The following is a 72089-nucleotide window of genomic DNA, read 5'->3' as shown; positions in this document are numbered from 1 at the left end:
CATGGGGCATTGGATAAGTTTTTTAGTTGCAAAAGCTTATGGTTGTAACAATGTTTTAAGTTTGATCTTGGATTTAAGAGTTGGGTTAAAATAGTGAATGAATTGCAAAAGCTCCAAATTAATTCATTGTGAATTCGATATTAAGGTTATAAGGGTAGTTTTAGTTGAGTCATAGGCTGTAAGAGTTATGTGATAATGAATTGATTTTGCTTTTGGTTTGTTGATACTTGAAACTTGGGTGAGATAGAATTGACTTTAAATTGGGTGTTAGGTTGTGCATTGAGACTTTTTATAGGCTAAGCTAGGACATGGTTTTTGGACTGAAAATGGTAGATTTAGTGGTTTAAGAAATTAGGGCACCTATAAAGAAAAAAACAAATTCTAAAAGGAACCAGGATCAAGGCACTCCACCCATCATTTCTAGCTCAAATTCATCTAACCACCATCAATATCATCAACCATCATCTATAATGAACTTGACTATGTGGAGGAAAATATATACAAAATCACTCTATTCCTCATATAAATATATGCAACCATAGCACTTCATATATATCAAGTAAAAAATCTTTAAAAAGAAGAAAAAAATATATAAAATGCTAAGGTTATTGGATCGTCAAGTACCTAAAACATCAGCTTATATATCTTTTCCTTCTACCTGATTGCTTTTTAATTTGTAAAAATTATCAAAAGAACCAAATCAGTAACAAAGCATTATTATGATCTTAGCTATAAGCATATAAATAAATATATGTACATACAAAGGAGGTAACCCGAGGAACGCTGCAACCTTGTGCATGTCCCAAGGTCTTCAAGTTTGCATGTCTTTTCATCAACAAGCAATCTTTCTTTAAAATTTTCTTTACGATCACCTTGCACTATACATAGCCAAGTTTTTATTTCCACACAACTTTTTTAGGATCATCAATGATAAATACACCATTTGCTACAACTTCATTTTTAACTTTTCTCGGAATTAAGAAATTTACTTGGGTTAAAGGCTATACATGATAATCATTAAATTATAACCATAGTAAAAGTATCCATGAATATAATAGAATGATTAAAAAATCACATGATAAATTTGAACTTCAAATGCAATACCTCAAATAGACTAGCATGCTCTGTGTATTGGCATGGTATAGAAGGAGTGACATTTCTACCCTATGCATCCTATCAATTGGCTAATTCATAGTACTTATTTCTTAAGTCATAATTAGTAAATTATAACTTTAACATGTCTTACCTCATATGAAGGTTCAACAAGAGATGCTACTTGGCAACCAACTTAAGAGTATAGTCGATTTACGGTATTTGAATGAACATCATCATTTTGACCCTATATAAAGCAAGTTGGTTGAACTATCAACTTTATATATACTTAATTAATATATGATGTAATTACTTAATATGTAATCAAAAATAATATTTACCTATTTTTCTAATAGCATGTTTCTTAATAGGTCAAGTTCCTCTCTCATCCTTCGAAACTGGGAAACTCATTTCTCATATTTCTAAATTTGGGGAGCTCTTTAGACATATTTTCCAATTTTCCCTCCAAATCAATAACTTTGTCTCTTAGTTGTCTATTTTCATCTTCCAAATCTCTATTAGAGTTTTGTTTATTATTTGACTTTGCATCCCATAAACCTTTTGGAGTTGGACCTAAACCCAAAAGTCGTATTCCTTAATGTCTCTCTGGTTTTCCCATTGCTTGGGCAAAAATATCATCTTCAGCAATAGTAGTCCCTTTTGAGGACCCTTGTTCCCTTTGTTGAGATTCAAGCTCATCGATTTTTAACTATAATGAAAACAAAGATAATAAGTTCACATACTAATGAACCCAAAGTCCTATGAAGGATGTAATACATACCATGATTTGATTAGATGCATCATTAATAGGTGTACCATTGTTGTGAATGTGTGTTCTTTTAATAAAAGCAGCTCGACTTAGTACTTTACTAGCAACCTCACCTATTCTCAAATAGATAAAATTTGTTAAAACTAGAAAGTTATGTTAACATTTAAAGGATAATAAGAATACATATAATTATGTTACTTCTTTATAAATCCTTGCACAACATTTTGTCCCTTTGCAGTGGTGAATGACCTTCTTAGACTGAGTGGCCTTATTTATTTCACTAGATATCTGTAATTTGCATTAGATTAATAAACCTATAAAATATTCAATATGAGTTTCAATGATGAAGAATATATAAATTAGTTGTACTTACTTTAAAATTTTCAGATTCTCATATTTGTAGCACATTGATCCATTTATCTTTCTTCAACACGTGAAGTGGGTACATTGAGTTGCCCAATAGTTGGAGCATCAGGGTTATAATAACATTTGCGCACAATCATCCTCCATTGTTTCAATTTAATGTTTAAATTCTTGAATGCCCATGTTTTTAAAGTATCAGGCAAATCAAACTTTTTCTATATTGTATAAAGCACTTCAAAATTATATAAAAGAGAAGTAAAAATCATAATAGAAAAATAAAAATAAATAAACTTACATTGCATAATACCTTAGCAAAGTCCTATGCACAATTTTTATTTGTCTTCGGAATTTTTTTCCAACTATCTACATCAATAGGAAACAACTTTCCATTACGTGCCAAAGTGCCAAGAAATTGTGTGATTGTGCCCCCTGCATCACCTACTCCTTGACCTAAGCAATTTGTGGGCACAACAATTCTCTGACCATCAGTTATATTATAAATATCACTGCAATATGTTGGTCCCCCATACCTCTTCTTTTCTGAGGAAGTTGGTTCATTTAACTGCTCTTGCACATCTTCTTCTTCTTCTACTTTTGTAGATGACTATTCATCAACTTTAGGTTGAGGTGGCTGATATTCTGCATTGTGTTGTGAAGCAGACTGCTAAGGTTGTCCAGATTGAGGTTGTTGAATTAATTGTAATTATCTCTGAAATTCTTTTCCAACTATTTACATCAATAGGAAACAACTTTCCATTGCATGCCAAAGTGCCAAGAAATTGTGTTATTGTGCTCCTTGCATCACTTACTCCTTGACCTAAGTGAATTGTGGGCAGAAGAATTCTCTAACCATCAGTTATGTTGGTTCGCTACACCTCTTCTTTTCTGAGGAAGTTGGCTCATTTGACTGCTCTTGCACATCTTCCTCTTCTTTTACTTTTGTAGATGACTCTTTATCAATTTCAGGTTGAGGTGGCTGATTTTCTACATTGTGTTGTGCAACAGACTGTTAAGGTTGTCCGAATTGAGGTTGTTGAATTGATTGTAATGTTTCTTCATTAACCCCTTCTTGATGTTGAGACATGGACATTTATGGTTGGAAATTAACAAATTGCAACATCTTCCTTTTTAATGACCTAAAACAAAAACATACATGTAAATCTAAATCTCAAGCAAGTGCAATTAAAAAAAGAATACATCTACCATCTTGGATTTCAATAAATGGCATTAAAACGAATAATAGAAAAAGGATTTTAGGTTAAGTGGGCATACCATATCCGTTATATGTCAATAAATGTACTTACAAATGGAAAATATAAAGTGAAACCTAATGTTAATTGCCTTGTATAAAAAATGCTTTTAATGTAACCCCTTCTATGTTTTTACATCACATTTCACAAAAAAAAAATCTAGTATGTTTATTCTTCAATTTACACTAAAATTTGAAATTTTCTTAACAAAAATTTAAATCACAAAAGTTCATCAGCATCACATTAATCATCAACATCATCCTCATCAAGCTCATTATTGTTGTCATCAATAAAATGAATATCATCTCCAATACTACCATCTTCAGAATCATTGTCAAATTCACTAATCATTTGAGGGTCAGCGATTGAAACTTCTATACCAACAATATCATTCCTTGATAAACTATTATTATCATCAGTGACATGGCCATCATATCTTGAAATATGTTGGTTAGATGGATCTATGATAGGATCATGTTCTTCCATCTATTCATGGCCATACATATTGAAGTAGTCTTTAGGTGTTGCTTTCTTAACAACATGCCAATTATTCTCAATAGAATCTTGTACATAGAAGACTTGATCCGCTTGTGATGCCAAGATAAATGGTTCATATGTATTTAAAAATTTCTTCAAATTCACGAGTGTGAAACCAAACTCATCATTCTTCATCACTTGTTTTCTATTGTCATCAAGCCAATCACACTTAAACAATAATATCTTCATGCTTCCATAATAATCTAATTCAATGATATCCACATGTTTTCTAAATTATATTAATTAATATCTACATGTTTTCTAAACCATTTAAGGAATCTTGATTGATGAATAGTCTCAACTTCCCTTAGTGGGGTACGACAACGTTGTCTCTTGATTTCCTCATGATGTTATTTGAAAGTAAAGTAAGGTCAATATCAAAGTTTATAAGGTAAAATGATTATAACAAAAGTTTAAGAAAATATTTCACTTATCAAATGTATGGCTCAATTGCCTTGCAATTGAATAATACATATTGATGTGTCTTCTCTAATGTGACTTGATCTAAGGCTATGTTTGGTTTGAAGGAAATGGTAGGAAAAGGAAGAGAAAGACAGGGAAACCTATACAAGGTTGTAAAGGTTTCCTTACCTTTTCCATCCTTTCCCTGCATTTTCCTTCAAACCAAACATATCCTAAGGGAATTGCGCCTCTGTTACCAAATGGATGACCAAGTTGTGAAAAGATAGTCCATCCCTCCTCCATTTCAACCATCCCAATATCATCATTTCTCTTTAATCAATTAAAATGTGTCTCAATTCCCTCCAAGTACATCAAACAAAATGTTAGGCATTCATTTTCTAAGTATCTTTCTGCAATACAACCCTCTGGAAATTCCCTATTGCGTACATATCTTTTTAGTGTAACTAAGTATCTATATTTAAAAAAAATCATTGTCATTACAACTATGGTCAACTAGTTATATTTTTCACTAAAACTATTATCAAAAGTACTTTCATTTGGTATTTGCATACCTCTCGATAGGATACATCCAACGGTATTGCACCGGTCCAATTATTCTAGCCTCATCTGCCAAGTGAATAGGCAATTGGATCATAATGTCAAAAAATGAAGGGGGAAAAAGTGATTCAAAATGGGATAATATTGTTGCAATTCTCCTTTTAAGCTCTAAGAAGTCCTTGCCTTTAGCTTTTTTTAGGGCATAAATCTCTAAAGAAAGCACAAAAATCAATAAGTATTGAATTCACGTGATGAGGCAAAGTCCATCGAATAATTAATAGAAGCAATTGTTGCATTAATACATAAAAATTATGACTCTTCAATCCCAAAATCTTGTGTTTTTGAAGATTAACACATCTTGAAATATTAGATGCATACCCATCTGGAACTTTTACATCCTTTAATACTTCGCAATGGTTCTCCATCTCCTTCTTATTTATTGTAAAACAAGCTGGTGGCATCAGGAATTTAAGATTTGCAATCTTCCTTGGGTGGAATGATGGTTTAATACCCATTTTTCGCAAGTCAAGACGAGCTTTTAGATTGTCCTTTGTCTCGCCCTCAATGTCTAAAAGTGTCCCTATAATATTATCACATATATTTTACTCAATATGCATAACATCTAAGTTATGACACAATTCTAGAGATCAATATAGCAACTCAAAGAAAATGCTTCTCTTCCTTCAACTTGTTTTACCTTGTATCTTAGAATTACTATCAATTGTAAAACCATTTATTTGACTCAATACCTCACACTCAGATGGTAGTGTTAGTAGAGATCCCCATTCTTCTTTACCATTAAAGCAGTGCTTATCAGACCAAAATTTATGATATAGATCCAAGAACTGTTTGTGCCCTATATAACAAAACCTTTTGTAATGCTTTAACCACTTAAAGCAAGTTTCATTATTGCATGTCTGACACACAAATTTCCCCTTGGTACTCCACCCTAACAAGTAAGCATATGCAAGAAAATCATTTATAGTCCATAACAATAATGCTCGCAATCGAAAAAATTCATTTTTTAATGCATTATATGTAATCACTCCATTCAACCATAATTCTTTCAATTCCTTAATCAATGGTTGCAAGAATATGTTGGTATTCATTACAAGTGCTATTGGGCCAGGAATAAGTAAAAACAAAAATATAAAAGGTTTCTTCATACACAACCATGGCGGCAAGTTATATGGAAACACCAACACAGGCCATGTGCTATGAGAAATGCTCATGTTTCCAAATGGATTGATTCCATCAATAGCCAAGCCTAATCGAACATTGCGAGGCTCTGATGCAAATTCTTCATGTAATTCATCAAAGTTTTGCCAATCTGGTGAATCGGTCAGGTTTCATAAAACATCATCATCAACCCTTTTATCATAATGCCACCTCATATCAAATGCTATCTTTGATGACATGAACAACCACTACAACCTTGGTATCAAAGGAAAATGCCAAAGAACTTTAAAAGCAACTTTTGACCCTTCCTACTAGAATTGGATGTACCACTATCCGAACTATCTTCAACTCTTTTCCATCTTGGAGCACCGTAATATGAACATGCATTATCATTTGCATGCTCTTTCCAAAACAACATATGATGAGGGCAGATTTGGCCATCTAGTCACGTCGTGACACATGTCTATCTTGGAACAAATGGATGACACATGGGACACCACCTAAGCGATGATTTGGAGTCCCAGATTGCGGTTCGTCTTCGCTCCTACCTAGCAACTTCGACCACGACTTAGGTCGGCTAGGAGCACCTCATCTAGGGCCAACCTGTAGCACCTCGTCACTAGCCGGTGTGACCTCGACGCGAGGAGCGACCTCCCTCAAGGGCTTGCCGACCTAACTAAGGTCCAGGAGGTGACCTATGAGTTGTGCTCGCCGACAAATTCGGTATGCATATCCCGACACTCCCAATTTTCTCGGAAGTTGGTCCACGTATCGAGTGTTCCGGAGGATGGTCAATGTGTGTGGTGGTTACCTCCGGGGATTTCGGACCGGTTAGGCGACCTCCCAGAAATCTCGGATGTAGTGCGTGAAGCCCACGCCAAACAAAGCCTATATAAAGACACCAACCCCAATGACACAGGGAGGTACGCACGATTACTTGGTCACTAGCTTACTTACACTCAAGTATTCAGCTCGCAACCATAATATACTGACTTATACATCCAATTCCTATCCTCCATCCTTGAGTTTTTTTAATAATTTGGATGGTTAAAACAAATAAGTATATTTAAATTCTTCTATAAAAGAAAAGTGGAAGGGATGTTTTGGTTCCTGATTAATAAAACTCATATATAGTTAACTTAAAAGAAACATATAAAAATCATTAGAAGAACTACATCATTGTATTCCTACTATAGTGGTTCAATAGATTCTTTAAAATTAAATCTCACTTTAGCAAATAATGATCTAGAGTGATTTTGGTTCTTGGTTAATAAATTCTTTAATTCCCATTCAAAGATAAATCTCACATGGTTTAAGGAACATAATGATAGATGTTTTGTTCTCATGATAAAAATGAAGACCAATATCAAAAAGGTTCAGACACTTACATCTTTAGTTGTAGTTATTTGAACCACAGCAGCCCAACGTACACCCTAGGATATGGAGTATTCACTATAAAATATTGATAAATTCAAAGTTAGCCACTAAAACAATATGGAGTCCTACATACACCTACTACATTTGACACTAAAGAGAAGAATTTTATCATAGTAAACTTTAACAAAATCAACTATAAAGCCTATAAAAGAGCAATTTGACCCATTTCACTATTAACAGATCTACTTGAAATTAAAACAATGGAAAAATACAAAACATACCAAAAATGCAGAAAAATACCAAAAAATTATAGAAAATACTAAAAAATTGCAGAAATGTAGAAAAATAGTAGAAATTGCAAAAACAAAAGTAGAAAATGCAGAAAATACCAGAAAATTACGAAAAATACCAAAAATTGCAGAAATGCAGAAAAATAGAAGAAATTATAGAAGATGTAGAAAATACCAAAAAATGCAGAGAAATACCAAGAAATTACAGAAAATAGCAGAAAATACCAAACAATTGAAAAAAATGCAGAAATACCAAAAAATGTAAAAAATGCAAAAAAATTGTAAAACAAATGTAGAAGTTTATAAAAAAAGACCAAAAAATTACAGAAAATAGTAGAAATATAGAAAAATAGCAAAAAAAAATGCAGAAGATGCAAAAAAATAGCAGAAATTATTGCAAAACTACAGAAAATGCAGAAAATATCAAAAAATTGCAGAAATGCAAAAAAAATAGCAGAAATTACAGAAGATGTAGAAAAATAGCAAAAAATATAGAAAAACATAAAAAATGCATAAATACCAAAAAATTATAGAAAATACCAAAAAATACAAAAAAAAAACCAAAACATTTGCAGAAATTGCAAAAAATACTTGAAAATTACAGAAAATCATAGAAAATAACAGAAAAATGCAAAAAAAAAAAAAACAGAAAATGCAGAAAATACCAAATTTTTGTTTAAAATGTAGAAAATTACCAGGAATTTGCAGAAAACACCAGAAAATTACAGGGAAAAACAGATATAGGGCTCCACTCCAGATGCAACCGATTTTATGACCTATCATTGAACATAAAAATAAAGAATACACTGGAATAGGTTTAGTTAGGTGTTATTAGAGTTAAAATAATAATGAATGAATTAGGTGTTATTAGAGTTAAAATAGTAATGAATGAATTGTTCATTATATTAAAAAGAAAAATATATTAAAACAAAGAGAGAAACCAGTAGTACAAATGAAGAATAAATTAATTAAGCACAAAGAAAATCAACTAATTTGTGAAGTTATCTAAAAAAATGGAACTTCCACTACTAATGGGACAATCTCTTAAATATTCCCACATATACCTCAATAAATAGGACATAATTAAGCTACAATATCATGTCACCAACTTCTGTTCTCAAATTTTAATTAGCCTATCACCTAAGAAGACATCCATACTCTCAATAGTGTTTTAGGGTTGCGGCAATAGTTCTTGAGAATGCAACCCATTTAGCCTTGACATGAGGCTAAAGGAGAAAAACATGAAGTGAGGCCTCTACGTGAATAGTATAAAGCATGTTTCTCACACTTTGAAGATAGGCGGTGGTGAAATAGTCAGCTTTTTGAGAGATGTATGGTGTGGGGATAGGAATCTGATGGAGATACTTCCCTCCCTATTCAATGTAGTTGAATCCATAGAATGTAATACCCTATAGGGTGAGCTTCCTTGATTATATAGGGTTTGATCCAATTGGGAGAAAATTTTCCTATAGACTTGCCCTGGTGCACATGTAAACCTATCTTCAGCACCTTGTCTCCATGCTTAAATATCCTTGGCTTGATCATCTTATTGAAGTTGGAAGCCATGATTTGCTTTTATACTTCATCAATAGTGTAGAGCCTATTGCATAACATTTGTTCCATTTCCTCTATTTTGAATTGTTTCCCCATCACGTAGGCTACTTTAGCAGACACGGTTTATATTTTTATAGGCAAGATTGTCTCTTGTCTATAAACATAGGAACACTGTGGTGTCACTTGAGTCCCTTTCTAGATGGATGTCCTATAAGCCTAGAGTGTGGTGGATAACTTATCAGCCTAATCTTTTTGGTTTCCGAACACCATCTTGCTCAACATTGTAAGAAGCGTCTTGTTGGTTGTCTTCGCTTGTCCATTTACCTGAGGATAGTAGATTGTGGATGTTCCTAATTGCACCCCATATTGGCCCAACAAATTCCATACCTCTTGATTTTTGATGGATAGGACATTATCGATTAGGATCCACATAGGCACCCTGAGGTGATGGATCCGCATAGATACCCTAAACCAGATCCCATATTTTAGGAGGATGGCTTCCACCCACTTGGTGAAGTAGTTTATGGCGATGATGGTGAAGTAGTATCCTTTTGATGTTGGGTTGGTTTTGCCTATCAGGTTTACTCCCCAAGAGTGGAAAGGCTAAGGTGTGATGATGGGATGGAGCTCATTTGTTGGATGGTGAATGTGACACGATCACATATTTGGAAAGTATGAAACTTCCTTACATGTTTTTGTGTGTCATCTAAAATCGTTGGCTCGTAGAATCCTAGGTAAAGGATGTGATTGTACAGGGCCATCTATCCTTGGTTTTTGGATGGTTCGGCGCCATGGGCTACTTCTAATATCTCTTCTATTTTACCCCTTGCGATGCATCTCAAAGATTGGTTGGAGTAAGGCTTGTTATAGAGCATTCCATTTTGTAAGTAGAATCTCTTAATTCTGGATAACAACCTCTTTCTAAGGATGGTGTCTATGGGCAGTGTTCCATCTCTTAGATAAGTGATGTAAGTGTCTCACCAATCAGTTTCACCCATAGCGAGGCAATTGAACTTGTCTGTCTCGGGTATGCACTTATCACAATTGTTTTGTAATTTAGTGGCATCACTCTCCATTTCAAGCCAGTAGTAACATAATCATTATAGTCTTTTGTAGAAAGTCATGGTTATGTTTTCACAATAGGCCTTATGGGTCTCTTTCAGCACTATTTGTCCCTCCTTGGGCCCTAAGCATTGTGGTCTTATCTTGTCTGCCATCTTATGGTAGAGAACCCCATGGACCAATTGGTATCGCAGGAGTATTTTGTCATCTTAGGTTTGAGGAGGTGGGATTCTAAAGCTTTTGGATTATGGGCAGTTTCCAATCTTCTTCTTAGATCTGATCATTTGTCTCCATCCACTGGGTCCATTCTATCTGTTAAAGGTTGGCCTTGCATGCTAATGGATATGGCGGTTGGGCCCTCACTTTGTTGAATTTTAGATCCTAGAATGGCAAGGACAACGACGTTTATTTTTTTCTCTATTCTGGTGATGGTATGTCACTTCTAGGTCTTTAGTGAGAGGCTTTGGATGAGGGTTCTATAGGGGAGCATAGAGATTTCTTTAATGGTTATGTCTCCCCCCATTTGGCCAATGACTAGCTTGCAATGGTTAATCCCAAGACAAAGGCTTCATAATTTATGATGTTGTGGGAACAAGAGTTTAAAGGAATATGCCATGGTATCGCCTGAAGGGGATGTCAAGGTTACTCTTGCACCAGTTGATGAATTAGTGCAAATACCATCAAATGCCAACTCCCATTCGACGTCATCTACTACTATGATGAGGGGTATCTCTATTCTATCTGTTGAAGGTTGGCCTTGCATGCTAATAGATATGGCGGTTGGGCCCTCACTTTGTTGAATTTTAGATCCTAGAATGGCAAGGACAACGACGTTTATTTTTTTCTCTATTCTGGTGATGGTATGTCACTTCTAGGTCTTTAGTGAGAGGCTTTGGATGAGGGTTCTATAGGGGAGCATAGAGATTTCTTTAATGGTTATGTCTCCCCCCATTTGGCCAATGACTAGCTTGCAGTGGTTAATCCCAAGACAAAGGCTTCATAATTTATGATGTTGTGGGAACAAGAGTTTAAAGGAATATGCCATGGTATCGCCTGAAGGGGATGTCAAGGTTACTCTTGCACCAGTTGATGAATTAGTGCAAATACCATCAAATGCCAACTCCCATTCGACGTCATCTACTACTATGATGAGGGGTATCTCTCTAGGGATTTCCTCAAATATATCAAAATGATCATCAATAAGGAATGTGGCTAAAAGGTCAGTAACTACCTTACATTTAATTTCTTTGGATTGTATATACTTGATGCTATACTTGCTCAATTGCATCATCCATTTTACTAGCCTTCTTGAAAGTGGTGGCCTATCTATGAAGTACCAGATGGGATTACTCTTTTCTATGAGCACTATTTTTGTCTTAAGATATAATGTCTGAATTTTTGAACAACGAAGACTAGTGCTAGACACCGTTGCTCCATGTGAAAGTAGTTCATTTCTGTTGACTTAAGAGTCTTTTAGCATAGTAGATTAGGCATTCTTGTCTTTTGTCATTCTCCTAAGCTATTAGACACCCTATGGTCTCAGGGTTGGATGCAATGTAGAGTTTGAACTCTTTACCACTTTGTGGAGGAGACATGGTTGGGGCCTTAGCCAGGGCTTGTTTAAACTATTCAAATGCCTTCTCATGTTGTTCAGGCCATTGAACTGAGTAAATTTCTTGGTGAGCTTAAGAAGAGGGAAAGTGACTAGTGCAAGTCTTGGGATGAATCGCCTACGATGTGAGACTTTTCCTAGGAAGGTCTTGAGTTGTGATTCTTTCTTGGGTGGTAGTAGTTCTAGGACAGCTTTGACTTTGGCTTCATTAGGAAGGATGTTGGACTGGTCGACTCTGTAACACATGAATTTGCATGATTAGACTCTGAATTCATACTTCAGTGGTTTCAGCCTTAAATTGAATTCTCTTTACCTTGTGAACACCTTTCTGAGGACTTCTGTATGGCTCTCCGTTTTAGCCTTAATGACTATGTTGTCCACATAACAGTCTATTTCTTTGTGCATCATGTCATAGAAAGCACATGTCATGGCTCTTTGGTAGGTAGATCTAACATTATTGAGTCCAAAAGGCATCACCTTGTAATAGAAATTGCTTATCTGGGTTCGAAAGGCTACGTATGGGGCATCTATAGGATCCATATAAATCTAATTGTACCTACTATAAGCATCCAAGAAGGAGAACAACTCATTTCTAGTTGTAGCGTATATCAAGATCTCCATATTGGATAGAGGAAACTCATCCTTCAGATAGGCCTTGTTGAGGCCTTAGAAATCAACATAGTACCAAAAGGATAGTAGAGGTTGGGAATTAGCTAAGTTTTATTATGTGATGAGTACTCAAAAGGGAAGTTTGGAACTAACCTAAGTTGGTCATTCTTCTTTTTGACTAGTACAACATCCTTTAGCTACTTTGGGTGTGCAATGGGTTTTATGAACCTGACTTTGAGGATTCTTTCTATTTCTTCCTTGATTTTCAGGGCTACTTCTAGCTTGAAGAACCTATGAGGTTTCTTGATAGACTTACTCTTTGGGTTGATGTACAAACAATGGTTTACTACGATTGGGTCTAGCCCCAGCATCTGGTCGTACGACCAAGAGAAGACATCATAGAACTTTATGATTCGGTAAAGTAATGATATGAGAACAAGGTAGGGAGCAGTTTTGGAATAAAAGCTGATATATCTTTTAATAGCACAAATAGAGTTGTCCTATCGGTTCCTTGTAGCCTAGCAGAGACAAACAAGGGACATTTGTCCTGCTGTCCATCTGTGATGTCAATTTCCTCTAGCGGTTCTTCAACTACATTGTTGGAATCCTATAAATTCTTGGGAGGGAAGTGGACTTCATTGTAGAATTCGATGATGCCATTATTTTCATCTTGTGTATGGAAGGAAGAGTAATATTTTTATTGATAATGTGTATCTTATGAAGCAATAAGAAAATCATTGATATGGACTATGATTTTTCTATACAATATATGAAACAAAACTTCTATACCTCAGTTGCGTCTTTCTCAGCTATGGTAGCATCGCTGCTGCTACTTCTTCTCAATGATAGCTAGACTGGCCTCCTCTTTGAGTAATTCTAGCCTTTCAACCCTCACAATTTGTGTTTTGCCATCTTCTGTCTATTCTATGTAGTATATGGCATCTTGTAAGTGTGCTTTTAATCTTTCGAATGGTACTCTGTTGGTAGGCATGCCAATCACATTCTGCTTGTCTCACTTTGATACACTAGTGGTAAGTTGACGGTACTAGGTCCAAAGAGTGAATCAATGGTCGTCCAAGGAGGACATGGTATGTTGTGCATCCAGATATCACTTAGAACTCTTGTTTTGTGAAGAATGGGTCAATGACCATGGGGAGCATGATGGAGTCGTGCACTGCTGTTATATTGTTGTTAAAATCCGTGACTTCCATTGGGGCCACGGATGTTGTTTTTTGCAATCTTCATCAGCTTGAGTGTGTGCACAGATATCAGGTTAGTAGAGCTCCCCTAATCTATTAGTGCTCTCTTTATTTCGTGCCTTTCTGAGCAAATATTCTTCATATCATGGTTCGTAGACTGGTGGAAATCACATCAATGGGACCCATGCTTGTCCTTTTTTGGGTTGATGTGAGGAGGTGGGGGAGGTAGGTTAATTGCTTATTAGGACCTCATTCTTGTTGCTTCCGAAAGGTAGTGGTGGGGGTGGTGGCGGTTGGTCCATCATTGCATCTTCCCTAGCTTCTAGGTCTAGAATATGGAGTTCGGCCAGGTCTGCGGTTGGTGTGTGGCTTGTGATAGACCGCATACTCTTCGTACTGCAATGGCGGTCCTTGCAGTTCTTTTTGTGCAGCGCCAAAGTTGGTTGAAGCTCTCTAACCTGATATTTTTGATATTGATCCAATAAGTGGCTTGTGATAGACCGCATACTCTTCTCCTTGGCATGCTCATTGAACATAGTGTGCATGAGCTTCTTGAATCTCATCACATAGGCCAAAAAACCCTCTCCTGGCCCAGTGAACGAATTTTGAGAACTCTTGTACTTTGATATCCTCAAACTTGCTGATGGGATCCTAAGGACTGCCCCTTTGCCCATCACACAAGGGCCACTGTTGAGGAGGTGTATACTCGACTGGGTAGGGTTTGTGGAGGATTCAATTCAAATAACCTTTCTGAAGAAGGGCGAAGGCTTGGGTTTTGTTCTGGCTAGCCTCTATAAGGTTCTAAACATACTCCCGCAGTTTCTAGTGGTTGATAGGTGCTTTTGGGGGAGCAATAATTTGTTCCTCGGTTACGACTAATGAAGCAAAGGTGAAAGGGCTAGAGGAGTGCAGTGTTCTAGCGGTATTCTCCACCAATGGGGCCGAACTATGGGTGTCTTGTTGTTGAAGGTTATGGGGTTCTGATGAAGCGGTCCTAGGATGGATAGAAGGTTGAGTAGATGGACTGGTTGGGAAGCTAGAAGGTAGGGATTCTTAAGATTGGTTTCGTGTGTGGGCCTTCGAGTCTCCCCTTTTTATAGAGAATCCATCATATCTATAATGAGAAGCATACAAATAAGGACTTTTTTCATTAGGAAGGTAGATCATGATCCTTTGGTCTTTAATAGGTAAGCTTTACTAGGGTTTTACCACATGTCTAGTGAGGATCTTTTGGGATAAGGATTCCATTTTTCCTTGAAAATTTCATGTGGTACATTTTGACTACAATCCTTTTTGAGCTTGCCTGTAGTCATGTATTAGGAATAAGACCTTTAAGATAGTGGCATGGCTACTGACCACAAAATGTACTCCATTCGCCGAGGCTTCAAATGGCTATGGACGATGCACATAGGCCATCGTAGGTGTAAATGATCATGTTCATCATCTTGAAATGATTTTCAATCATCGCAAAGGTTTGTGATTGTATTTGATTATCAAATTCATCAATCAATACAATGTTCATTGCAAGTGTTCTAGTGGTTTCTTTCGTGCCATCACAATTCACATTGCAAGTTAATTCCCTATGTGCTCATGGTTCATGATCCTCAATGCAATCCCTACAATGCTAATATACATGTATTTACAAACACCGCAAAATGACACACTAGAATTTTATGTGAAAAACCCCAAAATTGGGGAAAAACCATGGGACCTATGGTTCGAAAAAATCTTCCACTAATTTAGAAATTAGTGGGTACAACAACCCTTTCTAGGTGAAACTAGAGGTTTACAAACATTAAGGAAATAATCCTTGGCTCGCAACTAAAGCATCATTATCCCTAAAAAAAGGTGGATTTCAACAAAAATGACAAATTTCAAATCTGATCAACAAGTTGTTGTAACCTGTCATTGAGAAAAGCAAATACAATAAAACAAATTAGGGTGATGTTCTTGCTTCCTTGAACAGCACTAGAAGTTTCATTAAGAAATGGCCAAACTTGTCTTTTGGGATGAAAACTGAAGCTTTTCTTCTTTCCTTCCTCATGAACTCAAAAAACCAAAAAACCCTTTTCTCTGCTTTGACTCTTGGATTCGGTGGCATCCAAAAAAGAAAGATTAAAAGGCTGAAAGCCTTTTTTTTGGCTTGCATAACATGACTCCTTTTGGGGGGTGTGAGAAAAAAGTGGGGTGAGCTCCTCATATGGTTTGGATCCACACCCAACAATCTTTAGTCCTTATCCTTCAAGAGTTATCTCTTGAAGTAGGTTATCTTTTCAACCCTTCTCTTCCCAGGCTTTTGTTCACCAAGTTCCTTAATTTGGTCCATCCTCCTTATCAATACAACCTGTACCAATATGCGTCAGAAATTTCCAAATCAAAGACTTAATAGACGATCAAGGTCATTGGAACACAAATCCTTTATCTCAATATTTTTCTCTTGTAATGGTGAACAAAATTAGTGATTCAAATATTTATCTTGAAGGAACTAATATCTCCTAGGTTTGAATCAAGGATCCTAAAGGTGTCTTCTCTTCTAAGAGGGCCTATCAGATTAAAGAAAGCTTACCTTCCCAGATCTCTCTAGCTTAGCAATCCTACTACAAATGGATTTGGAAACTTCTTATCCTTCTCACTTCAGATTATTCATGTGGCATGTTCTTAATGATTAATTTTTGCTTGTTAAGACTAAATTGGCTTCCTTATTTGATAATGAGCGCTAGATTTGTTCATTCAATGGACTTGAAAGTGAATCTCTTACTCACTTTTTTGGATCTTACTCTTTTGTTTCTGTCACTTTTTGCCTCTCCATAGCAGTTCTTCTCTCATGTCATCTTTTAGGATCCTTTGTTTAATTGTTTCTATTTTTTTTTATTTCTAACCTTCCTAATAAACCTACCATTATGTTTGTCTTATCTTGGATTGCTTTTGCAGTTTATTACATTTGGTATGCTTGAAATGAAAAAAAACTTGTTTCGATAATAAAATAGTCTCCATGGATTGGATCCTACATCATGTGAATATTCTCTAACTTGGTTTGCCCACAAGGGAATCATCCTAGTAACTCTCTGCCTTATACTTTAAATATTCCTTCTAATATTATTATTAGGGCCCATTCACTTTTTGGATTTTGATAGGGGGGAAAGTTTGTTAATGGGATTTTGGTTCCCATTGACCAAGTTGCCCATATTCTTTTTTCAAATGCATGTGAGGTTCATGGAAAATTTATTTTCCCTAGGTATCACTTACCTGGGAGAAAAGTGATACCCATCTCTCAGGTGGTAAATAACTTTCCCACTTGAGGGGAAAGTTGTCAATACTTGAATGGATAAAGTTGCCCCTTTTAATAATGGTTTTTATGGCTAAAATGACCATTGTCTTATTTACCTAGGAAATAAAAGAACATAGGTAAATGTACTTACCCGAATAAGTGTTACTTGAGAAATAGTTACCGGAGTATGTGCATTTATGCAAGTAAATAATTTTTCAAGAAGGAATTCTCACTTTCTCAAATTTCTTATGGTTCTGTTTGGTGCTTGCCCAACTTATTGATTTCTTCGGTGATAAGTGGACTACATGTTCCCAATGATGAATCAGTTTTTTGTCGTGAACAACTGAACTTTTTGCCATTTTTAAGGCCTTACTAAAGCTAAAAATAACCATGGGACAAATGTTGTGGTTCTTGGCGATGCTTACACCTTTTAAGCACCATTCGATCTTTAATTGCTAAGATCCATTCTGTTGTTTTTTGTTAAAGTAGCGGAAGGGCATGTGCTTTGCATGTGTATATAGCGTTAAAAACATATAAATGTTGTATGCATTCTAAGTTTGACCAACTTGTCATGTAAAAAAATTAAACAAAATTATTTTTTCTTCATTAAAAGAAAACATGGAAAAGATTAGTAGATTGATTATTAAGCACTCAATCAATAATCAATCACAAATTGTTAAAGTCCAAAATGTAGTTGAATTCTAATTTCAATCAAATTTGAGTTATTCCAATCCAGTCAGATTTCAGAAAGTTGAAAAATAATTAATTTAATTTTTTTTTTGTATTTTAAAAATTGAAGTGGACTTGGATTAAACTTGAATCCAATTCGAATGCAAGGTCTTCAAATCTAATTGATTTACAGATATTTAGATGCATAGCCCAATCCATCATCCATTTATCTTGGATTTGGATGTTGTATTTATGTAATTGGATCAAATTTGGATTTGACTCCATCCAATCCGATTAAAATGTGAATCTGATTATATTAATATATAAAATTTATATAGTTATGTTTAAAATTATATAAAAATATATTGTATATATTATAATATATATGAATTTATCACATATAAAAGTTGAAAAGTAATTAACTTTCTTTTTGTATTTTAAAAATTGAAGTAAATCCAATCTCAATTAGTTAGGATTTGAATTTGAATTATAGGTCTTCAAATCCAATGGTTGCATTTGTCTGTGATGTAAAACTCCATCGATGTAGTTCAACACCAATGGTTTAATAGTTATGAACTGTTGTGCTTTAAAAAACATGATTGTTAATGTAAAACTTTACTCCAAGTGGAGTTTTACATTGATTTAAGATGTAAAACTCCAATCCATCCAAACGCTGATAAATCTGAAATGGAAGTGGAGTTTTACATTGATATTGATTTACACCACAAACAAATAGGCGGTGGAATTTTACATCGATACTGATTTACACCGCAAGCAAACATAGCCAAACGTAGCCAAGACGAATCCAATAATAGGATCAATTCAGATTTTGCTGGACCCGATCTACATCCAATCCATTTATTACCTTAAGAGATAAGAGATAACAAAGTGGGGCATTACCAAATTCAGAAGGGCACTTTAAGGAAATAAAAAAGTCGATCATTGATGAAAAACTTTTTTTTTGTATATTTAAAAAAAAAATTAAAGCGGGGTTGGATTAAATCCAAATTCAATCCAAGTATGTTAGGATTTGGATTCAAATATGAGGTCTTCAAATTCAATTAGATTTCAGAAAGTTGAAAAGTAATCGACTTTTTTGTGTGTTTTTAAAATCTAAAGCGGATTTGGATTAAATCTGACTCCGATCCAAATCTGTTAAGATTAGAATTCAAAATTTAGGTCTTCAAATCCAATTAAATTTTGAAAAGTTAAAAATAATTAACTTTTAATTTTTTTTGTATTTTAAAAAATTGAAGCAGAGTTGGATTAATCTGAATTCAATGTTAATCCCTTAAGATTTGAATTCGAATCCAATAATCGGGTTCAATTCGAATTTGCTCAATCATATTCCGATCCATTTACAATCTTAAAAGAAAAGAGGTAACAAGGTAGGGATTCTGAATTTTTCACATAGGCATGATGCTTGTTCCATAAGTGAAACCTCTAGTATACTTCGGTGTAATTCAAATGTGCCATGGGCTTGATAAGGTTTGGTGGATTTTGATAAAAACTTTGCATATGTATCATAAAATGTATGAATTCAAAAGAAAATCAACGCACTGGATCTTAGGAAGCCCGTATGGATTAATTGATATGGCGGTGTTTGGCATTGATGCTGTTTTTTATGAAAATGGCACCACATTGGTGTCACGTTAGAAAAAGCGGTGATTCAGAAAATGGACTCTTATTTGGCATCATTTTTCTAGAAAAATAAAAGCGTTGCTCTAGACCACACGTTAGAAATCCGGAAAGTGTGGTATGAAATGTCAAATAAAATGTTTTCTCAAAAAAATAGTCTGTTACAACCAGCCGTGCAATGGTGTGGCATCATCATAGGCATTGGATAATGTAGAACAATGCTGCAAACGATTATATAGGAGTAGAGCCAAACAAAACCAGTACTGTTTTTCTCGAAAAACAGCCTATGTGGCAGACAATGCCAAACAAAAAAGGGAGCCATTTTCTGAGAAAACAGTATAACAAACCCTCATGCATACAGCACCATGTTCTTAAAAAACATCTATAAAGCAACAACATCGATGCCAAACACCTACTATGTTAATCAATTTGCACATTTGGTAGCGGACAATGCTAAATCTTCCTCCTCTATCCCACTTTTGCTTTGATACTTCTCCTACTGAGCTACCAAATGTTGCTGACTTTGTATTCTTAATTTACTGTGTTATAATATAGTTTCTTTATCTATAAAAAAATGTAATGAAATTAATAAACAGTAAATTATATAAAAAATTTGAGACCCACAGAAAACATGAGAGGCACATAGAAAGGGTCCAAGCCCTTCTTCCATCTGCACTTGTCACAGCAATCCTTTTCAAATTATGTATCATAGTAGTAAATGTTATTGTCACAGTTACACATTATAGAGTGATGATTTGGGTACAACCCCATTTTCTTTGTAGAGAGGGCAGAAGCTATGCCACTTCATTATGATAAAAATTAGTGTTACAAGAGAAGTTATTTGTCCTTTTACTTGTGAGACTGAACAAAAGATAAGACTGCCCAAATCATGACCCTATTTTATTGTCTGTGGAAGATTCTTTTGGTGATGAACTTGGAACCTTTTAAAAGATTATTATTAAGATGGAATTTCAGTTTACAATATCAGAAAACATCTGTGGCAATTTCATTTTTCCTTCAACAAAATAATTTCTCTTCTTTCTAAATGAATCTTTGTTGTGTTAAATAGTATTAATCTTAACTGTTTTCTTTTGTTTTGGAATATTAAGGGTATTTTAGTTAATCATAAAGTACCAAAAAAGAATTTTTTTTGGGTATTCCTTACTTTTTTATTGCATGAAACTGAAGTACATGATATGATAATGAAATATGTGAAGAACAAAAGGAGATGGCACAAATTACTTGAAAAGATAGGTGAAGAGATTATAATATTAATAATAAAATGAGCAGATCACATGCTCCCTCTTTATGAGCACATGAAATACCCACTCCCTCGTACGTCTCTCTCTTTCCAATATTCATGCACCCCATGCAAGTGAACTGTGCAAAAGAATCCAAGCATCTTAAGGAATGGGGGTGGGCTCCACACGTGTCTGTTTTTAGTGAGAGATTCATCAGATAGGCTTCTTGTGGTTTTCAGACAGAGCTGTGAACAATAATAATGAACCAGCAGGGAACGTGGGTGATCAAATGCATGGCACTATGAGACAAAAGAATGGCTGTTGAATGTCTCATGTATAACATGGCTGTGGTTGATCATTAATTTGATTGAAACTAAGAATAACCATATAATAATGTCATTATCTTTCTATGGAAAAAAGAGGAATACTGAAAACTTCCACTGGTTACCAACAGAGAAACCCTTACCATCAGAACTGAAAAGGTAATTGATCGAATTCAGATGGGTTGCTTTCGAATCGGACCCAGGAATATGATGAGTGATCTGAATTCGAAATTCAAGAAATATAAGTTGATAAGATATTTTGATACATATGTAAAATACAGATTTGAATTTGATTTATTTATATATCAGGATTTCGGCCTTCAATTAAGGGTCTGTTTGGTTCGTAGGAATAGGGTTTGGAATTAGAATCTGAATGGTCATTCGGATTCCAACTGTTAATTGGTTGGACAGAATCGGAATATCATTTCCATTCCTGCATGGCAGAATGACATTCCTTTATTTTAGGGAATGGCTATTCCTTCCCCCTTCTTTGAGAACTAGATCCCATTCTAGCTGATTTCAATTCCAATTTTAATTCTTGTTTGAACCAAATAAGTTATAGGAATAGACTATTTCTATTAAGATTTCAATTGCAAACCAAATGGACCCTAAAATATCAATAAAGGGAAAATATGGCTGAAACCCATTTAACAAATTTTAACTTTACCTTACGCCCACAACAATTTAAAACTTCCAAAACCCCCCACTTTGACACCATACCTCTCCCTTGTATTGGCATCAATTCCCACATTGTGCCATTGTTCCCAAATGTATGGTGAAGTTAAAATTTGTTAGGTGGGGGTAAGTAAGGATTACCTATCAATAGATCTAATAAAATTGGCATAAAATTATAATACAATATAAAAAATATATACTATATAAGGAAAAAATAAGTTTATAAATCCCTAATGCAATGTAATTCTATGGCTAAACGAATATATGAATCTAACATAAATGAACCAGATTTGATTTCAAATTATATTAAATTTGATCCATTTTAAAAGCTCCAGGTCTTACTGCCTTAACAGATTAAGTTTAGATCCAAATGAATGAATAAATAGGATACATCTAGTCCATTTTATTATAATTAGGGGTGGATTCGAGCTGAGCCGAGCGAAATACTTGGCTATTCGAGCTCTACTCGTAGAAATAGTGTTAGGCTCAAGCTCAATTTGAGCTAGAGACTTGAGCTCGAGCTCGTCTCAGTTCAAAAGCTCGCAAGTTCGAGCTCGGTTCAGCTCAAGCTCGATCACAAGCCAAGATTTTTCTGAAAAAAATAAAAATTATACATATAAAAATAATTTTTTATTTTACATACAAAAAATTAAGAATTATAATTTTTTTTACTATACATAAAAAATACAAATATTATTATATATATAATAAAAATTATTTATTATATTTATATGTATATATGTATGTATATAATAAAAAATATTTATTTATTATACTAGGCTCGATTAGGCTCGCGAGCCTCACGAGCCAAGCTTTACTAGGCTCGAGCTCGACTCGATTAGCAAACGAGCCTATATATCGGGCTCGAGCTCAGTTTAAACCAAGCCGAGCCGAGCTCGGATAGCTCATAAGAAGCTCGGCTCATGGCCACCCCTAATTATAGCCCAACCTATAACTATCTATATTAAGGTCGCATATAGATATTAATTGAACCACTTTTTCTAATATGACTATAATATAACAAATCTTATCAAGATTTTATTTTTGTTCTTTTTTTCTTTTGATAAAACTCAATTATGCATTAATATGACCCGTAGAGTTACAAGTACGTAAATCAATGTTTTTTTGACTCTTGGTTGATTGGCTGGTCAAACTAGTCAATCGTCAACCAAGTTTTGAAGCCATGGCCTTTACTTGTAAAAAATGTTGACTCAATCAACAACCTAGTGACTCCACTAGTTAAACCATTGAACCGTTTGACCTGACCAATGGATCACAATTTAGAAGGTAGCTCTTTTCATTTTTATGACTTTTGTAGTTTCGGCAGATTAAAAAAGTTCATTTATGGACTTAAACAAGATTCGAGACAATGGTATATCAAAGAGAACATCTTAGATAATTGTATCTATGTGAAGGTTAGTGGGAGTAGAATTGCATTTTTGATTTTATATGTTGATAACATTCTTTTAGTAGGAAATGATAAGACAATGTTGATGGAAATTAAGCAATTTTTATCTACTTCATTTGACATGAAAGATCTTAGTGAAGTATCCTATGTTTTGGCAATTAAAATATGCCAAAATAGAAAATTGAGACTTCTAGGCCTTTCACAAGAATCTTACATAAAGAAGATGCTGAAGAAATTTGGCATGGACTCTTGTTCTTCTGGAGAGTCTCCATTTGTTAAAAGGGATATTTTAAGTTTTGATCAATGTCCTAAGAATGATATGGAGCAGCAAAAGATGAACATCCCTTATGCATCTGTAGTTGGGAGCCTAATGTATGTCATGATTTGCACTAGACCTGACTTGAGTTTTGTAGTAGGAATACTGGGAAGATATCAAAGCAATCCAATATGAAAACATTGGAAAATAGCTAAAAAGGTAATAAGATACCTTAAACGAACTAAGCACTATATACTTGTATATGGCCAAGTTGAAAATCTGGAGGTGCTTGGATATGCCGACTCTAATTACAAGGGATGTTCAGACTCCAGAAAAATCTACTTCTAGGTATGTTTTCATGACGGCTAGAGGAGCCAAAAGCAAACATGCATGGCTCTATCTACCATGGAGGCAGAATACATCTCTTGTTGTGAGACTATAAGGCATGCCATATTGTTGAGAAGCCTTCTGAGAGAAGTGCTCATCATTGACTTTGTATTCAGACCCTTACAACTTTATTGTGATAAATACGCTACAATTGCACTTTCGAAAGGCGCACGACATCACTCAAGAGCTAACATATCAACATCCAATATCATTTTGTTCGTGAAAAGGTGTATGATGGATCAATAATTATATCTTATGTTGCCTCAGAAAACAATTTAGCAGATCCTATGACTAAAGAACTTCCTATTAACATATCCAAACAACATATTAGTGATATGGGAGTCTATGATGTAAATGAATCTATTTAACTAGTGGGAGCTTGTTTTGCCAACTTGTAATTTCATTGTATTTCAGATATTATATGTGCACATTTGATTCAGGTAGTTGATCACTACTAATTGTCCTTCATCATCCTGATACCTAGATGACATATACCATTATGGTTTGTTGTGAGCTCATTCTATTATACCCAGTTTGTACCTAGTGACTTGGGGATGGTGATTTAGTAAATATTTTAATATTTTAATAGGTTTGCTTGCATTAAATTAGCAAGGGTCCTTTCATGCTCAAGTATTTATTGCAATCATTAAAATCAAGATTATTGACTTCCTTGCTTTGGCCCTATAAAAATTTTCTCATAAAATGACAACGGACCAAATGGGAGATTGTAAGACTAATCACATTCTCACGTAGTTTGGTCATGTTATTGCATTCATTGGGCTGTTAGAGAATTGAAACGTTTAGAGGCTTCAAGGTCATTTATGGGTGGACCTTTTGATTGCCTCGAGAACATCTATAAATAGAGAGTCACCATTTGGCCCAGTGCTCATTTTCAATCCGTTTTCCATCTCCTTGGAGGCTTCGAGTCGAGTGGAGACCCGTCTGAGAAACCAGACTCTGGTGAGATCAAAATTTGCAAGTTAGAGAGATGGAAGGTACCATTTGTCTTTGATATTTGAATGTATATTTGTTCAACAACGTATTTAGAGCTGATTTCCATTGTTTTATTTTCAAAACATCTTCACATGTAACATTTTATATTATAAATTTCATCAAATATCAAGTTGACATATAGAATTTATCATGTGACATATAGTAAAGCAACAAGATGTAACAAAAAACTTATTAATGCTTTTAATTTCAAAAGCTTGTATTGAAAACAACGTTTACGACCGTAAAAGCACGACACATCATTCTTTTGTGCTCCTTAAAATTATAGCTCAGATAAGAAGTAAAATATTTTCCATCCCTTATATGTTAGAAAAAACAGATTCATAATGCATCTAAATGAGAAGTTCTAGAACCACAAATTCTTCTTACAAAAAAAAAAGAAAAAAAAAACACAAATTCAGAGAACAGAGGCTCAAAATACAGTTAGGCTTTCGAATGTTGAAACAATCGATGTTGAATGCAGGTGCTTTAAACATCATCATGGTTCATAGATCAACTACATTGTTAGGGCTATTCTTGAAAAATTAAAACGACAATGTACATGATTTACCAGATATACGGTGTAGACGGCATTCAGTATGGCTAGCATTGTTCTTGGTAATGTACAACCGTTTCCTACCCTGATTGCCCTGTATCACTAAAGTTCCGAAATTCAATTCTCTGTAGAAACATTAGATAACGATTCACTATCCAGGAGGTTCATACATGACGGTGGGCCTGCCATTCCCACTATCAAAATTTCTAACAACCATATTCATCTACTTCAGAATAAAATGACACTTCGAGTAGTCCCACTCTGGAATTCTACAGACTCTTTGATCATTTGGAAATCATCAATAGTAATTCACTGTCCAGAAGGGGTATATAAACTTTTTTTTTTGAAAAGGGTGAGGCGTGCTTGATTGAAAAAACAGAAAAAAAAGGTATACAAGGTGTATACGCTAGTAGCCCCTGCCAAACCACAACACTAACTCAGGCTCCCATCTCCCACAAAACGAAAAAGACCGGCCTAGGACAGGCCTACTGCCTACCTTTCCTGATTCTTACCATATTTTCTAACATGACCCAGAAATCAGTAACAGTGGAACCAGGGATCTACCTTGTATTGCCATTCAATCACAGATGGTGATGCCTTTATAGATGACTGTATAAATTGCATAAGAACTGTTAAAAATAGATAACGGAGTTTAATCACACAAAACTGAATCAAAACCATCAACCTTTTTATACATTGAAAGGCTGCTCCCAAGCATGAAGGAGATGTCATGCATTTGTGACATCAACATCTCTAAATTGGAGTCAGTTTGTCTTTGACTGCATTCTTGCATTGACATTATCACCATTGGCGCTGATTCATTGGCATCCTTCTCAGTTTGACTGTCCACACCTGCAACCGTAATGTACATGAAAGAAGATATAAGAGAGGGTAGTTCATAAGGGGTGTTGTTGTCTTGGGTTAGGAGACAAGACTCATAGTTGAGGAACTGAAGTCTGTTAAACATCAGGAATTGCCAACATGTACTCAGAGGATGAAAGCTTACCATCTGATGGGCCTCATTTAATAGAGGGTCCATGCCAAAAATAAGCATGAATTTATGAAATTCTAACCAAATCTTAAGCTGATTTTCAACTCGGTACATCTTGGCAGAACCAATTATATGGTGGTACAGATCTTACTTATGAGATCGGTGGCAAGTTATGGAGACCCAGAGGGCTTTACAGGTCCTGTGGCCCTAGGGACAAGTTTTTCTGTCCACAGTTCATAGAATTATAATGAATTCAAGTTCTTGTTTGAGAATGCAACTGAAACATTGATTTCAAATGACCAAGAAATCCAATTAACTCGTAGAACTAAAGAAGCATTCAAATATTTAATCATCCTTGAATATCATTTTATAAAAATAAGAGAAGAAAATTGTTACAAGGTAACAAAGTTGTGAATCTTATGGGAAAGAGCAACCCCATCTATTCTATCTCTTCCCGGTTGAAGATGATGATAACCTCTAGAAACAGCTGGATGTTCCAAGTGAAAATACTTCAATCAGATAGCTGATCCAACATTATCCTACATTGACAGATCCTAGTGCTGGTGCACCTCATCAATTCTCCTATTTTACTTACTTGCAACTGTGAAATATTTGGAATACACTGAAGGTTAATGGGTGTAATTTTGAGTGAAATGATCCATGCAGCCTTCAGCAGTGGAAGAGAGGCAAACCAGTGATCTAAAAGGCACACCTAGGTGAACAGGCGAGCCCCTTTGAAAAGGCGCACACCTAGTGTGCCTGGTGCACTTTGCACCTCATCTCAGGCTTGCGCCTTTGTTAATTCTTGTAAAATTAGGAATAAAATATGTTTAACATCATATTACCTATTTGATTCTGTATGATATATTTGATTTTGTTGTTTGCATTTTCACTTTGAATATGTTTTATATGTTATGGTTCTGTATTTTAATCTGAGATAATAAGATTTCTAAAATATTTAGTTTAAAATTAAAACTTCTATTTTTAATTAATATTGTTTTAATATTTTCTTATTTTATTTTGATTTTTTACATTATTTTGCATTTTTTTGATTATTTTAAATTGTGTCTTGCTTCAAAAAGGTGCATGCCTCCCCTTGTGCCTTGCATCTTGGGCACAAAATGCCCTTTGTGCTTTTTTGCCCCTTGCGTTTTAAAACACTGATGCAAACCATGGACAGCTCAGTCCTACTGGAGAGTGTTCAGCTTCAGTAGAGATTCCATTCCTCCTTCACAGGGTCTTAAACTGTCTTTCTAAGTAGGTTCTCCTGATTGTGATTAGTTGGATATCTAGCACCCTGCAGAGTTGTAAGGCTGACCAATTTGGTTGGAAATCTAAGATTCTGTCTCAAAAACTTGTTGGGAGTATAGGCCAATGTACCGAGTTGGGATATTCTGTCAACAAAACACGCTCCAACCCTCTACCAACTTGATCTAACACCACACTTCTCACCAAGAGACTGGGACCCACCACAAAAGTTGGACCCACCATGAATAAGATGTGTGGTGTGAGATCAAGTTGGTAGAGGGTTAGAATGTGTTTTGTTGGCAGGTGATCCAGACTCCAATTTGTGCTGGGGTTCACCTGCACAGGGAACATGTGTCCTGGGGTTCACCTGCACAGGGAACATGTGCTGGGGTTCACCTGCACAGGTGATCCAGACTCTCTATTATCTGTCCTGGGGTTCAACAGTTAGACAGGGAACATGTTTCCATTTCAGTTTTATACTTAATAGATGCTTTTTCTGCCATAATGAAGTAATAATTTGTATGGGAGTCTAGTTGATTGGGAGAATTTACTTATTTCCTCTCTTCATCAAGCAGTTCTTTCTCTCTAAATGTGATCACTTCTCCCTTCTTTCTCCTTTCTTTTATGATCAGCATGTTCATGGTATCGGAGAAGAAATAGTGATTCGTTCATTGACCATCTACTCCATGTGATCACTTATTTCCTCTCTTCATCAAGCAGTTCTCTCTCTAAATGTGATCACTTCTCCCTTCTTTCTCCTTTCTTTTATGATCAGCATGTTCATGGTATCGGAGAAGAAATAGTGATTCGTTCATTGACCATCTACTCCATGTTCTTTTCTTTCAGACTTTTGGGATATTGATATGTGATTTAGTGATCTGGTTTTATTAATCTGGTTGTTTCTCACTATTTCTCCATGTGTTTTTCTTATTATCACTTAGTGATGTGATGATAGGCTAATATATTAAATACCCTTTCAAATATAAAGAAGGGTCAAGCAGGAAATGTGAAAAAATGCTATGTGTGACTAGAAATAGGTGAATATGCAGTCAGTGATTTGCACGACTGTTGTTCAATAGATTCTACAATCAGTTATATGGCCTATGATCATTAATGGTGTTGTTTACGAGTCTTTGGAATACACAACTCCACTTGAACAGACTAGTGAGTGGTGTTTTTTCTGATTTTTTACCTATTCAAATATTAAAAGGAAGTGATTATGGAAAAAGGAAAAGAAGAGCTAATATTTGACTGAGAAACCAGAACCTGGAAGCTCTGCTTATGCTGATTAGGTACAAGATGTGTAAATTAAAACTTGTGGAATCCTATGGAACCAAAAACCTATAGCAGTTGGATGTTCTTAGTACTACTGCGAAGCAGATATTGGATCATGTGAAATGTACTCTAAGAGTAATAATGTTATTTGTATTTATTAGTTGTTTCAGTCATTTTTTACACTAGAGTAGGGAGATAAGACAATTGAAGTCTAATATATTGGGGTTATGTGAAGAGCTTAATATATGCGAACCAATTTTGTTTGATGTGAAAGTCATGAAACAACAATAGGGTTATTTTTATGTGGTAGAATTCTTCTCAGGTATTAAAGGAATTTGTTTTTGTACTTTGATGATTTTGTTTTTTGGTAGTAAAATAAAAATTTTACAAATAAAAAAAAAAGATAATACAGGAAGGTAACCAGTGGTGCACCCCCTTCATTTCCATCTGCATCAACAACAAAGCTTCTCAACTCATCTTTGTAGTCTATTAGCCTTTCCTTATGTTGAGAGTGATTACCCAAAGATGTTATGGTCTTTTCTTATCCTTTTGTATTTGGGCACCCAAGCAACGTTTTTTTTTTTTTTTGTAATTTTTCCTCATAACATAAATATCAAGTTTGAGTGTGTGAACAGTAACATACACACCTCTCATTTGTAAGACTCTTATCTCTTCTCTTCTTCTCCTTCACTCTATCAACAAACCCTAAGGTTGACAGCTTGGTATCAGAGTGGCTAGAGACTCTTGGGAAGATCTTCTACTGATCTTCTCCTGAGGGATGACCTGCCAATGTCAGACTACTGCTAGATGACATCAGTAGTCTGTACAGGTGACGACGAAAGTCTCTAAATCTTTTGGTTTGTTTTCTCCTGATTTTATAAGTTTTTTGGTATGAAATCTTGCAGCTGTTTGAAGCTTCTATGATTTGTTATGGTTTTTTTATGTGAAAATTTGTAGAAATTCCTGATTTGATGTTGAGCCTTGTTTAGCATGTTTAATGGAGTTTTCGATTTACGTTTTGGGAGTGATGGGAAGTGGTTCCGTATCTTTCTAAACCTTGAAGAATTTTTGCGAGATTTTCTTCTCCCTCTATATTCCTCCCAACCAGCTTTTTGGCCTGCTTTTGTCTCTTAACCATGTGGTGACCTGCTTTTTGTTCTTTTTCGAACCTAGTGATTGGAATAAGGGATCCACCCCCGAACCCCCAACCAAGCCCCTCGAGGCAAGCATCTACAAAAGTCCATGTTAGGGACCCCCCCCCCAACAGCTAGTTTTTGCTTTTTTTTGGGCCAGGGGGGTTATAGAAATACCCCTCCCCCCTAACAGCTATATAAGGGGGTATTTATGTATTTTGGCTTTGGGGAGAGAAAACATGACAATAATTCCCCCTAACAGTTATATAACAACTAGTTTAGGGGGCATTTGGGTAAAAGTGATTAATGGCATTATAATGACCAAAATACCCTTCCCAACAACTAAAAATGACTAATCTTCAGGGTACTTTTTGTAATTAAATTATTTTTAATTCCTATAAATACCCCTATCCTCCACCATTCTCATCACACCAATTTTCATACTCTCTTATACACACTCTCACACTCTATCTCTACTCTCTAATTCTTAACTTTATTCAAATTTCAACGAGAAGGCTTGCTCAAGTATCTCAAGTTAGCAATTTGGGAGGCATGGAGGCTTCAACATTTGAAATCAAGTTGAGATTCCAAACCAGAAATTTGGGTAAGTTGCAATTAAATTAATTTTTATTTTTTAGAATTAAAAAAAATGGCCGACTCCTCCTCCCGAAACCAATTCCCTAACATGTTCAATGTCAATCATGTTCAGTCGTAGTATGATAGTGTCAACACTGATATGGATGCTACTAATGTTATTGGAGTTCCCACCCCTAGTACTGCTACTAGAAGAAAGAAAAAGAAGGGTAGTAAGTTGACTAGTCTGATTTGGAAAATATTTAGTAGAAGAAGTTGAGGGGAAAGGAAAAAGAGCCATTTGCCGTAAATGTAGGAGTGACTATATAGTAGCAAGGGTGGTACTAGCCACTTGGGCATACATGTTCTCCCATGAGAAAAGTGAAGAATAAGGGAAAGAAACATCACAAGCACAAATTGGGTGTGGGTCATTAAATATTATTCTCAAGAAAAAATGAGGTCACAAGCATATGCTCTTCCATTAAGGGTCGTTAAATATTTTCAAAAAAAAAAAAGAGGCAAGAGTTAGCAAAGTATATCGTACATGCTGAACAACCATTTTTATTAGCTGAAGATACTAAGCTTGAAAGTTTTTTACGACATTCTTTAAATCCACAATTTAAAAATGTTTCTAGAAATACTACTAGATCAGATGTTTTAATTTTTTTTATTAATATAAACAAAATTTAATTTCAATTTTATCAAATCTTACATCTAGAGTTGCAAGTACTTTATGATATTTGGACCTCAAAATATAATATAGTTACATTTATGTTACTTATTGATGAAAATTGGCTTTTACAAAAAAAAGAATTTTAAGTTTTACTAGGCTTGAATGGTTACAAAAAAAGAATTTTGTTTCCTTGTAAATTGGGCAACTCTTAAGTAAAAACAATTGTAAACTTACTTAAATTTATAAATAAAGTTTATTTTCTGATAAAAATGCCCTTGTCTGTTAGCTTTCTAGTAATGATCACATTGAAGAACATTTATTAATTTTAATGGCTTCAATCATCCATAAAATCATTGAAAGGACCACTACAGCACCACTGATATGCCCACCACTGGGCTTGCTCTGCTCTTCTACTTGGAGAATAGGAATCAAATGAGAACATGCAAAAACAAAAAAACAAAAAAAAGAATGGAAAGTGGCTTCACTTTGGTTGAGGGGGGAAAAAAGAGCCTTGGTCTTCTTCGGAAATATATACAGTTAAAGAGAAAATAAAAGGGAAGGGACAAAATAATTCATAGTGGCACTTATGCAACTGAAATTGCAAAGCCAACCATGGGCTCCTCTATAGAAATGGAAAAATGGAAGAACATGTTAAGGCTATAATACATTGATTTCTGCCCTTCTAATTCACTTAAAGGAACTGTATATTTGGTTTTATCTCTGAAAATTGGCATATTTGTTGAAAAAATAGAAAAATGAAACAAAACAAATAAAAATGACAATACTTGTTCTTTTCTTGTTAGAAAAGTTCCCTAGTAAAATTTGGTAGAGAACATACATTTGGGTGGAGAGCTTTGCATCCTAGACAGTCTGGAGAGAGAAAAAAATCCACAATAAAAACTGTCTCCAGTGGTCAATGGTCAATAAAGAAATGACAAGATCTTTTATGGAAGTAATTTTCTTCATGTTGGGTTCAAGTCCCTTCTCCCACCATTTCTGAGATTGGCCAATTATAAGGCTCATCTGAAATTCCACTAAACTAAAATAGAAAATATACACTATATTTGACAGATTGGGGGAGGGGGATTGGGAAGAAAAGAACCAACAAAAACTTGTTCTCTAATACTTTGATTAGTAGAAATCATAGATTGCAGTTTTAGATAAATTCCTTGTGAAGAGAAAGAAGAAGGTGAAGAGTTTCAGCAGTAGAGAAGAAAAGGAGTGGGATGTCAACTAGAATTGAATTAGTTTTGGCCGCCAACCCCTCTTTGTATTATATACTCAACTTAAAAGAATAAGAGATTGCAAGAATGCCCTTAGTAGGGCGGCTACTTAAGTAGCTGAACAGTCACAACTTAAAAGACATAAACTAATGGGTCTAAAGCCCAACAACTTCCTAACTTAACAACTTAAAAATAAGAAATAAACAACTGGGCCCAATAACTAGAAATTGGCCCAACTTAAGACTCCCCCTCAAGTTAGGAGCAAGTGTCACACATTCCCAACTTGTGTAGATCATGCTCCAGCTTGTTCCTTGCAACACCTTTTGTAAGAACATCAGCAAACTGCAAATCAGAAGAAATGTATGGGAGACAAACTTCCCTAGAAGTCACCCTTTCTCTGATGAAGTGTCTATCCACTTCAATGTGCTTTGTCCGGTCATGCTGAACTGGGTTATGGGCAATGTTAATTGCTTCCTGATTATCACAGTACGACATCATAGGTTCTTCTGCCTTTACACCAATCTCTCCTAACAAGAAATGGATCTAGAGAAATTCTAAAACTCCATGTGCCATGGCCCTATATTCAGCTTCTGCACTTGATCTTGCCACCACTATCTGTTTCTTACTTTTCCACAAGACTAGGTTACCCCCAACACGGGTGTAGACTCTTGAAGTAGATCTCCTGTCATCAAGGCATCCTGCCCAATCAGCATCTGTATAAGTCTCTAGCTTCAACTATCCATGATCAGCAAACAATATGCCTCTGCCCGGGTGTCCCTTCAAATAAGCAAGAATCATGTCAACAGTCTCCCAATGCTGGACTCGTGCAGCATGCATGTATTGACTTACACACTCACTGCATAGGAGATGCCTGGTCTTGTCATACACAAATATAGCAGCCGCTCCACAAGTCTCCGATATCTCCCAATGTCCTTTACCAGCTCATCTTTTGATGCATTAATTCTGTGATTTTGATCAATAGGAGTACTGATTGCCTTTGTTCCAAGCTTCCCTGTTTCTTGTAGAAGATCCAAAACATAGTTCCTCTGTGAAATAAAAATTCCGTGTTTTGATCTTGCAACTTCAATGCCTAATAAGTACCTAATGTTGGACAGTTTTGTATGCCCTTAGCTTCAATCAGAATGATGTACATTATGAGTTTATTGTAAATGAAATAAAAGTACATATTTGATTCATGTTCCCTTGGTATGTTTCTGTGTAATACCCTTAAACTAGACACTTGATGAGACTCGTGTTAGTTTAGAATGTTCACAGCCAGTGGGTCGGTCTGGGGAGACCTATCCTGATAAGGCTGACACTGATGTGCCACCAAGTCGGTTGGGGTGGCCTGTCTCAGCCGCCGGGGTGAGACCCTAGGCACATGTAGTGTAGGATCAATTGAATCTTTGAACTGGACCAGATTTCCAGTATTGCCCTGGACCTTGGAGATTAATGGGCAAAACTAAAAAGTTACACCCGATCCCTAGACTCGATTATGATACTACACTAGGTGTCGGATTGGGCTGTCTTTGATGTACCAATCAGTGAGATCCTTAGCGGGGGTCAAAACTTGGGTATGTTGGGACAGTCTGAGAATTCATCTGAGTGGGTGATCATAGTGACAAGATCAGCCCCTTTGTCGGACAAAGGTAATGATCGGGGATGCACTCTCTCTGATGGAAACCAAGACTGCCGGCAGCCGATTTCAATCGTTGAGATTTGTCTTGCAAAATATATTTTATATGAGATATAAAAGTATATATACATTATAGTTTCTAAAATGTTTGCAAAAATGTTTTAATTCCCAGGATCCATATAAGAAGAGGGTGCAGCATTGTTCCTTGCAACCGAGGGAGAGGTCCTCTCTTGTCAGGCAGTGTTTGATCATTATGGGCTGAGAGGTTGAGTGTAAGACCATAGAGGGTAATACCTGATGGGCTAATCTTGCATCTGCCCACAGTCCCTGGGTGTTACAAGGTGGCTTGGCCTAGGGACCACTTAAGGTAAGTGTTGGGCCCATAGAGCCCATGTGATGGGTTTCAGGGGGTGCACTGTCCATAGCAGTGTATTCGGCTAGGCCTTGTAACAAAGGCTGGGCCGAACCCATGTGGCTGATGTGTAGATCAATGTTTGGGTCCCACGCCATACAAGGAAGCCCAACTGGGCAGCAATTTGGAAGGCTAAGTGAGCACATAACATTAACGGGCTTGAAGCTCATTTCGAACTGGGCTGATTTGATCAGTTTAAATGAGGGGCGGATCTAAGATTAAATCAGTTGATAGGATTGGGCCTTAAGCCTATCCACTCAGAGAGTCCAAGATCTAAATAAGATTTAGATCTAGGAGCCTCCTAATAGGATTAGGAGAGGACTGATCTAATCTACAGATAAGATAAGGGTTCATCCTTATCACCTAAAGGGAGGTCTGATCCAAATGTGATTTGGATCAGCAACTCCTAATTGGATTAGGAGTTGATCCTTTAGGGTTACAAGAAAAAGAAGGGGCGGCAGCCTTTAGACAACAGAACAACACATCAAGATCTCAAGTCTTCAGAGCTGAAATCACAGAAGAAAGATTTTTGCAATCTCTGCGAAATTCTTTCTTGCCGCCTCCTTCCTGTCGCCGCCAGACCTCCAATTCGATCTCCAACTTTGTAGGAGAGATCAAGATTCGATCTTGATATCAGCCGTTTGTGAAAGGACTGATTGGAAGCAGTGCTCACGTGCCATCCAGCTATTCTTGCAAAGGATCAGGTTCTTGGAGAACGCTACTGATTCTGCTCCATCCTGCACTGCGCCATCTTCAGTGGGAGCGGTCTTTGGATCCTTCCTTGGGCGTGAACACCTCCATTGAGAGATAATATTTCTCTATATCAGGTATACCTCTCTCCCATTCCTTTTGGTTCATATCTGGTTTAGTTTATGGTTCAAGATTGATTTTTGAAAATATGATTTTCTAAATAGGGAATGCGATTCTCAATTGAAGGGAGAGAAAAAGTTTTGAAATTAGCCCACCTTATTCCACAAGATTTGGGCCTCCATACGATGGATCTCTCATCCCTTCACCTAAGCTCTCCAAGATCCTTAATTTCAAATTCTCTGTGTAGATTCTTCTTCAAACTATCAATCTCACTTAGGTCATTTCTTGTGACAACAATATCATCAACATAAACAATTAGAACTGACACCAAGGGTCCCCTCTGCTTCACAAACAAGGTATGGTCAGATTGAGTCTGAGTGTAGCCAAAAGCAACCAAGGCCTTCCTGAACCTGTCAAACCATGCTCTAGGAGACTGCTCTAAACCATAAAGTGACTTCTTAAGTTTGCATACCTTTACCTTTTCAGCATCACTGTAGAAACCAACAGGTAGATCCATATACACTTCCTCTTGTAGATCTCCATTTAGAAAAGCATTCTTCACATCAAGTTGAAACAGGGGCCAAGAGTATGTCGCAGCAAGAGAAAGAAGTATCCGAACAGAAGTCATCTTTGCAACTGGTGCAAAGGTCTCTAAGTAATCAACGCCATAGGTCTGTGTGTACCCTTTTGCAACAAGTCTGGCCTTATACCTTTCTATACTCCCATCTGCCTTATATTTGACTGTGTAAACCCATCTACAACCAACAGTTTCCTTGCCCTCTAGTAGATCCACAATCTCCCATATCTGATTCTTAATTAAGGCTTCCATCTCATTCTGCATTGTTGTCTTCCACTCAGGTTTGGAGAGAGCCTCACTGACACCCTTGGGTATAGACACAGAGTCAAGAGAGGAAAGGAAAGCACGGTAGGAAGGAGAAAGTCCACTGTAGGATAGATACTATGAAATACAATGAGCAGTACACTTTCTCTTCCCTTTTCTGAGAGCAATAGGAAGGTCCAGATTATCTGTAATGGGATTAGTAGAAACAATGAGAACTAAAACAGTAGAGGGATCAAGAAGAATACCTGAACCTGTGTCAGCTGAATCTGGAGTCTCCAAGGAACCGACAGGAAGTGATGTGAGTTCTGTTGCAGTGGAATCAACCTTCCTGTGCAGTCTCTGTCGTGAGTAACGCTAAGAAGCAAGACGCAAGGGAGGTGGTAAGGTAGGTGACATAGGAAGATAAGACATAGGAACTAGAACTGGAAGAGGGATAGACTGCTCACTCACTTCCCCAAAACACTCCCCCTAAGAAGGATTCTTAGATAAGAAAGATGTGAACTCAAAAAATGTGACATCCATAGTAACATACCGACTCCTAGAGACTAAATCATAGCAGCAGTACCCTTTCTGATTTTCTATATATCCAAGGAAGATACACTTCTTTGCCTTTGGATCAAGTTTCGAAAGATGAGGACCAAGAATATGTGCAAAGCAAACACACCCAAACACCCTGAGAGGAATATGGAACATCTCCCCCTCAAGAAAAAGGAGATTGAATGGGGTGTTGAATCCAAGTATACAAGAGGGCACCCTGTTAATCAAAAAGACTGTTGTGAGAACTGCATCACCGAACTGGAACTGTAGATGTGATCATCATGCTTCTTGCAATCTCAACAATGTGTCTGTTCTTCCTCTCTGCAACACCATTCTGCTGTTGACTGTAGGAACAACTGCTCTGATAGACAACACCATATTCTAACAAATACGAAGCAAGGTGTTTTTCAAAATATTCCCTAGCATTGTATGATTTGAACACCTTTATTCGTATCCCAAACTGTGTTAGCACCATCTAATGAAATTGCCTTACCAAGGATGGTACCTCATATCGGGATCTCATTAAGTAAATCCAAGAATATTGAGAATAATCATCGATAAATAAGAGAAAATATTGATAACCACCTATAGAAGGAACATGATAAGGTCCCCACACATTAGAATGAATAACATCAAAAGGAGATGAACACATTTTATTACTAGCTTTAAAGGAATGTCTACAATGTTTTCCAAGTTGACAACCTTCACACTCCAGACTTGACAAATTAACAGACTCAAAAAGCTTTGGAAACAAGAAACTCAAGGAAGAAAAAGACAAACGACCCAAATGATTATGCTAAAGCATAATCTGACTCATAGTGGATCTACCAGAAGGGAAGAGCACTGTGGGATGCAAGCCAGGACTTGGGAATTAGTGGATCTACTAGAAGGGAAGAGCACTATGGGATGCAAGTGGGTGTTCACTATGAAGCATAAGGAGAATGGGTCCATTGAAAGATACAAGGCCAGACTAGTGGCGAAGGGGTTTACTCAAAAGGAAGGGATTGACTACAAAGAGACTTTTGCTCCAGTTGCAAAGCTCAACACAATCCGAGTTCTATTGTCATTAGCTGCAAACTTCTCATGGGAGCTATATCAGTTGGACGTGAAGAACGCTTTCCTAAATGGCGATCTACATGAAGAGGTATTCATGAATCCTCCACCAGGTTATGGTTTTGATGGGAAAGGGTGTAGACTGGGGAAAACATTATATGGTCTTAAGCAGTCCCCTCGAGCTTGGTTTGAGAAGCTCTGTGGGGCCATGAAGAAAGTGGGATACACTCAAAGTGGTGCAGATCATACTTTGTTCATAAGGAAACAGGATAGCAGACTTACGGCACTCATCGTCTAGTGGATGATATGGTGATTACAGGGAATGATTTGGAAGAGATAAAATGATTTAAGGAGTTCTTGGCATCTGAGTTTGAGATCAAAGACTTGGGCCATCTAAGATACTTCCTTGGAATTGAAGTTGCTAGGTCACAAGAGGGCATTTATATATGTTAATGGAAATACGTCATTGATCTTCTAGAGGAGACAGGTATGATGGGGAGTAGACCAACAGATACTCCAATAGAACAGAATCATTGTCCACAGGAATCAGTTGGAGAGGACTACCTTGATAAAGAGAGATACCAAAAACTGGTAGGGAAATTGATATATTTGTCTCTCACTCGACCAGATATTGCTTATGTCATACATGTTGTCAGCCAGTTCATGCACTCTCCAAAGATTCCTCATATGAGAGCAGCGAAAAGGATTCTTAGGTATTTGAAGACTTGCCCAGGAAAAGGAATTTTGTTCAAAAAACACAATAAAATTGAAATTGAAGTGTATACTGATGCAGATTGGACTGGTTCTGTTGGAGACAAGAAGTCTACTTCTGGGTATTGCACGTTCATTGGAGGGAATTTGGTTACATGGCGAAGTAAAAAGCAGAATGTGGTTGCTAGATCAAGTGCAGAGGCTGAATATTGAGCTATGGCTCATGGTGTTGCTGAACTGTTGTGGCTTAGGACCCTTCTTGGTGAGCTCGAGATAAGGGTCGAGTGTCCTCTCAGGCTGTATTGTGATAACAAGGCTTCCATCAACATTGCAAATAACCCAATGCAACATGATAGGACGAAGCATATTGAGATTGACCGACACTTCTTTAGAGAAAGGATAGTCTCGGGGGAACTCTGCATTCCTTATACTCCTTTTGAGATGCAGATTGCAGATGTGCTAACAAAAGGACTAGCTTCAATGAAATTCTTAGACTTACTTGGCAAGCTAAACATGACTGACATCCATGCTTAGCTTGAGGGGGAGTGTTGGTTCAATTGGTTTATTGTTTATGTTAGTCTTATTTATGTTTTAAGTTCTTGAGCTTATTATGAGCCTTAGTTATTGGGCCTAAACTTGTTTTATTCTTTTATGTCTAGGTGTCCCATCACTAATCAGGGGCATTCTAGTCCTTTCTTGTAACATTACATTGTGAATACTTATATAAGATTCTAGGGCCGGCTGAAGTGACTAAGCCGCCATTCTCAGATCTCCTTTCTTCTTCTTCGGCTGTTGTTCTCCAGCAAACACATGCTATGGTACGGGTTCCGTTTCAATCACAAGTGTGTATTCTCCGTTCAGACTCAGGGGGAGAATACACTGATGGAGATTTTTTTTATCCTATTTGAAGAATCATGAAATACAAGTGCAATGAAGTTGTCCAGATACTCCTCAGTAGAATGGTGTGGCCGAGCGCAAGAATGGACATATCCTTAGTGTTGTGAGGACATTATTGTAGGTGTCCCATACTCCACCTTTTTGGGTAGAGGCAATCACTACAGTTATGTTTTTTATCAACTATATTCCTTCCTCTGTTCTTGATAATATCTCTCCCTTTCAGAGGTTGTTTGGTTGTCCTCAAGATTATCTATGCTTCATGTTTTTGGATGTGTGTGCTTTGTTCATCTTCCCTATCGTGAACGCTCTAATGTCTGCTCAGTCTATCATGTGTGCCTTTGTGGGTTACAATCCTGACCACAAAGGATTTCTTTGTTATGATCCCTCTATTCATCGCATTCGTATATCACGTAATTTTGTTTTCCTTGAGCACATTTCCTTTTTTGATGGAATTGCTAGACTATCTACACTGTCTGTTTCTATTTTGCTAAACTTAAATTCACAGGATGCTCCACCTCCTTCTACTGAGAAGGACCTTCTCGTCTTCTCTCGCAAGCGGTTACGTGATCCAGCCCCTGCGCCTGCGGCTCTCCTTCCTTCCGGTTTAGATCAACATCTTACCACTTCTCCTGTAAGTGATACCTCTACTTCAGACACTCTTCATACTTCTGTTCCTCTTCATCGTTCTACTTGTATATCTAGACCTCCTGACCACTATGGTTTTCCTTTAAATCATAGCTCTTTGACTGCGGTCCTATCCTCCATAGGTGTTCCTAGCTCCTACCAGGAAGCTAATAGTATCCCTCATTGGAAGGAAGCCATGGATGCAAAGATTCATAATTTACATGAGAATGACACTTGGGACCTTGTGCCTGCTCCTCCAGATGCATCCATTGTTGGGAGCCATTGGGTTTACACATCAAGCTAAAATCTGATGGATCTCTTGACCGATACAAAGCACGTTTAGTTGCTCAGGAATATAGTTAGGAGTATGGTATCAACTATGAAGAAACCTTTGCTCCTATTGCAAAGATCACCACTTAGCTACAGTTAGTAGTGTATGCCGCTCAGTCTTGGACCATATGCCAGCTTGATGTGAAGAATGCCTTTCTTTATGGTCAATTGAAGGAGACGGTCTACATGAAGCCTCCTCTTGAATACTACACTGATCCTTCTTTAGTATGCCACTTCAAAAAATCTCTATATGCTCTAAAACAAGCTCCCCGGGCATGGTTTGAACGCATTCATGATGTTGTACTTGTTGGTTATAGCTAGAGTTCTTCTGATCACTCTCTTTGTTAGGCGACGGCCTCAGGGTATTACCATTCTCCTACTATATGTTGATGACATGTTGACTAGGAATTATTCTGAGGGCATTTGTGAATTGAAACTATTACTTCATAATTCCTTTCACATGAAGGACTTGGGCCCTCTCACCTATTTTCTGGGACTGGAAGTATATTGTAGTGATCGAGGGTATTTTGTTTGTTAGCAAAAGTATGCCTCTAACCTTGTTAAAATTGCTGGTCTTAATTATGAAAAGCATGTCAATACACCTATGTAGCTAAATCTTAAGCTATCTAAATCAGAAGGTCCATTACTTCCCGATGTTGCCTTGTACTGCCAGCTTGTGGAGTCCCTCATTTATCTCACTATGACTCGGCCTGATATTTCTCATGTTGTTCAGGTTATTAGTTAATTTGTTTCAACTCCTCGTCAGCGTCATATGTGATATGACTGTTATTCATCGCATCATTCGATATGTTAGGAGCGCAACTTCTCAGGGACTGTTCTTCTCCTACTTATCTCCTATTCAGTTGAGAACATATGCTGATGCGGATTAGGTTGGTTGTCCAGACACTCGTAGGTCCACTTCTGGGTGGTGTGTTTATATGGGTGATTCACTCATCTCTTGGAAGTGTAAAAAACAACAAACAGTCTCCAAGTCTTCCACTAAAGCAGAGTATAGGGCCATGCCTTCGGTTTGCAGTGAGATTGTTTGGTTACGATCTCTCTTTATGGATCTTGGCATTCAGCTTCCTACTATCTCTATGCAGACAATACGAGTGCTATCAAGATTGCATCTAATTCTGTCTTCCATGAGACCAAGCACATCAAGGTGGACTGCCACTTTATCTGAGATCTTTTCACTACTGGGTCTATATCATTTCCTCATGTAGCCTTAGACATGCAAATTGTTAATATCTTCACCAAAGCTATGACTAGAGTTTGACATCTCTTTCTTATAGACAAACTGATGCTTATGTCTAGGCATCAGTTTGAGGGGGAGTGTGGAGACTCTGTAACTTGATGTATCTTATTAGTATAGTCCCTGTTGTATATTACTTATACATCTTATTATTCTTTTCTCTTTCAGCCCTATATGGGCATTCTTGTAATTGTACATATCTTTTAACATATAAGATACTCTTTGAGGTGGGGGTCATATTCATTCTTGACACCTCTAAGATTATTCTTGTTCTTTTCTCTATTCGGCCAAGAGTGTTGACACTTGGACAAACTAAGGTCCAATACTTGGGCCATGTTATCTCAGGTGGAAGGGTACAAGCTGATTCAAAAAAAGATCAGGGGTATGGTGAATTGGGCCTTGCCTACTTCCTTGGAAGGGCTGAGAGGATTTCTGGGTTTAACCGGTTATTACCGCCAGTTTATTAAGGTTTATGGCCTCATAACTGAACCCTTTGAAGGGATAATCCTTATCTTATCTGCAGATCAGATCAGCTGTCTCCTAATCTAATTAGGAGGTTTTCAGATCTAAATCTTATTTAGATCTTGGACTCTCTGAGTGGATAGGGTCTAAGCCCAATCCTTTTAGCTGACCCACTTTAGAATTCGCCCCCTTTAGATGACTGATCAAATCAGCCCGGTTCGAAATGGGCATAAGGCCCATTTAAGGTTATGTACTCAAAAACCTTCCAAATTGCTGCCCAGTTGGGCTTCCTTGTATGGCGTGGGACCCAAGCATTGATCTACACATCAGCCACATAGGTTCAGCCCAGCCTTTGTTACAAGGCCTGGCCGAATGCACTGCTGAAGACAGTGTACCCCCTGAAACCCATCAAATGGGCTCTATGGGCCCAACACTTACACAAAGTGGTCCCTGGGCCAAGCCACCTTGTAACACCCAGGGACTGTGGGCAGATGCAAGATTAGCCCATCAGGTGTTATCCTCAATGGTCTTACACTTAACCTCTCAGCCCATAATGATCATACACTGCCCGACAAGAGAGGACCTCTCCCTCGGCTGCAAGGAACAGTGTTGCACTCTCCACTCATATGGATCCCGGGAATTAAAACCTTCTTGCAAACATTTTAGAAACCATATATATACTTTTATATCTTATATAAAATATATTTTGCAAAACAAATCTCAACGGTTGAAATCGGCTGCCGGCAGTCTTGGTTTCCATCAGAGAGAGTGCATCCTCGATCATTACCTTTGTCCGACAAAGGGGCTGATCCTGTCACTATGATCACCCACTCAGATGAATTCTCGGACTGTCCCAACATACCCAGGTTTTGACCCCCGCTAAGGATCTCACTGATTGGTACATCAAAGATAGCCCAATCCGACACCTAGTGCAGTATCATAATCGAGTCTAGGGGTCGGGTGTAACTTTCCAGTTTTGCCCATCAATCTCCAAGGTCCAGGGCAATATTGGAAATCTGGTCCAGTTCAAAGATTCAATTAATCCTACACTGTATGTGCCTAGGGTCTCACCCTGGCAGCTGAGACAGGCCACCCCAACCGACTTGGTGGCACCACAGTGTCAGCCTTGTCAGGATAGGTCTCCCTAGACCGACCCACTGGCTGTGAACATTCTAAACTAACACAAGTCTCATTAAGTGTCCAGTTTAAGGGTATTACACAGAAACATACCAAGGGAACATGAATCAAATATGTATCTTTATTCATTTACAATAAACTCATAAAGTACATCATTCTGATTGAAGCTAAGGGCATACAAAACTGTCTAACACCCTTACCTGACTACTTAAAAAGGGGGCTTTCCATTGGATTGAAGAAGCTGAACGGGCATTTAAAGTACTCAAAACTGCAGTAACTTTGCTACCCACCCTAGTGCTGCCTAATTTTTCCAAGGAATTTACTGTTGAAAATGATGCATCAGGGAGAGGAGTAGTTGTTGTGTTGATGCAGCAAGGCCAACCAGTAGCATATTTTAGTAAAGTGCTCTCTGCCCAAACACAACTCAAGTCTACTTACGAAAAGGAATTGATAGCAGTTACTTTGGCCTTCCAAAAATTGAGGGCCTATCTTCTTGGGCGGCACTTTGTGGTGAGGATTGATCACTGCAATCTAAAACACTTGTTGGAGCAATGGGTTCCAAGTCCAGAACAACAGAAATAGACTGCCAAATTATTGGGTTATGATTTCATGATTGAGTATAAACCAGGTCCTTCTAATTCCGTGGCTGGTGCTTTATCTAGGCCTGAAGAATTAAGCTATATGGGGGTCTCACACTTGCAGTTTCCCCTCATGGGTCAACTCAAACAAAAATCCCAATAGGATTTGGAATTGGCCCAGATTCGAGCCTAGTGGGCTCAAGATCCCAGCATTGTACCTAGCTATTCAGTGGATGGGTCTACTCTATTTTATAAGGGCCAGTTGGCGGTGGCCCAAAATTCAGACGTACTGAGAACATACCAGCAGCTGGCAGCTCATTTCTTCTGGCCCAAAATGAAGAAAATGGTTCAGATTTATGTAGCTTCTTGTGGAACTGCCAGTGCAGTAGGAAAACCAGTGGTTTTTGTGGTGGTGGACCGACTGAGTAAGTACACCCATTTTGTTGCATTACCTCACCCATATACTGCCAGTGCAGTAGCAACGGCATTCATGGATAATGTAGCAAAGTTGCATGGCACCCCTAACACCATAGTCACAGATCGAGATCCACTCTTCATGAGCAGATCCTGGGAAGCTTATTTCAAGTAACAAGGAGTTCTATTGTACAATTCTACTAGCTACCATCAACAAATGGATAGACAAACCGAGGTGATAAATCATTGCTTGAAAACCTACCTAAGGTGTTTTATTGGTGAGAATCCAAAACAGTGGACACATTGGTTGCCTTGGTCTGGATACTAGTTCAATGCCACTTTCCATGCCTCTACAGGAACCACTCCCTTCAAGTCTGTTTATGGACGGGAACCTCCTTCACTCTTACCTTATAAGAAGGGTTCCTCTGTTATCGCTGAAGTAGACCAGCAACTATCAGCTCGCAATGAATTGCTTCAATCCATCAAAAGGCACCTGCAACAACAGGCCCAGAAAAGAATGAAGTCAGCATATGACAAGAAGCATCGAGATGTGGAATACAAGCTAGGTGACATGGTGTTTCTTAAGCTACACCCTTACCGACAATCCTCTTTAGTTTGTCGGGCCTGGCGGAAATTATCACCCAGATACTTCAGTCTATTCAAGATCTTAGAGAGGATTGACCAAGTAGCCTACAAGCTGGTTTTACCTACATCTTCCAAGCTAAACCCAGTCTTTCATGTGTCTCTCTTGAAATCATGCATTTCTCCCTCTGCTGCTGTTAGTCCAACTTTACCTCAGTTCACTAATGATGGATAGCTGCTTGTTCAGCCTCATAAAACACTTCTGAAAAGTAGGTCAAGTCTGGCAGTCATAATACCATCAAGCTGAAGGGATGGGAGATCCATCAGATGGATGGCCGAACCGAGCAGGAAGGTTGGGCGAAATTTCAAAAAATTTATTTACTCACATCCGGGAATCCTATTCCCAATTTAGAAAAATGCACTTTCAAAGTTCGTTCTTGTTACCAAACCGGACCAAATTTGAAACCAAAATTAGGGAGGGATACACCTGATACGGAACCCATGCAAGAATGTTCCTGCCAACGTAGGTGTTCACGCCCAAAGAGTGTACCAAATCCTCCCTCCACTGAATATGACACAACTTGGGATTAGGCAGGATCAGCAGATAGTTCTTCACCAAGAACTAGTTATTCTTCAGCAAGAATCGAATGGGATAATGAACACAACTTCTAAAGATCGAATCTTGATCAAATCCAAGAACTGGAGATCGAACAGGGTAGGGCGGCAAGAGTAGGAGGAAAAAGAGCTGAAGGCAAGATCAGTCTAACTGAGTTGTCTTCTCTCTGTATTGAGTGTGTATTCAAGGTTCACCCTGCTCTCTTATTTATAGCCTTAAAGAGACAATTTCCTAATCTCATTAGGAGTTTCCTGATCCAAATGTTTTATTTGGATCTGGACTCTTTAAGTGATAAGGATAATCCCTTATCTTATCTGCAAATAAATATCAGCGTTCCTAATCAAATTAGGAGTTCCTTTGATCTAAATCTTTATTTGGATCTGGACTTTTTAAGTGGATAAGGATAATCCCTTATCTTATCTGCTAATCCAAATCCCAGATCCGCCCCTATTTAATTAATCTAATTAACCCAGTTCGAAATGGGCTTTTAGGCCCATTAAGCTTTCAGGCTCACTTCCAATTTAATGTTGGCTAGCTTGGCTCTCTTTGTATGGCGTGGGACCCTCTCATTGATCTACACATTAGCCACATGTGTTCAGCCTAACCTCTGTTACAAGGCCTGGCCGAATTCACTACTGAATACAGTGAACCCCTGAGTCCATCACTATGGGCTCTTAACGGGCCCAACATTTACACTAAATGGTCCTTGGGTCCAGCCATCTTATGAAGGCCTAAGGAATGTGGGCAGACGCAAGATTATCTCATTAGGCATAACCCTCAATGGTACTTAACCTCTCAGCACATAATGATCAAACACTACCCATCAAGAGAGGACCTCTCCCTCGGCTGCAAGGTGCAGTGATGCACTCTCTACTCACATGGATCCCAGGAATTAAAACCTTTTGCAAACATTTTAAAACCAAAATATATATATATATATGTATATCTCTATATAAATATATTTTGCAAAAACAAATTTCAACGGTTGAAATCGACTGCCGGCAGTTTAGGTTTCCATCAGAGAGAGTGCATCCCCGATCATTCACTTTGACCGATAAAGGGGCTGATCATGTCACTATGATCACCCACTCAGATGAATTCTCGGACTGTCCCAACATACCCAGGTTTTGACTCTCTCTAAGGATCTCACTGATTGGCATATCAAAGACAACCCAATCCGAAACCTAGTGCAGTATCATAGTCGAGTCTAGGGGTCAAGTGTAACATTCCAATTTTGCCCATCTATCTCCAAGGTCCAGGGCAATACTAGAATTTTGGTCCGGTTTAGGGTTTCAAGAAAACCCACACTACATGTACCTCAGGTCTCACCCTAATAGCTGAGACAAGGTACCACAACCAACTTGGTGGTACATCAGTGTCAGCCTTGGCAGGATAAATCTCCCCAGATCTATCCAACGGCTGTGAAGATTCTAAACTAACACAGAAACACACCATAATAACATGAATCAAATATGTGCTTTATTCATTTACAATAAATGTCATAATGTACATCATGTTGATTGGAGATAAGGGCATACACTGTCTAACACAAGCAAGTGTTAGTACAGTGGACCAACCTTCCAATTAAATATGCTACTTGGGAGGACTTGGCTAATCTATAGCAACAGTTTCCCTCCATCGACCTTTAAGACAAGGTCAATTTTGAGGGGGAGGGAGTTGATAGAACCTAGAGATCAATGGAGGAACAGGGCCTGGACACTTCAGCCTAAACCCGGGCCCAGGACCCAACTCAAGTGCTGATCCACAGAGATATTCCCTACCAACCACTTCTTAAATATGTATATTCTAGAAGGACAGGTCAGAATAGTTAGTTACTGGATTGTTATTCTTGATGGAAAATGGATGTAAGAGGCTATAAGTAGTCATCCGAACAAAGGAGGAATACAAGAGAAATTTCCCTCCAATTCTTCTCCTCTCTCTCTCTCTCTCACTTTCTCTGTAGGAGGGCAAGCTCCCACGAAGTAGCTCCAGTTCCTTGTCATGCTATTCGTTTCAACATAATATAAGGCTGAAATTATGATAATGACATCTGTATAGCTGCTTCCATATTAATAATTATGTAGTATAGTTCTGAACTGTTAACATCATATGAGACTATCATTAGAGACATGAAACATTAGACATCTAATTGAAATAACTTTCTGATTCAAGAGACTGAAACTGTACTATGAAAAGCATAAGCTATTGCATGTTTCACTGAAACAAAAATATATCTAGAAAAATAGCAATGTTTTCATTAAGATGGTCAGGTTTGTGCAGATGTTACCTCTCAATCCTGAAATCTTTAGGTGGATGTGGAGCTAGCCTAGTTGTCTTTGAAGAAGATGATGTCTCATCCATCATCCTTCGGCATATGCATGGTAGACTCTCTTGCCTGTAATCATCCTTCTACATATGAAAAGTTATGACTTCTACATGGACCATGGTAGAACCCATGGTCATAGAGACATTGGCATTGATATCAATAACCTCCATTAGGAGGCCAACTATCTGGTCTTCATTGATCCCCATTGCTTCAAGATTATGTATATATAGAGACATTGCCATTGATATCAATAATCTCCACTAGAAGGCCAACTATCCGGTATTCATTGATCCCCATTGCTTCAAGATTATGTACAGAGATCATATTGAAATGGTGTTTCACAGTACTTGAGTAGCTAAGGTGGTTGTTTCGCACACCTATTCATGCTTGCCGATGGTGTTAGACATGTCTATACTCTTACAAGTGGAATAAGGGTTTTACTTTATTATAAAAAGAGTAACATTCTATATCATGTTATTAAGGGCAATAATGTAATTCTCCACATTCTAATATATAATACAATGTGTGGGATAGACTTACCCTGATTTTGAATGCCCAAAGGCCCCAAACACTCTTCAATGTTGATCTCTTTTCTTCTAGGTTTTTCTTCATCTTGTTTTTACATCTTACTACTCATATCAAAGACTCAAAGTTAGACTAAGATAAGCACATGCATGCACACATTATAAAGTTGATCATTTAAATGTCTTGTTTTTAATCAATTCAATCAATATAAAACATTTTAGCTCAGATCATAAAGATATCAAAGTTCAGATCACGAAGAAAACAACAAATTAATAATTATAAAATTGCACTGTTAAAAAATGGCAGACATACACATACCCATCAGAAATGGAATCTTCTAACTGCACACTATTGGCATGCAAAGAACCTTTTCTATGGCCTGATGCACCAGAAAAGGGGTATCCTGTGTCATCTTCAGAAATGCCTGATCCCACTGGCATGCTGGAAGGCTCAACACTCTCGATCAAATCAAGACTTCCCTGGCCAATAAATTCCTGACCTTCTGTGCTTTCTATCTTGTTGACTAATAATTGTTCCTCTGATCTACTAGCAGCAGTCTCATTCTTTGCTGCAGAATATAATTTATCTAGGTCCACTTCATCCAAGTCCAAAAAGTCTTTAGCTTGCCTTGGTTCCTTTCCTGTAAGGCTACTTTCAATTTTCTGAAGTTCAGAAGGCCAATTAAGTTTAATATCTAACAAGTTGAACAAAAGCAACTCGTCTTTTGGTGCTTTCTGCCCTTTAGTTGAATTCTTATCTCCAGTAGCTAAATCAATGACCTCCTGAAAAATAACACCTGTTTTTCTCAATACTCAGAACTCTATGTTCTTAGGAAAAGTTATCTTCAAACAACTCTTTGTAATGTAACAGAAGACAAATATTATCCACGTTTTAAATACAAATTCTTGCAACCAATCCTAGTTACATGCATTTCTTTTGTGGGTAACATGATCAAGAAATTTTATTAATGAAAAAACAAAGAAGATGTAAGACATAAGAAGAAAACAGATGGGAGCACAACCTAATGGGCTGTGTTCTGTGGAGGCCCACCAGTCAAGATGTTATGTATGCATGAACCATAAAATGACTGGTTTAGGCACATGGGGCCATACAATGGCAACATGGAGTAATTTATGATCAGTGGAGTAATTATGGGGTTAGTAGGAGTCTTATTAGTAGAAGAATCAGTTATGAGTCTTATGTAAGTGGTTCAACAGTCAAGTTAGTTGCAAAGTATGAGGGTTGTAGTGATGAGAAGTTTAGTTGCAGGAGTCTCTGGTTGAGTAGGAGTCCTATCTTTTAAATACCATTGTACTATGGGAATCAGGGCAGAAGATTATCTTATCTAAAGAAACTGACACTTGTTTTTGGAGGATTTCATATCCCTCAAAGTAGATGAACAGAATGTTCCTCTTCTCTATTCTCTTCATCTTTCTTTTTAATGTTAATTTTCAATTACGTACTTATGTCAAATAGAAGTGTAACATGCTCCTTAATGTGGTAAAACAGAACCTTAATACAAGTAGCCCCCTAAAACCCCAACTCCAGACATAGGGGCTAGATCATTAGCAGATCCCCTAATCCAGAAGAATAAAATGTTCCCTCTACTAGATAGACATTTAACCTCCCTGACAAAAAGGCCAATAAATGCATAGGCCATAGCCCCCTCTCTCATCCAACCCACCACCTGGGAGTACACCCAGTTACATGCCTTTATAATTCATTATAGAAAGGTGTTAATACTTAATACAATGAAACAAGAGATAATTCTTAACTACAATTTTTTGTCAATCTAAACTTAAAATAAAAAAAATGTCAATTCAATTCAACCCAGCCTTAAACCCAACTAACCACAAATTGAAAAACAAAATGAATGTCTCCCAGATCTACTAATTATAGAAAGTAGGTAAATAGTTTGCTTAGAAAGCAAAGGGGGCATAAAGCATGCTAAGTTGAATGTTTTTGCAAGTTTAGCATGGAAGTTTCTGATAAAACCGCATTTTGGTCTAGCTTTTGCAAATTAAACATGGGCAAGTCACAAATAGAGCCTTCGGGCTGGTCATGTATTTATGGGGTATTTATGACAATTTGTAGGCTGAATGTATTGTTGTATCATACCTTGTACACAGTAGATTGTGGTTGTACACATGTATTTCTTTGGTAAGAAGACATAATGGTTCTCTCTCTCTCTCTCTCTCTCTCTCTCTCTCTCTCTCTTGTATCTTATGAATAACTGTAAAATTTATTAGATGAAAGAAGAATGAATATGTACAGTGAAAGCAGCCATCCCTGGTGAAAAGAACAGGTTTTCCCACCCTTGTCAATGTACATTCATTTAGTTGATGCTATTATATTACTGATTCCCCATCATGTCCCAAAATTGCTGACTCCTATCTACTCCATGTTTAGAGAACATATTAGCCAGTCCATTTGCTGACCTATAAGGCCATGCACTTGCACCACCCTTTCCCCCATTAATACTTTTATTTCCTTCATTATATTTATGTACGAGCAAGGGTTCAACTCTTGATTCTTCAGCCATCACACTACCACTTCAGAATCCCCTTATATTATCAGATTTCGGAAGTTGCAAGCTTTAGACACCCCAAGTCCTTGCACAACTACAGTTATCTCTGCCATGCTTAATACCTTGGAGTCCGTAAAGGCTCCTCCAATTCTAGATGGACCAGGATTAACTCTGCTATATCCATCAAAATTCACCTTCACCAAGTTATCCTGAGGTAGTTATCTATAGTAGAAAAAATACCAGCAATATGTTTTGTATTTAATCAAGAAAAGACAGCTAACAGAAGGAAGAAACCAGTGCAAAAAGAAGGGAAGAAGATGGATGAAGAAGGAGAAGGAGAAGAGTCAATCATAATCCTCTCTCAAGCCCCTAATTACTTTTATTAATCAAGATTAGAAACAAATGGGGGCAATTACAAGTATACTCTTAATAGGGCATCTGCCTATAATCATAAAGAAAAAGAGATTAACAAGCCCATAAGAGGAAAGTCCATAGATTCAAGAAAATAATATTTCTACACTCCCCGTCAATCTGAGCATAGATGTCAATCATGCCAGCTTGCTTACATATTTCTATAATTTAACTTTAGGAACTCCTTGGTAATTACATCAGCTAGCTGCTCTTCAGATGCAACTAAGGGTAGGCAAACTTCCCTAAATGCCACTCTTTTTCTGTTGAAGTGTCTCTCCACCTCAATATACTTTGTTTGATCATGTTGGATGGTATTATATGCTATGTTAATGGATGCCTGATTATCACAATACAACATCAATGGATTATTATTCAACACCCATCTCCTCCATCAGAGACCATAACCACAACAACTCAGATACTCCACGGGCTATGGCTCTATATTCCACTTCAGCTGATGATCTAGCAACCATTGACTATTTCTTGCTCCTCCAAGAAACCAAATTTCCAGCCCCATAGTAATACACAAAGGTAGGCAATCTTGTGGTTTCAATGGCTTGATCGCTCTCACCACCAAATCTCCTCGGTGAATTTCATTGAAGCCCTATGTGTAAGGTTTGGCCCTACAAGGTTTGAAGATTTCAATGAAGCCCTTTCCAAACTTCAGCAAACTGGGAACATGAGGGATATTATCAGATGGAATTTGAGAGACTCCCAATGAGGGTTTAGGGGCAGTCTGTAAAAGCTCTCCTCGGTTGCTTTATCGGCAGACTAAAGGAAGCAATTTGTGTAGAAGTTAAAGGCCTCTAACCAGCTACGATGCTTGTTGTTGGTCTTGCTCTCCTGCAAGAAGATCGACTTAGTCGTCTTAGGAGAATGCCTCGCCCCTATTTGAGCTTATCACATTTGGGTCACACCGGTTTGAATCAAATAAATCCATCTGAACCACCACTGATAAAGAATCCATCACGGACTGAAAACTCATGCCCACCAGTGAAATCTACTGCCATAGTTCCGGTTGCGATACTTATAATAAGGCTTTCATGGGTGGATATGTTAGATGTAGGCCCAAAGAGACCGTGGCCTCTATTACAACTGTGAAGATAAATTCGGTCCGGGTCACAGGTGTAAGACCCAGAAAACGTTCCTACTACAAACAGAGGAAGCAGATGATGAGAATCCAGAGTTCCAGACCACCTACTTGAAGCTATGGAAAGAAAAACGGAAGGGCAGGAAACACCAGAAATTTCTCTTCACACATTAACGGGGCTGTTTCCCCAAACCATGAGGGTTGTGGCCTCTTTAATGGGTCACTCTATTTCTATTTTAATAGATAGCGGAAGTACACTAGACTTCATCACCCAGAGGCTCTCCAAACGACTGGACTTTGGTCATCTGGCCATTCATAGCAAGCCCACAGATAATAACAGTCCAAAAAGCCCTGTCCTATTCTCATGAAAATTTTTATGGGTTTCTCTATGTACCCAATTTGAAATACATATGTCTATAAGAGCAGTACCAACAATGACATCTACTCTAATCACATTTTGACCAATGCACCTATCAATCCATTTCCCTTCCTCAAGACCTCCCAACTGAGCACAGCCTGTAAGAAATGCAACAAGAATGAACTTACTCAGCTCTACCCTTTTCATTTTTATCTCCTGAAACAAAGACAAGGATTCATCAAATTGGTTATACTGCCTATAGCCATTAATCATAGTTGTTCAGAGAATAACATCCTTTGCTAGAGTCACATCCAACGATTCTCTAGCCCCATCCAGCTGACCACTTTTCACATACCCAGATACCATGCTTGTCCATACATTTTATCTGACATTTCATCAAAGATTTGATGATCCAGGCTTAAACGCCCACACATCTTGAATCCATATCTAGCAAGGCATTACCCAAAACAATGGTGAATTCAAGCTCCTTGCAATATACTGATGAATTTCCTTAACCAGTTCCAAGTTTCCCAAGGCAACACAAGCTGAAAGAGTGCTGACAATTGTCACTTCATCAGGCCTCACAAAACTCTGCTGGTTCGTCTGCTGGAAAACAGACTGCACAAATCTTCCACTCTTAACTTATGCAGAAATCAAAACATTCCAAGGAATTGCATCTCTCTGTCACATTTCCTCGGATAACCATCGCAAAGTCTCCACATTACTCATTTCTGCGTACGTGCCCCCATAAGTGAATTCCCCACAGAAAATTTAAATTCAAACCCAGTTTTTACAATAAATCCATGGATGTTTCGCCCTTCTGAAACTGCCCACAAACACCCAATTGCCTTGAGAGCAAAGGGGCAAGTAAAATTATCAGAGGATAAATTCTCTTCCCTCAACCAGTTGAAGAGCAAAAGAGCTTTTCTAAAGCCGCCCTTCTTTGCAAATGACTTGATCGTTAAATTGAAGATAAAAAGACATGGCTCTTGAATGTAAAAGATTCTCACCGCATACTGTAAATTTCCAGAATTTGGGTTTGTATAGAATACCATGAGCTTGTTCAACGCATCCCTGTTTTGAAGAAGACCAACTCTGAAGATCTGGGATTGACTTTGTTTCAGGATTTCAGCTCTTTCATTGACTTGCAGTTGTGGAGACACAGCAGACATTCTTTCTTCGTCAATCTTCCAGCCTTTAGGGTAGAGATTGAGAAGAAGTTGCATGCTTTTGAGATAAAACGGAGGGAAAACAAAGGGTTTATTTGGTTGCATTGCCATTTCTCCAAATGCAATGGTGCGCCGTTTCCTCAGAAAACGGCATTGTTGATTGGTTCCATTATTGCCACCTGAGCCATTTTCTCAAAAAAAAACAGCAAATGATTGCTTGTTTGTTAGTGTTTTTCAATAGTGTTTTTTGCAAAGCAAATCATGATAAAGTGTAAACCAATACAAACTACACAATACACGGTACACCCCCATAAAATAGATGCCATCAAACGGTTCATATGCTCAATATGCATTATACTGTCCAAAATGCAGAAAATTGCAAAATAATGCTTAAAATTGCAGAAAAATGAACACAAAAAGGTAAATCATTGGACAACAAACAATCGAAGAGAGATAAATTTGGTAAAATCACTCACAAATCCATAGATAGATAATGATTATTAATTAGAAATTCCTTCCAAGCAATTAACTGCTACTGAAGTGAACAAACGATAAAAAACACTCACAGATCCATCCAAGTCCAGTGATTCGAGTAACCACCGACAAGTGAAGGTATCTTTGAAGGAGATGGGCTCAGGGAGTACGTCTCTTCTCTGTTGAGCACCACAGAAGATACAAACCATTGATTGAATATCTCTAAGAAGTCTTCCACGGCATTCCTTGCATCGAACATTAGGAGGTGCGGGATCCAACTCAGCCATCAGTTCTTCGATGGAAGGCAATTCGGGAGGCGATGGATCGTCGGGATCGTAAGAACAGAGGCCAGCCTCTTTACGGAGTGCAATTTGCAATTCGCGCATCAGAGAAGTTGGAACTTCGAACGCCATTAACGAAGCTAGAGTCGACCTTTCTTTTACATTTATACGATTATATCAAAATGGATTTTATTTTAGTTCATGAAGCATTTAAAAGGGGTAAAAAACGATTTTGGTCATCTCCGTTGGTTCCAATTCTCGATTTCTTCCTCCCTCTTTCTCGTCGGATTCAGATAGCACCAGCACCAGGCAAATCTCATATTAATTCGGTTTTCCTTCCTTTGATTAAAAGAAGAGCCCAACGAAGCGTGGCCCTTCCCCGTATGTAGGAGAGGACTCGTCACTAGAAAACACTACATTGTTTGTCAGTTGGGCCAGTTGGCACCATGCGTTGCACAGGCGATGCCTTTCTTACATGTCACGGTGTGTCATGAATCCTGATATAAGTCTAACGGTCCATTTCTTCTATTTTTTGTGTATGGGACTCAAAAAGTTTTATAGGGGTATTTTTGTCTTTTTAATTTTTTATGATTTCATGTTTTAACACATGTGTAATTTATCTCAAATTCTTTTAAATAATTTTTTAATTTAGATTTAAATTTTGAACATCCTTTCATCACTAAACAACTTTTCAATTCAAAGTGTCTTTTCATTTAAAATTATTAGTAGGCAAAACTCAGTTTTTGAAAGATTTTAACCACATGTAATGTCACATATAAATTGATCTAGGACTCCGCTACAATTAGGTAGAGATTATATCAATGAGACACCATTAGTTGGTTAAGACCTTTTGAATTAAAACAATCAAACAACACTTTGCATACAAATTTGTGTCAGGGATGTTTCAATATATATCAATTTGATGGTTTCCCGATTTAAATGTCTAGGTTGTAAATGTAATGATCAAAAAGCTGAAAAGTTCCTCTCGTTTATCTCTCATTATAACTAATTGTGTATCTCATCCAACAGCCATTCTAGCGATTTGGTTCTTGGTTGGGATAAGGCTATTAGGAATGGCAATGGGGTGGGTTCGAGGCAAGAACCATACTTCAAATATGAACTCCCCATAACCGTCTATAAGATAGAATCGAAATTAGCCCAAAATAAAAGAAAAGTAATCTCAAATGCTAACAAAATGGATGTCTAACCGTCTAATGGCATGGGTTCTGATTAGAATCATTTTCCTTATCGGAAAGTGGAAGGAAAATGGATGTCTAACAAAAACCCCAATTCTTGATTTAAAAGTAATCTCAAAATGAAAGAAAAGAAAAACTAAATGGTTTAAAGAAGAAAATAACTTACCTATATTGATTGCAACCGAAACCCCAATTTAAATCAGCCTCTTTGAGTCTCCAAATGCTTAATTGCTTCTTTTCTTCTAATAGAAAAGAAAATTTGAAAAAAAAAATGCTCTTAGGTTTCAAAGAAAAGGCCACCTAATTTTTTTTTTCTAAAAGGTCCCTCTAAGGTGGGAAAAATATAAGAATATGAGAGCATCTATCATCATCATTGCGTGTACGACCAATAAGGGAAAAAGAGAAATATTTGGGAATGCCTCTTTTAATGGGATGGTCTAGATGTGCACAATGGAAAATTCTACCAAATAACTTTAGTAGAAACATTTGATGGGCATATTCCCCCACTGCAACTTGTATAAGCTGATGAATTGGAAGACAATATGGTTTTCCATATTACTTTTTCTTTTTTTTTTCAAAATTCCAAAATACCCTTCAATTGAAAAAGAACTAAATACCTCCTTTTTGGTTGTTTGGTGAGGTATTTCCAAAAATACCCTTCAAAATTCCAAAATACCCTCAATGTTTGGGCTTTTTTGAGTATGTATTTGGTTCTATTGACATTTATGGATGGGCGTTCTAAAGATAAAACTTTATCAAAAAAATGCCACTTTAAACGTTTATAAGTTTTGGCTGTTTTGTGACGTATTTCCAAAAACAATCCATAAAGGCATCTGCCACCTAAGCAACAACAAACATTCTTTCCTTTTTGGTTGTTTGGTGAGGCATTTCAATAAGCAACACTGTACACTATCCGGTGTGACTAGGGGTGCAACTTGGGAGGGCCCAGCCCAAGCCCGAACCGGATCAATCCGGAATTTTACATGGGCTAGGCTTGGATTTTTGGTCCTCGGGCTGGGCTCGGGTCCAAGAAATCAGGTTTTTTTATTTTTCGGGTCGGGCTCGGGCCTAGCCCTTAGGTAGCCTGAACCAGGCCCGAGCCCGGCTTAATTATATATATTTATACATATATGTGTATATATGTAAATATTGCATATATATTTACATATAAATACATACATATTTGTATATATAATATTTGTATAGATATTTTGCATATATATTTGCATACATATATAAATATATGAATATATATTTGCATAAATACATTTATATATGTGTAATTTTAGAGTGGGTTCATTGACCAACCTAAGCCTGGACTGAGCCCGTACCCAACCCGAGTGCATCAAATTACAAGGCGAACTGGGCTCGGATTGGGAAAATCAAGCTTGACCTCACGCTTGGGCCTTAAATCCAAATTTTAAGGTTGGGCCTGGATTGACCATAAACCCAGCTCAACCCGCCCGACTTGCACCCGTAAGTGTGTGCCATCAAATTGATCTAATAATCGAAATTATTCATACATGTATATAATGGTCGAAATTGAGATCTAACAGTGAATCTTTTATGAATAGGGAGGGAGTCTTCTCTACGAGCAGGTGATGGATGACATTTTTCTCGTAAATGGATTTCAATGGAAGTAGGGCTTCTCCTCTTCCTCTTTCGACCTATTTTTTAAGTTCTAATGATCTACGATGCACCGGATTAGTTCTATCCCCCACCACATCAACTGCCACGAGAGGCTTCCCCCAATAGCTCAATGCACAGAAATCAAAGTATTACTGTGTTTTTGTGTTTTAGTGTTTCTTTTTCATAAACTAATGAACCAAACAGGGTTCAACTTTGAATAAACGTCCATGCCCAGCTGCACAAACGCGGTGGCGTTTTTAGGAATGAAAGCCAAAACACTATTTTCTTTCTCCTCTCTCTCTCTCTCTCTCATTTTCTTTTTAGATCATCATTAAAGCTAGTCTACTTCTCTATTCAAAGTTAGTTTTTCTAATTTCTCTTCAGCTGACTCAATAGATGGGTTGAGTCTCATTTTAAATCATTGAAAATTTGGTTGAGTCTAGTTTTTGCCTTAGTTGTAAAACCAGGCTTATCAACGTTGTTGCTACCAAACATATATTAAATCCATAATATACAATTTATGGTATCTTATTTTCAAGATTTTCTCCCCCCAATGGCCAGTTATAAATACCACAATAGCATTTCAAATTATTATACAAATATTACTTCTGAAAAATTGAGGGCTCCCTCAGTTTTCTATGCATTTCATATTTGTTTTTACCATATATTTCTTATTTGATGTAATTTCTATGTAGACCACATAAATGAACAAATTTATAAAATACATCCATTTTCATAACTAACCACCTGAATTAGATACTATTCCAAGTATTACTCTTAGATTCATTGACCGGTATGTTCATTAGCTCCTTGATTTGAACATCAATATTGAATTCTATAACTTCATGTATTTTTACTTTGTGAATTTTCTCTATATCAGTAATTTTGCTTATAGTGTCATTGATCAGTCTTGGAAAGTTAAGTGGTAAATTTATAGCCAACTTTCTTGTTACCCACTATGAGGTAACAAAAGGGTAAGCTCCAACTTATCTTTTAAGGGGAAATACAAAACAAGTGCTTACTACTAAGTAAATTTTCACTATAAAGTAATAGATAGATAGTAAATATGGATTTCAAATTATGAGAAATTATCACAATAAATAAATAAAAATATTCTAAAATATGGTTCAGGACTTTGAGTAAGCAACTTGTTAAAGTTTCTACTTCTACTAGATATTAGAATAACTTCAATATTACCTTTAAATTTCTCTACCTTTTCACCATGTCTATTAACCAAAGAAAAAGAAATCAACATTTCCATATCAATGGAAACATGTAGAAAATTTTAAGGCCAAGTAGTTTTCATTTTTCTTAGGGTAAATTTTAGTTAAGATGGAGGTTAAATCACCTAACTTCCCTACTGGAGGACAGCTCGGAAGAGTGGTGCTGAGGTCAACAAACTGATCTACAAGAAGCAAGATATTAGAGTACCCAGGAGTTTGGACTCGAACTAAGCACTCCGATGCTTAAGTTAGCTAAGCTTAGTGAGCAAGAACGCGAAAGGGAGATTTAGACAACTAGAATGCACTAAATCACACATACCTTGTAAAGGTGTGGAGGTGCCTTTTTATAGGCTTTGGGGTCCAAGAGTCGTGTCCAAGATATCTGAGAACAATAGGCCTTATCGGCCTGTTGTTATCTTTAGGGCATGTTCTACCAATGCTGGTGATAATCCTCATCTAGACCCTCCAAAGCATGCACTGCCAAGTGGACAATGTGTCACTATTTGTTTTGGAACCGATAGGCGTGCTAATCAAATAAGGATAGCCTGCCACGTAGGTTGGTACCCTGGAAGTCGGCTAGTTACTCACGTCATTGGTTGCCCAGGTCGGGGAGTGCAAGCCGGAATCCGAATTCATTGTCTTGTTCTCCCAAGGTGATGTGCTCTGTTCTAATACGTAGCGACCTATCGGGCTTCCATTAGTTGAGATGTAGGTCCAGCTTGTTAGCTTGGGCTGATTTGGCCAAGTGTGACTTGCCTCCACATGGTGCCAAGGTGTCATTAAATGGTTCGGACTTGCCATGGGGCACTATGTGATTAGATGTCTAGATCACCTCTCATCAATTGCCCCTCAATCCCAAAGCTTAAGATGCCAAGCTCAGTGGAGGGAATACCTTGGTTCGAGGTGATCATGGCTTAACACCTAATGTAGGTTCTTTGTCGGGTCATGGTTCAAGATCAAACTTATTTGCCTAGCTTGGGTCGTCTAATAGGTCGCGTACTAGGCACATGCAGGTGTTACATGGGAATTAGGCTCCACAAACGTAAAAAAATGTGCTAAACTCATTTTTGGGCCTCGAAAGATGAACCATCATGCCCTTCTAATCCGTTGGATTGACTTGATCTCGACTATTGATTGACCGGGTTCCCCATTTATAAATAGGGGTCCTTGGGATCCCATTTGCACCTGTTTTTGGAGCTTTGAGTGAGGTCATAGAGAATTCTGGTTAGAGAGCTCGACATGGTTGATTAAGGTTGGCAAGGTCGGCCGATTCTCTTAGTCTTTGGTGAGTCCTCTCATTTTTTTCTTTTTTCCTTTCTGTCTTTAAGTTATATCTGTTAGCGAGTTTGAAGGAGAGGGGTAGAGGGTTGTGCATGCTAAGAAGGGGTCCTCGGTGCAAGAACGGCGAGGCTCCCACAAAGGGGCTTCGACCTCTCGTAAACAGTGCACGACCAGGAGGAGGTCTGTTTCTTTAAGTAAACACTAGAGGTCGGGCTCAAATTTCCTCTTTATTCCCTCATTATCGAGGTGTAGGGGTACTATATTATCTCGATTGCTCAACTTCACCCAAACTCTGCTAAGACCCTTGTGTAAGTGAGGTGTTTAGGCTACATATGAGGGTCTCCTTGAAAGACAAAGGAAGACCGAATGCAAGAGGTAGCTAAAGGCTAGGGAATATGTGAGTGATAAGATGATGATTTCGTTATGAGATAGACCCTTATTTATAGGGAGAGATCCCGAGGTCCCGAAAAGAAGGAGCCAAAAGCGTTTGATTCCCACTAGGAAAGGGAATATTGGATTCGTTGTCAGTTGTTAGAGAGCACTTCTAGGGTTTCACCATGTGTCTTATGAGATCTCCCAATGACACGTTTCTTTCGTCCAAGGATTTTCATAATCCGCATGCTCTACTTCCTTTAGTGGCCCATTTAACCGACGTGGCATGAGTGACATCATTGTTTAGTGGGCGTGCCTATACTAGGCCCATGAGGCATCCTGTCACGCATGTATTTAAAGGCGCACATATAACTAATATTTATTCCTGGTTTATAGTGATTCTATGTTTATCACGTCTCTACAATGGCTTTGAACTCATTGCAGCTCTGCGCATGTCCAAAATCCATTGCAAATATGTGTGTGTTTAAATCTCATCGCAAGTTTACACTATCCAAAGTTTATCGCGGCTCATTTCGAGTGCAAGTCTATTGCAGTCATGCGATGAGTTATAAACTCATTGCAAACATTTGATGAGTTATGAGCTCATCGCAAGCGTTCATGTGGTATTAATTCAATATCCTCTGTATTCTGATGGTCTGAGCGACCACTATGTACCTACATTAGTCCCTTTGCTTATCGGTAAGTGGAACCTTACTGATAAGCATTTTGTCCTTGGATTTGTCTTGAGGTTTGGTTATAGAGCAATGTAAGGAGGGATTAGTGTGCGTTAAGTCTGGTGATCGTCCCTGTCTTGCCTGGATCATCTGCAATCAAGGGAAAATTCACATGAATTTATTGTCAGTCCCCTTGCTTATTGACAAGCTGCAAACCAGTCAATAAGCAGTCATGCATTCGGCTTAGTGGTATCTTCAAGTGGAAATCATGATTTTCGTTTTGGGTTGGTTTTCCATTTATTCTATAATTCAGCCCCCTATCTTTTGACAATATGCTTTCTGTCAATAGGCAATTTTATGCTCAATTTGTTAGTGAAGTTCTCAGCCCCCTCTACCTAATGGCAGGAAGTAAATTGTTGAAAGACAAGTGATAAACGTTAAAGTATAGGCGTTCAGCCCCCCTCTGTTTGCCTAAGTAATGCCTATCGCGAATACATAGTATGAGTTAGTAATGTTTTGCTTGGTGGCTTTTCACATTCTGTTACTGTTGGAGGGACGGGAAAGCTGTTATTCGTTGATGATATGGCAGTCATATTAAGACTTTTCATAACCATCGTCTACTCATAAATGCATTGTGTTCACGCGTATGGCTCGGATAGGGGATGTAACATTTAAAGTGGTAGTTCCCAACATGGTTTCACTTTTAAATTAATGCATCAGTTTCTCCCTACTAGGGGTATGATCGTAATTTGATATACTTTATTTTTCCATTAAGCTTCGACTAAGAGATTGTAATCATATTGATTTGCCTTTCTCAGTGTCGTTTAGCGTTCTGGACACGTGTAACAGTTATTCTCAGTCGGTTTGCTCTCTCTCTCTCTATTTCCGTCCTTGCCATTCTAGCAACTATTCCCAATCCTTTCCCTTCATTTCTCCCAGTCATTTTCTTGAGTTTGTCAGTGTCATGGATACAATAGAAATGTTGTCTGAACGTGAAGCGGCCAGGGTGGCCGATGGCGGTAAGGGGTTCTGACCTCCTATGCCAGTGTCAAGGGGGGAGGAAGGGGCTTTTGATGCCATTGATGGGAATGAGTTGGTCTGTATATATGGGCACATCGGTCACTCTGTATCATATAATTGTCAAGAACCAAGGACCGATAATTCAAATCCTTGGTTAGTTATTCGAGTTGGGCGTGCTACATCCTAGAGAATTTGATGTATTTCCATCTGCTATGGGACGCTAGACTCCAATGTTTTGTAGATTGTTTCATGGATCTTCCTGGCAAGGAAGGGATGCGTTATGTGAAACCCCTTTTAGAACATTAGTGTTGCCACACTCATACGTTCGTGGGGGGATGGGGGGGGGCGTTCAGTGAATTCGGCATAATTGTAGAAGATGTGGTTGCCTTATTTGCATTACCTATCAGTGGGTCAGTGTCTGCCCATCATTTGTAGTTCCTTGAGTCTCTCCCCACTAATTTGTTAGAGCTCTGTGAGATTACTTCGTTCAAGGCCCATGTGGATCAATCAACCTCCTAGGTTAAAATGTCGCTTGAGGCATGGGTAGTGTATTGGTTCGAGAGCCATGGTAGGGGGGATGTGATGGTATAGTGGGCAGATGACCAAAGCCTTTTTGCCGCCTTCATTTTGTACATCGCATCCTGTTTCCTCTTCCCAGGGCTTCCTAATTACAGTCTGCGCACAGTGTTGGTTTCGCTTGTTGTGCTTGCTGCTAGCGACCATCAACTCCCGTTGACATCCATGTTTTTGGAATATTTAAATGAGCAGATGGATGACACAGACCAACAAATGATGGACCCGAGTTGTAAGAGATGGATCAGTTACATGTTTGCTCCCTTTTTTCCATGTATATGTGCGAGAGTCTTGACCTCAGCATTACGCCCCACTACCTCTCTCCTATGAGAGCTACCATAGCGACCTTGAATGGGGATGAAACAGAGGAGAATTCATTAGCAGTTTGTCGGGGGAAGCATTGGCTTCACGCCAGTAGGCATAAACAGTTTGGAGTGAATGAGATCGAACTCAAGCTGGCGTCTATTGAAGGTTTTTTGTGGAGGCCCTATACTCAAGCTGTCAAGCATTCCATGTTGTTTTGTATTGGCGCCTTTGTTCCTAAGGATGGTGACCAGCAATGTCTTGTGGAGGTGACACATCTCGTTATGGGCATGGCACACCTCATTCTTTGGCTCGGAGTCATCACATAGTTGGACCGTGCAGGTGAACCCCAAGTTGTAGCCTATTGGCCCGATAGGGTCCTCCGCCAATTCGGTTATGATGACATATGCACTTAGTTTCTTCGGATTGCAGGGGAGGATGTATTCTGGACCCGACAGTATGATTTGGCATTCCTGGGAAGTTCATGGTTCCCTGTTGCAGGGTACAGGAGGATTCAAGCTTGTAAGTCCCTCCACTTCACCGACATGTCCGCATTGTTCAGGGGCCTCCAAATGTTCAAACGGGAGAGCCCCCTCCTACGTTATGTTATGGACTCTCTATGGGTCATGCAGCTGAGTAGGAGCAGGCACCAGCTGATCTCCCACCAAGCCCTCCAATTCTATAAGAGCAGGAGTTCCTGGGTGCTATGTTTAAGGGCAAGCGCCTTGCGCTAGAAAAAAGGTGAAGGTAGTTGCCCTCCCGCTGCTAAGAGGGCCAGATCAGCGAGGGTGCCCCGTGCCTTTGTTTCACCCGCGCAAGTGATGTGGTGTGCCTTTGAGCCAGACGTTGCATCATCTCGAGCTAGGGAGAATCGAGATGTGGGCTCACCGCGAGCAAACCCTGAAGTGGGCAGGAAGGAGGTTCCAGCCCCGACAACTAAAGTAAGGGATGTGACAAACATGGAATCAACACAGTCAACAGTGCTGGTTCCACCAGCTAGAGTTGTTTCTATTCGTGTCTCAAGCAGACGTGTGAAGAAAATGGCTCCACATCTACGCAGGAGGGAGCTCGAGAAGGTGGATTTGGTAAGGATTTATATTGCTGATGTATTTGTTTTGTTATCATTGGGATTACATTGGCATTGTTTTTACTAATTTGTTTACAATCCTTTGTTTTGAAGCAAGTGGAGGTTGAATATATTCAGCCTAATGCGGAGACCCCATAAATCCTCCCTAAAGGTGTTGTGGGTGAAAAGGTAGAGATAACTTGGATAGTTGTATGATTTTCTTATTGCGATTATCTCTATTGTACTAATCGTTTCTAATTCATCTCATTGTAAGGGCTTTTCAATGTGGATCCTTCCACCGTACCAGTTTCACCAATTATCAGGCGGCTGGTGTGCAAGCTGTAGTCATCACAGCCCCCCACTCAAGGTCAAAAAGTGACTGAAGATCCCCACCCACCACCCCAAACCAATGATCCTGTGGGTGCTAGTGTGAATGAGGATTTCATTGCCGATGACATTACCCCAACCCTCGCTACGTGAGGAGAGGAAGCCCTACAGGTTTGCAAAGGGAGGCCCCTAGTGAGCCAATGGGTCAAACTGAGGTTGTCCAAGAAGGCCTGCTGGCCGTCGAGACTCCTAAAGGGCCGGTCTCTAGGTTAGGGTGGCCTGATGCTGAAGGTCAAGAACCAATTGCAATTGAAGTGTTGTCTGAACCAGCATGCAAGACAATGGCAGAAGACATGTGTCATGAGGAAGAGGCTGCATCTACTAGTCCTGTTATGCCTGGTGTTCTTGGAGGTGTAGTAGCTATGGGTTTGGAGGCTCATCCCGAGAGTGAAGCTATGGGTTTTGAGGTGGTGTCACCACTCGAGGCTATGTCATATGACAAGGAACTTGTGCTAATACGACAAGAGCTTAAGGAGTACTGTGAAAAGAATGATATCACTCCCCTGAGCTACACAATCATGGACCCTGTCTCTATCCAAGGTCCTCACAAAAACAACAAGCATTGCGTATCAAGCTCTATAGCGAAGGCTGCTTCAATCATTATTCAGAAGGGTTGGTTGTCGTTCGTTGACATTCCTCCGGTGGTCATAGGGACGTCTTTGAACACAATCACAGCGATGATGAATTGTATCATGGACCAATCTACTGATGATCTTTCATGGTTTGGGTTTTCCCAATGGCTGAGGACTTGGGAGTCCTTTGCTACTCTCGGCTTTCAAATTGACTGGATTGAAGAGTGAGTGACTTTGTTGGCCCACACATTTTGGAAGGCTTGTCTCAAGGGGTCACAGTGTCTCTCTGGTCAATCTCTAAAGGATGTATGCCTTCGCCTCAAGGTGGTTGAAGCAAATATGTCGAAGGCAACTAAGAAGCTAAATGCCCTTCTTGACGAGTGCGGTCGTTAGCAAAAGATGGGGTCGCAATACGAGGTGGAACAGAAGGAATTGCTAGATTTTGAGGTACGAAAGCAGGGTCTAGTAGAGATAGAAAATATGAGGAAAGGGTGGTATTCCATGTGAATTGTAAGTGTACCTAATACCTTGTAAAACACTCAAATTTTGTAATGAAAGGCCATAGTTTATCTCAGATTGTTTATTGATCATGTTGCTTTATAATTTGAACAACATAGGAGTGTTGGTGGGTCTGTCCTATTGTGCGCATTGCTAATACGCCTTGGTGGGCTGAACATGGTGCCAGTAGGCTATTCAGGCCCTGTGTGCTTAGTTGCGAGTTGCAGAGTTTTTACTTTGGCGTCATTGCGCACAAAGTCCCTTATCATGGTCGAGACTGGAGCACAATTGCTGTGCTCAAATGTCTATGTATTAAAATGGACTATGTGTGAGAAAGGTTAAATCTTATCGCATCTACGAAGGTTAAGTTAAAAGTTACCCTATGTAAGGGTTGCGATGAATATAAGCACCGTGATGTAAAAAGAATCGTGTAAGTACCATCGTATGTGCCAAAGTTAAGTAATATTGAGAATGATAAGGTTCAGCGCAAATAGTATCTTTTACAAAGTAAGATAAATGCCATCACAAATGCCCAAATCAAGTCCGTAGGCAAAAAAAAAAAAAAATTCCATTGCATAAGAAGAGTAAGGTCGCATCGTATGTGTAGAGGCATAGCTTGTCATACCGAAGGGATTAAGTATCATTATAAGTGTCAAGCATCATCATGTGTGAAAGAGCCATCGCTTGAGTTAAAGAGAAAGGTGGAGTCAATTGGGTTCCATCATAGTTTGCGAAGTTAGGTCTTTGTGCATCAACGCAAGTCGGTACTGTTGCATTTAAGGCAACTAAAATATTATGGCACACGCAAAAGTTAGTCGTATTTGTTCATCACACATGCGAGAGTTACTGTATTCTATCACACCCTCGAGGGGAGCACAATTGCATATAATAATGAGAGTAGATAAGGTTTAACCAAATATTACTTTTCATGTATACAGGGAATAGATGAAGTCTTTCTTGGATTTTCCAAGGTAATCTGTCGCACATAAGGAAGTCCTATTATCAAGATGCCTCACAATGTTCAATGTGATTATATTTTCCCAGTTTCCAGGGTAATCATAATTATTCATAAGGGCAAAATACTTAGCATTCATCATCATACCTGTGTCTGATATGTCTTTCCTAGGACTGCTAGGGTGACCCATCACATGTTGTAATGTACTTGTCTTGCTTTGCCATTGCCCCTAGGATTGCTAGGGCCTTCGCATGGAACATGCGGCATCATGGAACTGACCAAGGTAAGTATGAGTGCGCTTGGGGTTGTCAGGGCCTTCGCATGGAGCATGCGGCATCGTGGAACTGACCACAACATCCTGGAATCGGCCAGGGTATGTACGAGCGTGCTTGGGGTTGCCAAAGCCTTCGCATGGAGCATGTGGCATCATGGAACCGGCCAAGGTAAGTATGTATATATATATATAGTAAACACTATCAAGATTCATCACATAAATTGGAGTCAATAACATATTCCTTCATAATGGATCATACTTACTTGCACAATTCAGAATACATTAGTATATCATTATTCCATTGCAAAATTCAAAATACATCATAAGGTATTGTTGATGCTCGGATTGGCCGAGGTCAACATTATCAGTTCGGTCCTAAGCCAAGGTGTGAGGTGCCTAAAGTCGAGGTGTCTGAGGTGGCCAAGGGCGGGTAGATCGATTCTACGAGGTGAGAGAGCTTGTCAGAGGCCCCGAGTTGGCACCTGAGGCGAAGACTTCGATGGTCAAGTTATTAACAAGAGGTGGAAGGTGGACGAGGTCTTGCGTGCGAGCACCAAAGATGAGGCCGCTAAAGAGCAGGAGATCTCAAAGAGCAAGAAGAGTGCTTGAGAGATAACTTTTGGGATCATTTACCTTGTGGGGGTCACCTCTTATGTGTACTTGAGGCCGCTAGGGGGCGGGTGACCTCGGATGGCCTAGATGTAGTCCATACCGAGGGCGTGATCATCTGGTAGCGCCAGGTGAGAGAGCGCGATTGGCTCAGCAAGGCTTGCCAAGCCTAGCCTAGCCTAGCGTGCACCCTGATTGGTCCAGTGCGAGGTACTGACACCGGCTCTACCCGTGACTCAATTGGTTCCACTATGTGCTTCACCACCTAACACATGTAAGCTTGCCATTGGCCTAGCTGGATGCACCTACATCATTTGCCCCACTCTCCTGAGGCTAGGGTGGGCATCCAAGATAGGAGGGGCCTCGGCTTCAGCCAAAGGGAGTGCATTGTCTCATACCAGGAGGTGTCAATAGACCTGTATGCCTTATGGCATGCGGTGGCGTCAATATGTTTTTCCTTTAAAATGTGAGGATGGTCAAGGCTCGTGCAGGGCCTTGGCTCGACTACACCTGGAGAGTGGGGCCTTGGCTTCGGCTCTGAGTTTTTCATGGCGTGAGGTGGGCAAAAGGGAGGTTGCCCCCCAATCTTGTAAATGCTGGGTACGTCTTGCATGGCCTTGGCTTTGGTTGAGGGTGCCGAGGTGGAAGTGCCAGGGTACCCAAGCTGGTGACTTGGTCGCATTGTGAGGGAGTCTCTTTATGCAGTTCCATGGGTCATGATGGAAGCGGTTCCCAGAGCCGAATACGGGTTACGCTGGTCGCGAGTCCCAAAATTGACGAGTTAGGGGTCGAGCCCTCAACTGGTTGCTGAGTCGTCGCTATAGGGAGGACAAGGCACGGGTGAACCGGACTGCGATTTTTCTGAGTCAACATGGTTGGGTTGACTAGTGAGTTACAGTGAGGACCCAGGTGATTTAATTCGCCAGGCATTGTTTCATCTACCCAAGGCAAGCCACGCATGTCAGTCAGCGGATGGGTAGCAAAGGCGGTCATTCGTCAACCGTTGGATCCCACGCGATATGGGCCATCCATTTTTCTTTAAATAGGGGCCTCAGCTTCGGCCGTCACTTATTCATTAGTGCCTTTGCTTCCAAGAGTTTCCTGGTTCGCCAGAGCCCTCAGTTTCAGTTACTAGCCTTCATCTTCGTCGCCCTCATTTTCTTTGTGTTGTTTGGTAATATTTTTCTTGTACAGATGCCCATGGACGCCAAGAGACTGCTACTGAAGGGCGCCTTGGCCAAGAAGAAGGGCCAAATAGAGGGCACTTTGTGTGGAAAGACTCTGAGAGTGGTCATGGTGCTGCCCCCAAGGGTGGAGAGGAGGTCCGCGCCCGCCAGGGGGACCCCATGTCCCCAGGCCCCCGCTAGTGGGGGCGACAAAGGGAAGAAGGCCAAGGAGGATCGGCTAAGGAAGACTAGCTAGAAAAGGCCAACCGGGGTGCCACCAGCACCTCCTATGAAGAGGCTTACGCACAAGGACTGCCCAATGGAGGGCGGTGTGCCGAGGAAGGGGGCTCCTGCTGCTCTGAGGAGATAGCCTGCGAAAGGGGCCACCGTCGGGCCCTCATCTGCTCCTCCCTCCGCTTCCGAGCCTGCCAAGGGGGGGGGGAGCGTCTAAACCGTCTCTACCACCTGAAGTGGGGAGTCCACGAGGGGGACTCCATTGATACCGAGGGCATCGGCAGGGCCCTCGTCAAGGGGATGGTCCCTCCGGATTACCACTTAGACATGATGCAGATGGACCCCATTGCCATCGTCGACGAGGGGATGGACTTCTTGGCTGAGGTGAGTTTCCTTCTCTTTTTGACTTGGTGCTTGCTAGATTCTATTGGCTTTACTGATGTTGTGCCTGGTGCAAGTATACCATCACTATGTCAGCCTCGGTGACCGCATCCACCTCCTTCTCGAGTATGTGGCTCGGCTTGAGAAGAAGAATAAACAGCTTCAGGTGCAAGTGGCTTCGGCGGAGAGCAGCCGAGATGAGACCCTCGCGTTGCTAAAGGAGGAGAAACTACTCCAGGGCCGAGAACCGATTAAGGAGGTCTGAGGTTGAGGCTGAGGCGAAAATACCGGGGTGCTGCCGCTGCCTGGCACACTATGGATCCGCAACCTACTTGGAGGGGATTAAAGACACCAAGAAGGCTCTTTTGAAGATGGCACCAGACTTCCCCATTGACCAGTTGTAGGTGCTCCCTAACTCTCTCTCCCCCGAGGACAAGGCCGAGGATCCCATCGAGGTTGCAAACGCGGGCATCGAGGATCTTCCCATTTCTCCAATCGAGGGCGAGGTATAGCCGACTTCAATTCTTGTTTTTGTCTGTTACAAATGTGCTCCCCTTGAGGGCCAAAAATTTTGTAAGTTGAATTGTGAAATGAGATGAGCATTTTTTCGTATACTTTGTGCCTGTCTAAAAGGGTCATAAGTAGACAAAAAATAACCCGAATAGGCTTGCTAGATGTTCGTTTTAGGAAATGAGCCTCACTTATTCCCTTAGGCGAGGCTGAGGTGGACCTCCATGGTAATCGGTGTCATGTGGCGAGGTGAACTGCCGGGACGGTCAAGGTTACTGTCCTCTTTCCCTTGTCGCGTTGTCTTGGAGCGAGGTGGCTGCCTACTACCAAAGTGGTCTCCAAGTTGTGTATCTTGGGCCATTTTGCAATTACATTTCTTCTTGCATTTCTGGTGTAGGGGTCGGTGCCCCCTTTCGAGGCTGAAGCCTAAATCAAGGGCCAGCTCGTCGGTTGCGGCCAAGTTCCAATAGGTTCCCTGTCAGGAGGGATGAGCATGCGTGTGACCTCTAGCGGGCCATACGCCTTGGTCCGATGTCTGGTCCGGGCGTGTAACCTTGGCAAAGGTTGTATACCACGGCTAGGATGTCGAGCGAGATGGGGGATCCGGTGACTAGAAGTACAACCTCCGAGTATCATGTGCCTTGGACCGAAGTTTGTCTCTTCACCGTGCCGAGCTATGCCTATATATTGGCGATCTGCTGGATGGCGGGTACCTCGACTTCCTTCTATTCTCCTCGGCGGTGGGATGGGCCAATTATGTCTCGGTTCCTTTTGGGTCGTCTGTCGTCAAGGTAGCCTCGAAGGTCTAAGGTGTGAGGTGGAGGTGGCATTTCTTGTTGGTGGCGGTGTCTTTGGCTTCGGCCTCAATTGCAAGACCATACTGATTCATTCTCCCTTAGGCTGGGAGGTCTTGCATGCTAAGGAGGCTGGCTCGCACGTCGGCTGCTACCAAGTTTGAAGGGCTCGGCCTGGTGGGAGTCGGCAGAGCCAAGGGCTAGCGGGTCCGCAGACGCGCTACCCCCATTGGCCCAATGCCCTGGCGGGGCGACCACCCTGAGGGTGTCTTCTTGCCTAGGGACAGGCCTCCCCAACACGTCGGGTGAGGTGGTCCAATCGGTCTAGGACCGCTTAGAATTGCTCGTTGGTGACCAGGTTCCGGGCATTCTTGGTGTTTCGTACCATGTTGAAGGAATTCTTGATTGCAAATTAGATTGAAGGAAGTCTTAGCGATGTTCCCATAGACGACACAAATTGTTGATGCTCGGATTGGTCAAGATCAACACTGTCAGTTCGCTCCTAAGCCAAGGTGCGAAGTGCCCGAAGTTAAGGTGTCTGAGGTGGCCGAGGGTGGGTAGATCGATCCTACGAGGTGAGAGAGCTCGTCAAAGGCCCCGGGTTGGCACCTGAGGTGGACGCTCCGACGGTCAAGTTAGTAACAGGTGGAAGGTGGATGAGGTCTTGGGTGTGGGCACCAAAGACGAGGCCACTAAAGAGCAAGAGATCTCAAAGAGCAAGAAGAGTGCTTGAGAGCTAAGTTATGGGATCTTTTACCTTGTGGAGGTCACCTCTTATTTGTACTTGAGGCTGCCCGAGGGTAGGTGACCTCAGAAGGCCTAGATGCAGTCTGCACTGAGGGCACGATCGTCTGGGAGCACCAGGTGAGGGCGCGTGATTGGCTCTACGAGGCCTGCCAAGCCTAGCCTATCATGCACCCTGATTGGTCCTGCGCAAGGTGTTGACATTGGCTCTGCCCGCGACCCGATTGGTTCCGCTATGTGTTTCGCCGCCTAACGCCAGTAGGTTCGCCATTGACCCAGTCGGATGCGCCTACATCAGGTATCATATTCTCATTGCAAAATCTGAAGTTAGTAATATGTTCTGAATATAACACATCTTTCATGTACATATGACAACTGCTTTATCAAAAATATGTAAAATGTCTGCAACATGTTTATTTTCAACATAAGTATGCATAACATGTCTTTTACAATGCTACTCATAATAGGGTTTCAACCAGTGGCCATTCATAGTCTCATCTTCCTCTCTTGTGTTTGTGGTTTTGACTACGTAGTATCCCAACAGGTGAACTTTCTGGACTACGTAAGGTCCAACCCAATTCGGTGTAAACTTTCCAGCAGATTTTCCCTCTCTAACATGGAGTGTTGTTTTGAGAACCTTGTTGCCTTCTTTAAATTTTCTAGGCTTTATCAATTTTTTGAAGTTAGAAGCCATGGTTTGTTTGTATTTAAACTGTTTCTACAATGACTTCTCCCTTTCCTCATCGATGAACTCTAGCCTGTTACTAAGCAATTGATCCATGTCCTTTGTTTGGAATTGTATTCCCATCGCAAAGGCAATGCGTGCAAAGGCCATCTATATTTTTGCTGGTAACACGACTTCCTGACCATATTTTGCAAATCCATGGGCCCATGCATTAGTTGGACTTGACCTTACTCTTTTGCTAATCACTAGCCTTTGTCTTATCTAACCTGGCCTACATGTTTTATTGGCATGATTTACATGAGTTTTATAGAAAGTAGGATAATGGTTTGCTATGAGATGGTTAAGTTATTTTTCCTAATTTATAGTTTTATTATAAATTAGAGGAACTAGAGCTATAAACATTTCTAGCAATACTTCAAAAATAGAGTTGATTGTGTTCATTTTTAATCATATCTTGTTATTTTGATCTCCAAATTTCTTACAAGCACTAGACATGAATATTATTAC

At 39.0% G+C, this 72089-nt stretch overlaps 2 protein-coding genes across 7 annotated transcripts; one reads left to right on the top strand and one right to left on the bottom strand.

Annotated features, from left to right (window-relative positions):
- Window positions 1-25367: 25367 nt before the first annotated feature.
- On the bottom strand, window positions 25368-54908 carry LOC104603202 (uncharacterized). 6 transcript variants are annotated; one of them, XR_016079828.1, is made up of 5 exons: window positions 54248-54901; window positions 48445-48908; window positions 48142-48230; window positions 47563-47978; window positions 25368-26116 (listed from the first exon to the last, which is right to left on the bottom strand). XR_016079828.1 is itself a non-coding variant. In XM_010267178.3 (4 exons), exons 2-4 carry the CDS (start codon window positions 53790-53792, stop codon window positions 26098-26100), a joined length of 711 nt encoding a protein of 236 aa, XP_010265480.1. In that variant the 5' UTR covers window positions 53793-53860; window positions 54248-54899; the 3' UTR covers window positions 25368-26097. The 6 variants fall into 6 exon arrangements, 4 of the variants coding, with proteins under 4 accessions (XP_010265480.1, XP_088750086.1, XP_010265479.1 ...); XR_736176.3 differs by lacking the exon at window positions 47563-47978; XM_010267178.3 differs by lacking the exons at window positions 47563-47978; window positions 48142-48230 and adding an exon at window positions 53565-53860 and having other exon boundaries at window positions 54248-54899.
- Window positions 54909-61771: 6863 nt separating this feature from the next.
- On the top strand, window positions 61772-65306 carry LOC104603201 (uncharacterized). Its single transcript, XM_010267175.3, has 3 exons — window positions 61772-63792; window positions 63888-63962; window positions 64048-65306. Exon 3 carries the CDS (start codon window positions 64301-64303, stop codon window positions 64958-64960), a length of 660 nt encoding a protein of 219 aa, XP_010265477.1. The 5' UTR covers window positions 61772-63792; window positions 63888-63962; window positions 64048-64300; the 3' UTR covers window positions 64961-65306.
- Window positions 65307-72089: the final 6783 nt, after the last annotated feature.

The sequence above is a fragment of the Nelumbo nucifera genome, chromosome 8, assembly GCF_055504915.1.
Source record: "Nelumbo nucifera cultivar China Antique chromosome 8, China Antique-T2T, whole genome shotgun sequence".
NCBI classification, from domain to species: Eukaryota; Viridiplantae; Streptophyta; class Magnoliopsida; order Proteales; family Nelumbonaceae; genus Nelumbo; species Nelumbo nucifera.
Note: the sequence above shows the minus strand (reverse complement) of the source record. Positions and strands in the feature narration are given on the sequence as shown.

Bases quoted from the DNA above. Each gene is read 5' to 3' on its own strand.
- LOC104603201 (XM_010267175.3), top strand. From the start codon at position 64,301: ATGGGTCAAACTGAGGTTGTCCAAGAAGGCCTGCTGGCCGTCGAGACT.
- LOC104603202 (XM_010267176.3), bottom strand. From the start codon at position 54,568: ATGGCGTTCGAAGTTCCAACTTCTCTGATGCGCGAATTGCAAATTGCA. The intron at 48,909-54,247 runs GTGAGTGTTTTT...GTTATTTTTCAG, and splicing joins CACTGGACTTGGATGGATCT to GAGGTCATTGATTTAGCTAC.